This window comes from Neovison vison, chromosome 8, assembly GCF_020171115.1.
Source record: "Neovison vison isolate M4711 chromosome 8, ASM_NN_V1, whole genome shotgun sequence".
Lineage (NCBI taxonomy): Eukaryota > Metazoa > Chordata > Mammalia > Carnivora > Mustelidae > Neogale > Neogale vison.
In genome coordinates this window covers 67,769,175-67,841,263 of record NC_058098.1, presented here as the reverse complement: position 1 = coordinate 67,841,263, position 72,089 = coordinate 67,769,175, and the positions used below count along the sequence as shown (strand labels likewise).

Sequence of the window (72,089 nt, the reverse complement as noted above, 5' to 3'; positions counted from 1 at the left end):
TAGGATCTCAACACACACGTTTTGGAGGCACACAAACATTTGGTCCGTAACACCATGGTTGAAGAAAAATCCTGAGCAGGAACCCCTGCCATATGGAAGGCAAATGGTGGAATTTGGAGAAGAAACTATAGCCCAAACACACATAGAGTATGCTTTTAGAAATCAGAAATAATCTTAGAAAACTAGAAATAGAGAATGTAACTACAAACCATTGGTGAACGAAATAGAACAAAAGTTGGCCAATCAAAAAACAAAAAACAAAACAAAAATACAAGCTGGATTGAGTAACATGGGAAAGGACAAAGCAAGAAAGGTAAGTTAGAAAATATAAAACAAGATCAGGGGATGTATGTCCAAACATCTTATCTATAATAGCTATAATTAATCAAATTTTACCTATTAAATATGTTGCATAGAGTCAAAATGGTAGAACATTTGAAAAATAGGATGCAAGACATGCAGTGTGGTGCATGCGCACGCGTGCGCGCGCGCACACAGACACACACACACACACACACACACTTGGAGTTCCAAAGGAGAGAATAAGAAGAGGCAATATTCATTGATTTAAAAGCTGCACATTTTCCAGAATTAGAGAAAGACATACTCAGCCTATGAAGTGCACAACTCAAAGCAGGTTAAGTAAAATGAAATCAACACCTACACACATCATAGTAAAATTGTCAGAAAGCAAAGACAAGACAAGCAGCAGGTCATAAAAACAGAAAGAAAAGATGGATCGCCTACACAGGAATGATGATTAGATTGACATCTGGCACAGGTGGGATATCTTTAAACTATTATAGGAAAATAATTGCCAACTGTGAATAGTGTAGTTAGTGAAACCATTTTTCAAGAACAAGTGCAAAGTACAAAACAAAAACTAATAGAGTTCTCCACACAACTCCCTCACTAATAAATTCCTTCAGGAGAAAAAGCAATTAGCCCCAAATGAAGATCTAAAATTCAAGAGGGCCATAAGCAAGGAAGTTGCATTTGGGGATAAATCAAAACAATCATTAGCTATATAACTGGAACAGCAATGTCTACATGGTGGAGTGAATCAGAGATGGAAACAAAATCCTGAACAATAAGACTGTAGAAGTGATGGGAGTAGCATCCTATAATCCATCCAGTGGTTGGGAGAGCTTTAAATTTAAGTAAATATGACTGTTACAATTTCTAGATTAACCACAAATAGAAACACAACTTTTAATCTAGTAGCAGGGAAAGGAAAATAAGAGAATCTGAGCAATATGAGCAATAGAAAGAAAGGAGAAACACATTTAAAAGAAACAAAAGAAAGAAAGGTGAGAAGTTTTCCCACACACATAAAAAAGAATTAGTGAAAACAAATTCAAAATGGTCAATAATTATATTCCAAGTAAATGGAGTAAATTCTCTTGTTGAAGACAAAGATTGTTGACATGGATAAAAAAATCCCAATTAGATACTTTTTCAAGCAATATACCACAACCTAAAAGTGTAAATATATGGAAATATTGATACTGAAAGCATGGAAAATATTTACCAAATAAATATGAATTAAATACCAGACAAAATGGGCTATAGTTCAAAATAGGATGGGAGATCAAGAAGAAAATTACATATGGTAAATGGTCATGAGGAAAATTCAGGAATTCTTAACCTGTATACACCTAAAAACACAACTCCAAAAGAATAAAGTAAAAATTGACATAAATACAAGGAGAAATTAACAAATTGACTTGCATCATGTTCAGACCATGTATACACAATCCCAGAAACCAGCACATAAAAATTGGGACAGTGACTGGATATCATTTAGACTGACAAAAATGGCTATTTGATTGGATTCAAGCTTTGTTTACAAAACTGAATTTGGTAAAGCCAGTCTGTGGGCAGATGGAATTTTATTTATTTTATTTTTTATTATTTTTTATTATGTTATGTTAGTCACCATACAGTACATCATTCATTTTTGATGTAATGTTCCAAGATTGTTTATGTACAATACCATGAAATACATGCCCTCCTTAATACCCATCACCAAGCCAACACATCCCCCACCTCCCTCCACTCTAAAACCTTCAGTTTATTTCTCAGAGTCCACAGTCTCTCGTGGTTTGTCTCCCCTTCTGATGACCTCCCCTTCATTTTTCCCTTCCTTCTCCTAATGTCTCACATGCTATTCCTCAAGTTCCACAAGTAAGTGAAACTATATGATAATCGACTTTCTCTGCTTGACTTATTTCACTCAGCATAATCTCCTCCAGTCCCATCCATGTTGATGCAAAAGTTAGGTATTCATCATTTCTTATGGCTGAGTAATATTCCATTCTGTATATGGACCACACCTTCTTTATCCATTTGTCTGTTGAAGAGCATCTAGGCTCTTTCCTCAGCTTGGCTATTGTGGACATGGCTGCTATGAACATTGGGGTGCACATGGCCCTTCTTTTCACTACATCTGTACCTTTGGGGTAAATACCCAGTAATGCAATTGCTGGGTCGTAGGGTAGCTCTATTTTCAACTTTTTGAGGAAACACTACATGGTTTTCCAAAGCGGTGCACCAACTTGCATTCCCACCAACAGTGTAAGAGGGTTCCCCTTTCTCCATATCCTCTCCCACGTTTGTTGTTTCTTGCCTTGTTAATTTTTAATTTTGTTAATTTCTAATTTTAATTGAAATCTAATTCAATTTTTATTCTGGCTGGTGTAAGGATGTACATCAATGTGGTTTTGATTTGAATTTCCCTGATGGCTAATAATGATGAACAATTTTTCATGTGTCTGTTAGCCATTGGTATGTCTTCTTTGGGGAAGTGTCTACTCATGTCTTCTGCCCATTTATTGACTTGATTATTTGGTTTTTTGGGTGTTGAATTTGAGAAGTTCTTTATAAATCTTGGGGATCAGCCCTTTGTCTGTGGTGTCATTTGCAAATATCTTCTCCCATTCTCTGTGTTGCCTCTTCATTTAGTTGACTGTTTCCTTTGCTATGCAGAAGCTCTTGATCTTGACAAAGTCCCAAAAGGTCATTTTAACTTTTCTTTCCTTTGCTTTTACTCTATGTTCAAATAATCTTTGACAAAGCAGGAAAAAATATCCAAAGGAAAAAAGACTGTCTCTTCAATGAATGGTACTGGGAGAATTGGACAGCTATATACAGAAGAATGAAACTCGACCATTCTTTCATAGCATACACAAAGATAAACTCAAAATGGATGAAAGACCTCAATATGAGACAGGAATCCATTGAAATCCTAGAGGAGAACATAGGCAGTAACCTCTCCAACATTGGCCACAGCAACTTCTTTCAAGACATGTCTCCAAAGGCAAAGAAATTTTAGATAAGAGTTCTTTTATTTTTTAAAAAAATTTATTTACTTATTTGACAGAGAGAGGGAGAGCTATCACAAGTAGGCAGAGAGACAGTCAGAGAGGGGTGGGGAAGCAAGGTCCGTGCTGAGCGGAGAGCCCAATGCGGGTTCAATCCCAAAACTCTTGAGTTCATGACCAGAGCTGAAGGCAGAGGCTCAAGCCACTGAGCCACCCAGGTGCGCCTTAGGAGTTATTTTAGATTCCACTATAATTCTGTCATGGTTAGGATGTGGACCCAACCCATCTCACCTGAGACTCTTGAGGGCTTGTGAGCACATGGCTGGACTTGGGAGGACACCTAGGGAAAGAAGAAGAGTGATGGCAGAGGACCACAAGACAGAGGAAAAAGGAGGGAATGCAACAGTGATAAAGTTCTAGAACCAAGGTGAGGTTCGGTGGGCTTGAGGTCCAGAGCCGATGTCCAAGAAAGAATTCTTGAGACATCTTTGGTGCAAAATTGTGGTTTATTAAAGCACGGGGACAGGACCCGTGGGCAGGAAGAGCTGCTGCCCCGGGGTTGTGAGAGATGGCAGGTTGTGTACCTTGCCCTTGGGGGAAGAGGAGAGGAAGGGAGGTTTCAACGGAGATTTCATATGCTAAAGAGGGCCTACAAGGTGCCAGGAAATGGCCACCACTGGGGTCAGGCCATCTTCCAGCCTACCTGCCCCCCCCTCCTTAACACTTGACTCTCCCGCAAAAGAATGTGTGCCCAGGTCATGTCTCCATAGGTAACCCGATACCTATGCAGGAGACAGATAAAAGACCCCCACCAACTCCCTCCCAGCAGACTTCCCCAACTCTGCTTTCCAGAGTTGCAGAACCATGCCCCAGGGTGCCCACTTCATACCCTGCACAACTTTCCTGGCTCCCCTTCTCCTGAGCCCTGAAACTTCGCCGGAGAGTGCCTTTAATAAATCTTGCCTTGCACCCACTTTCCCTGGTGTTGTGTTTATCTCACATATAAAACCTTACACCTGCCATTCTCCACCCCACCCTTGGTTGAAGCTATGTTTTTTATTTTTTTTTATTTATTTTCAGCTTAACAGAATTCATTGTTTATGCACCACACCCAGTGCTCCATGCAATATGTTCCCTCCATAATACCCATCACCTGGCTCCACGAACCTCCCACCCAACCCCCGCCCCTGAAAACCCCTCAGATTCTTTTTCAGAGCCCATTGTCTCGCATGGTTCATCTCCCCGTTCAATTTTCCTCAACTCCCTTCTCCTCTCCATCTCCCCATGTCCTCCATGTTATTTGTTATGCTCCACAATAAGTGAAACCATATGATAATTGACTCTCTCTGCTTGACTGATTTCACTCAGCATAATCTATTCCAGTTCCGTCCATGATGCTACAAAAGTTGGGTATTCTTTCTTTCTAATGGAGGCATAATACTCCATAGTGTATATGGACCTCATCTTCCTTATCCATTTGTCCACTGAAGGGCATCTTGGCTTTTTCCACAGTTTGGCGACCGTGGCCATTGCTGCTATAAACATTGGGGTACAGATGGCCCCTCATTTCACTACATCTGTGTCTTTGGGGTAAATACCCAGTAGTGGAATTGCAGGGTCATAGGGAGGCTCTATTTTTAATTTCTTAAGGAATCTTAAGAAAGTTGGCTGCACCAACTTGCATTCCTACCAACATTGGAAGAGGGTTCCCCTCTCTCCACATCCTCTCCAACACACGTTGTTTCTTGTCTTGCTAATTTTAGCCATTCTAACTGGTGTAAGGTGGTATCTCAATGTGGTTTTAATTTGAATCTCCCTGATGGCTAGTGATGATGAACATTTTTTCATGTGTCTGATAGTCATTTGTATGTCTTCATTGGAGAAGTGTCTGTTCATGTCTTCTGCCCATTTTATGACATGATTATCTGTTTTGTGTGTGTTGAGTTTGAGAAATTCTTTATAGATCCTGGATATCAGCCTTATGTCTGTATTGTCATTTGCAAATATCTTCTCCCATTCCGTGGGTTGCCTCTTTGTTTTCTTGACTGTTTCCTTTGTTCTGCAGAAGATTTTGATCTTGATGAAGTCCCAAAAGTTCATTTTCGCTTTTGTTTCCTTTGCCTTTGGAGATATATCTTGAAAGAAGTTGCTGTGGCTGATATCGAAGAGATTACTGCCTATGTTCTCCACTAGGATTCTGATGGATTCCTGTCTCACATTGAGGTCTTTAATCCATTTTGAGTTTATCTTTGTGTGCAATGTAAGTGAATAGCCAAGTTTCATTCTCCTACATATAGCTGTCCAATTTTCCCAGCACAATTTATTGAAGAGACTTTTTTCCACTGCATATTTCTTCCTCCTTTGTCGACGATTATTTGACTATAGAGTTGAGGGTCCATATCTGGGCTCTCTACTCTGTTCCACTGGCCTATGTGTCTGTTTTTATGCCAGTACCATGCTGTCTTGGTGATCACAGCTTTGTAGTAAAGCTTGAAATCGGGTAACGTGATGCCCCCAGTTTTGTTTTTGTTTTTCAGCATGTCCTTAGCAATTCGGGGTCTCTTCTGATTCCATACAAATTTTAGGATTATTTGCTCCAGCTCTTTGAAAAATACTGGTGGAACTTTGATCAGAATGGCATTAAAGGTATAGATTGCTCTAGGCAGTATAGACATTTTAACAATGTTTATTCTTCCAATCCAAAGCACTGAAGGTCTTCCATCTTTGTGTCTTCTTCGATTTTTTTCATGAGTGTTCTGTAGTTCCTCAAGTACAGATCCTTTACCTCTTTGGTAAGGTTTATTCCCAGATATCTTATGGTTCTTGGTGCTATAGGAAATGGAATCAATTCTCTAATTTCCCTTTCTGTATTTTCATTGTTAGTGTATAAGAAAGCCACTGATTTCTGCACATTGACTTTGTATCTTGCCACATTACTGAATTGCTGTATCAGTTCTAGTATTTTTGGGGGTGGAGTGTTTTGGGTTTTCTACATAAAGAATCATGTCATCTGCAAAGAGAGAGAGTTTGACTTCTTCATTGCCAATTTGGATACATTTTATTTCTCTTTGTTGTCTGATGGCTGTTGCTAGGACTTCTAATACTATGTTGAATAAGAATGGTGAGAGTGGGCATCCTTGTCATGTTCCTGATCTCATCGGGAAGGCTGTGAGCTTTTTCCCATTGAGGATGATAGTTGTTGGGGGTTTTTCATAGATAGAGTTTATGAACTTCAGGAATGTTCCCTCTATCCCTATACTTTGACGCATTTTAATCAAGAATGGATGCTGGATTTTGTCAAACGTTTTTTTCTGCCTCAGTTGAGAGGACCATGTGGTTCTTCTCTCTTCTCTTATTGTTTTGTCCTATTACATTGATTGATTTGCGAGTGCTGAACCATCCTTGTAACCCAGAGATGATTTGCACCTGGTCATGGTGGATAATCTTTTTAATGTGTTGTTGGATCCTGTTTGCTAGGATCTTGTTGAGAATCGTAGCATCCATATTCATCAGTGATATTGGTCTGAAATTCTCCTTTTTGGTGTGGTCTTTGACTGGTTTGGGGATCAGGGTAATGCTGTCTTCATAAAAAGAGTCTGGAAGTTTCCCTTCTGCTTCAATTTTTTGATACAGCATAAGGAGATTAGGTGTTATTTTGTCTTTGAAAGTCTGGCAGAATTCCCCAGGGAACCCGTTAGGTCTTAGGCTCTTGTTTTTTGGAAGGTTTTTGATCACTGCTTCAATCTCATTACTAGATATCGGTCTAGCCCAGATTGTCAATTTTTTCCTGGTTCAATTTGGGAGTTTATAGTTTCCAGGAATGCATCCATTTCACCTGGGTTGCTTAATGTATTGGCATATAACTGTTGATAATAACTTCTGATGACTGTTTCTACTTCCTTGGTGTTAGTTGTGATCTCTCCCTTTTCATTCATAATTTTATTAATTTGGGCTTTCTTTCTTTTCTTTTGGATTAGTGTGACCAATGGTTTATCGATCTTATTGATTCTTTCAAAAAACCAGCTTCTAGTTTCATTGATATGTTCTACTGTATCTCTAGTTTCTATCTCATTGATCTCTGCTCTAATCTTGATTATTTCCCTTCTTATGTGTGGAATTGGCTTAATTTGTTGTTGATTCTCCAGTTCTTGAAGGTGTAGAGACAGCTGGTGTATTCTGGATTTTTCAGTTTTTTTGAGAGAGGCTTGGATGGCTATGTATTTCTTCCTTAGGCCCGCCTTTGCTGTATTCCATAGGTTTTGGGCCAACGTGTCCTCATTCTCATTGGTTTCCATGAATTGTTTAAGTTCTTCTTTGATCTCCTGGTTGATCCAAGCATTCTAAAGCAAGGTGGTCTTTAGCTTCCAGGTGTTTGAGTTCCTTCCAAACTTTTCCTTGTGACTGAGCTCCAGTTTCAAAGCATTGTGACCTGAAAATATGCAGGGAATAATCTCGGCCTTTTGGCATCAGTCGAGTCCTGATTTGTGATCCAGTATGTGGTCTATTCTGGAGAAGGTTCCATGTGAACTTGAGAAGAATGAGTATTCTGTTGTTTTAGGGTGGAATGTTCTGTATATATCTATGAGGTCCATCTCGTCCAATGTGTCATTCAATACTCTTTTTTCTTTATTGATTTTCTGCCTCGATGATCTATTACTGAGAGAGGTGTGTTAAGATCTCCTACTATTATTGTATTCATATCAATATGACTCTTTATCTTGATTAGTAGTTTTCTTATGTAATTGGCTGCTCCCATATTGGGAGCATAAATATTTACAATTGTTAGATCTTCTTGGTGAATAGTTACTTTAAGAATTATGTAGTATCCTTCTTTATCTCTGACTACAGTCTTTAGTTTAAAATCTAATTTATCTGATATCAGAATCACTACCTCGGCCTTCTTTTGAGGCCCATTGGCATGAAAGATTCTTCTCCATAACTTCACTTTCAGTCTGGGTGTATCCTTAGGTTCGAAATGTGTCTCTTATAGACAACAGATGGAAAGGGCCCTGTCATTTTATTCAATCTGCAACCCTGTGTCATTTTATGGACGCATTTAAGCCACTCACTTTGAGAGTGATTATTGATATATACGTTTTTATTGACATCGTGTTACCTTAAAGTCTTTCTTTCTGTAGATTGTCTCCATATATTTCCGTTCAATAATATTCTTGGTATTTTACCTCTATTATATAACACCCCCCCTTAATATTTCCTGCAGTGTCAGCTTGGTGGTCACATACTCTTTTAAGCCTTGCTGGTCTTGGAAACTCTTTACCTCTCCATCCATTTTGAATGTCATCTTTGCTGGATAAGGTATTCTTGGCTGCATGTTCTTCTCATTTAGTGCCCTAATATGTCTTGCCAGCCCTTTCTGGATTGCTAGGTTTCTGTGGACAGGTCTGCGGTTATTTGTCGCAGCCGGTGCGACAACACGACCAGGGTTGAGAGGGTAAGAGGATGGTGAGACGAAGGAAGATGAGATGTAAAGAGATGGGGACAGGAGGGACACAGTGGATGATGTCCAAGCAGTGCCAATTTTATTCAAGGCTGTGAGGCATTATATAGCTAACAGAAACAATCATAAGAAAGTACCTATTTTTAGCTGATTACCAAAGAATTTGCAACATGCACAGAAAACCCTTCAAGTTTCCCTATTATTTCCCAAGGACCAATAGTAGTCCCTCTGATGCCAGTGGTCTCTGTTTTCAGATAACTCCTAAACCAGATGCACTATCTTCAAAGTAATTAAGACATAGTTTATGGCCCATGCAAGGACAGCACAATCCCACAATGGTTTAATGAGCAGGCCTGTTTTGCCCATTCCGGATAAGCACATGCAGGCAAGCACGTCAGCAAATCTTAGGATCCATAGCTCAGGCCCTTTCTCAAGCGCTGCTGAACTTTACGCTCATGGGGTTATTAACCCTTGGGCTTCCAGGAGTCAAGAGTCAGGGCCTGGTTTGGTCTCTTGACTCTAGCCAAGTCCGCGGCTGCCTACAGTTATTCTTGTGGGCTTTCCTCTGTAAGTAAGGAGCTTCTTTATCCTAGCTGCTTTCAAGGGATCCTGTCTACAATTATGATTCCTCATTCTTACTATCAGGTGTCTTGAGGTCTTTCTAGATTCTATAATCTTGGGGGGAGGCTGTTCTACCTCTAGTACATGAACACTTTTCCACTCGCGAAATTGGGAAATTTTTCATGAAGGATTTGTTCCACTGTATCTTCTAGTCTTCTTTCTTTCTCTTCCCCCTCAGGGATTCCAATTATTCTGATGTTGGAACGTTTCATGGCATCATTTATTTCCCTAATTCTGTTTTCGTGGCTTCTAAGCTATTTGTTCCAGGCTTCCTCCTGATCCTTTCTCTCTATCTGTTTGTCCTCTAGATCACTAATTCTATCTTCTATCTCAGTTACCCTAGCTTTTGCAGAATTTAGATTATATTGAAACTCATTGAGAACATTGTGAACATCATCCCTGGTGGCTTCCAGTTCTGCCCTATTCAATTCCATTTTGTTGTCCATGGCTTTCTCCAACCTAGCTACTGCCTGGATAATTGTTAGCCTGATTTCCCTTTCTGACATACTGTCTATGTTGGTAGCCATTAGCTCTGTTGCAGAAGGCCCAGCCTCTGAATTTTTCTTCTGCTGGGCATTCCTCCTCCCAGTCATTTTGGTGAGAGATGGCTGAACAGATGTAGCAGGATGTATCGACCATGGTGCAGTCAAGGTGCACCCTGGAACACTTCTGAGCAATCAAGAGTCCCCACCCAAATGAAAGAAAAAAGAAAGAGAAAAAAGAGAGAAAGAGAGAAGGAGAGAGAGAGAGATACAGGGAAAAAAATAAAGAATAAAAGAGAAGGCCCAGCCCAAATGGGCCCCAAGGTAAGATTTATGAAGTAAACAAACAAAAACAGCCAAACAAAAAGGCTGATAAAAGTAGATGACAAGAGAAAAATAATATGTATATATTAAAAAGAACCTCATCAAAAAGAACCACAAGCGTAAGATTTATACACTACCAGGACAAACACAAATACACAGAAACACTGGTGGAAGAAAAAGATGGGAGAGTGGTTATAAATTCTCAGTATGGGTGAGGAAGTTTATTTTGATTCTTCCTGGATGTATCTTGAAATCTTTGTTAAAGGACTCAAATTTCCTAAGATAAAGGGGGATTAAAAATTGGTTTACCTATAGGGGTAGCACTGATTGGGGAAAGGGGATTACCCTGAAGCTTAACTATATATGAATATTAAAAAATAAAAATAAAAAAGAATAAACAAAATTAAAGTAAAATAAATTTTTTTAAAAAAATTTAAAAATGGAAAACAAAAGTACATGTGTCAACAAGTTCAGGTTAAAAGGTTATTATGGAATTTGATGTACTGGACATCTCACTGTGATGGTAAATAGGTTAAAATATTATCTATTAAAAAGAAATGAACCGGAATAGTGGAACGAGTCAAAAATAAAAGTTGTATCTACAAAGTAGTGGTGGTTGTTCTCTTGTCTTTTTTTTTTTTTTGGTTGGCTTTCTGCAGGAGGGGCCTGTTGCATGGGTTTTCAGGCAGTGTTTACTGAGTTAAGACCTCCCACCCCCACTGAGGTGGTGGACTCTGAGGAAACTGGTTATTCAGGCTTTTGTTCTCTGGAGGTTTTTTGGTTTGTTTGTTCATTTGTTTTCTCTTGCCTTGACAGCTTTTGAGGGGTTTTTTGGAGGTTTAGAGGAAAGCAAACTGCACCCAGACCTCCGTCTCAGAGAGAAGCCTCAGTCTGTTCCCCTCTGGGTACTCCAGAGCACATAAATTCCCCCTTGGCCACTGGAAGAGCACGTTCCCAGTGACGGTCCCTGGGGACACAGGAACTCCTGCTTGTACCCAAAACCATGACAGTGGTAACTGTCTGGGTAGCCCCAGACCACCAGAGAGGTCCCATGCAGTGATAGCAGACTGAGTTTTTCCTGCTGGCCTGGGCTAGGAGTGCTCAGACTTTCCAGGTCCGAAAGCGCCAGGCTCTCTCAGGGGAGGGTGTCGGGCGTGACTCAGATTCTGGTCATGTGGTCTGTACGCATGGAGAGTGCAAAAGACTGTGCTTCTGCCAGCTGGAGACCACAGGCACCTCTCTCAGGGGAAGGTGAGGGACATGACTCAGACTCTAATAGCACGACACAGCACGTGCCTGGAGAGTGCAAAAGGCAGTGGTTCTGCTGGCTGGCGAAGCTCCCAGCCCCTCATGGGAGCTGCCACCCACGCGCTCTCTGGCATGCTTGCAGCTCAGGGACCAAGACCTGGTTTCTTCGCCGCACTCTCTCTGGCTCAGCACCGGGGTGGCTGTCCTAGGTCCCTAACTGCCCCAATTCCCACAATTTCTCCCCATGATCCTTTGTTCTTTTTGAGTGCTTTCAACCAGACTCCAAGTTAATGCTGGTCCCCAGTGGCAGGGCACTTCCATATTGGGGTATATTGGGGTATTATTTTCCAATGGGTTGCTTCTGGTGGCTCCCTCCCCATTTTTTTAATCTTCCAATATCAGTCCAATGTTCCCACTCTGCTTTATCTGCCCACTGGTATCTTCTGCCCCCGTAGAGATCCAGAAGTGTATAATTCTAATCTCGGGCTGATTTCATGGGTGATCAGACTTATTTGGTAGATAATCAGCTCACTTTAGGGTACAGGTTGAAACGGCACCTCCTCCTAGTTCCCCACCATCTTGTCTCCCCAAATGCCTGCCATTCTTAACATTAGTTGTCTAGTCAACCCATCCCCCTACTCCCCTCTCCTCTAAAACCCTCAGTTTGTTTCTCAGACTCCATAGTCTCTGATGGTTTGCTCCCCCCCTCCGATTCTCCTCAATTCACTTTTCCTTTGCTTCTCCTAATGTCCTCCATGTTAATCCTTATGTTCCACAAAAAAGTGAAACCACATGATAATTGACTTTCTCTGCTTGACTTATTTCACTCAGCATGTTTTCCTACAGTAACATCATTTCTGGTATTCATCCTTTCTGATAGCTGAGTAATATACCATTGTCTGTATGGACCACATCTTTTACCCATTCATCTGTTGAAGGGCATCTCAGCACTCTCCACAGTTTGGCTTTTGTGGACATTGCTGCCAAGTTCCTTTTATTTTGTAGTAGGGAAAGTGTAATATAACTAAGTCTATTGCACTGATCTCACCTCAGCAATTCCTTCCCAATAACCCACCTGGGTCTTGTAACATAGACTTGGAAAAACCACTAGTATCACCACCATCACCACATTTATTCTCCACCCTGGGACAGTGTCCATCCCCAGACTCCAAAGTTCAGTAATCTCTATGTGCTCTCCAAAAGACAGGGGATATTGAAGGGTGGTCACCACAAGGTAGTCATGCAAATAACCAGGCAGAAATACTAATTCCTTTAAAGTGCTTACAGAGCAAGATGGGGTCACTCGTGTCAAGCAGTCACTTCTGTCAGGCTGTGATGCCAGCAACTGAGGGCATTGCAGCCAAGACCACATATCGCCAAAACTGGCAACAGCTGGTGGCACCCTGAACTGATAACCAGCAGAACCAGAGGACATCTAAAAATGCCCAAGAATCATTCCATCTCTTTAAAAAAGGAGAATTTTTTTTGCAGCAAACTGACTATCTAGATGCTGACCCTTTCACATCTGACCACATCCCAAAGGCAGCTACTGCCAAACACTCTGCCCTATTGATTGCTGAGCATAACAGAGATCTTACACTGCCTGAATATAATAAGCAGCATGTGCCCGTATTTGACCCAGACCAGGAGAAGGCTTTACCTCAACTGCACACTCACAGACTGACTTCGTGTTTGGTGCATTGATTTCCCACCCCTGTTCTGTCTTCTTTATTGTGTGACTTGTCTTGTCTTTGCTTTGTGTGATATGTAAGACACCAATTTAACATATGTGATGAAATGCCATTGAGTTTGGAATCTTGCGCATGCTTTTTCATTTGTTAACCTTGCTTTATGACTGAAGGAAGCAGACATTGGGGAAAGACACAACTTGTGTGTGTGTACCTTCACAGTGTGCTTGCAACAATGTCACAAAAGGACTGAGGATAGTAGTCACTGCTTGTTGAAGAGGAAGGTTTCCTTAGCTTCAGTTCCTCAGGGGCTAATCATACAGCCTAATCAGACAGAGGTTCTGAGAAGTCCTTCCAAAAGCTACCCTTTCCATAATCAAGGTTGATCTTTACAAAAGAATTTCTGTGCTAGACGGATTAATCGTCATCGTTCTTAACCTCTCTATCCATTCCTTTTGCTCTCTGACTCTGGCTCTTGCCTCAGCCTTGTGAGTTGCTTTGGTCAATAGGATAATAGCAAATATGTTCAGCAGTCTTAAAACCGTTTGTACAGTTGGGTTTGCTCACTTCTGCCCTGTAGTATTGCCCCAAGCAGGACCTGCCCAGGCAAGTCCCCTGGTCCCAGGGGAAGGATGAGAAGCCTATGGACCAGGGCAGAGTTACCACCATTGTCCCAACAAAGGTCACCCAACAGCTGTGAACTCCAAGATAAGTGATCTCAGTGAAGAGCAGCCAACACTGACCCAGATCGGATGAACCCTACAGACTCATGAGTTGAATAAATGTTTATTGGTGTATGCCACTACAGTTATGTGGTTGGTTGCCACGCAACATTTTAGTGGTAGATATAATTGATATGTGCTCTTCCAAACTCTCCTGGAGACTCCATTTATGTTTCTGCCTGCTCACCAGCTGCCGGGAACTAGTTACAGGTCCAGTAGTTTTTAAAGTGCTTCCGCTAATACTGAATGAATCAAAAGTTACTTTCTCAAGTAAATTTCTGTTGACCTGCCTATCTCAGGCTTGCACGGTGCTTTTTCTATGGATGTTTGGTTAATTAATCTGTAAATGTTCCCAAATGTCCTTTATGGAGACAGACTCTGAGCTTTATCTCCTTGTTGCCAGCACCCAAATTCTTGGAGCTTCTTCTTCTGTATCCCTCTACCTCTAGAAGACCAGTCTCCCTCCCTTCTTGTCACCTACATTTCTAATCCTTCGTGAGAAAAGCAATCCCTCTCAGGCCAGTCACCTTCTGGGGGGCAACAATCTCTTTATCGTGCAGACACCAGGCTTGTTTAGAGTCATAGGGAAGAGCCACAAGGAGTCACAAGCTCAAAGAACTTTAGAACCAGAAGGATGTTAGAGATAAGCCAGTGGATGCAGTGTGTGGCTCTGTCCAGCTAAGGAGATAAGTCTTCCAAATTTGGTAGTTCGAGATTCTTGGAGCCACCAGCACATACCTTCACTGTTGTAGCTACTTCCTGGTATGTAACAAATCATCTCCAAACTTGGTGGCTCACTCCAATAACCTTTCTGTTTATCTGTTCACAATCCTGTAATTTGGGTAAGGCTTGGCTGAGACAGTTCAACTCTGCTCTACATGGCTGATAGTTTTTACCTGGACTCAAGGGTGCACTTGCAAGATGGCCCCACTCTCATGGCTGGGAAGGTGGAGGCTTGGCTGAGACAGTTCAACTCTGCTCTACATGGCTGATAGTTTTGACCTGGACTCAAGGGTGCACTTGCAAGATGGCCCCACTCTCATGGTTGGGAAGGTGGTGTTAACTGTTGGCTCGAAGCTCAGCTGAGGCTGTTAGCCAGGGGCCTCAGTTCCTCTCTGTATGGTCTCTCCATATGGCTAGATTCGATATCTCTCAGGGGGGCAGTCTCCAAATAGTCAAACTTCTTCCACGGTGACTGTCCAGTGTGAAAAAAAAAAAAAAAAAAAAACCACCTGCCAGGCTCTTTTAAGGCTTAGCATGGAAACTGGTACCCTGTCACTTTCTCTATGTTCAATGGGTTAAAGAAGATTACAGAATCAGCTTCGATTCAAAGGGAAAGGAAAAATGCAGGGATATATGAACACTGGGAGTATGGTTCATTGAGAACAACCACTGTCAAAGATAAGTCCAGGCTCCTTCAAGTTTTTACTAAAAGTTGAACTCCCACTAACCTTTCTAGCAAGCAAATAATGGGGTGAAGTTGAGCATTGGCCTAGGAGTCAAGACACTGGAACTTCTTACCTAGTTGGACTATTCATTAACTTCAGAGATTTGAAGAAGTGACCAGATTCTAAAGTTTGTCTGGATGAACCTCTGGTTTGAAAGTCAGAGTCTAAAGTCTTGGTAGGTTTCAGTTCCCAGACAAGTCTTTACATTCTCCTTCATGAGTCTATCCCATTCTTTTTGAGCTGGTCTATCTTTATCTCCAGCTGCCAAAAGGCCAACCCAGTTATTTACTTATTTCCTGAGCTCTGCTGATCTCAGTCCCTCTGATTTGTCCTTTTGACAGCTTCTTGCGAGCTAGATAACTTTGGGAAGCCACACAACTTCTCTTAGTCTAGGTGAAATGGGGATAAGAACCCCAGATTTATGGGCTGTGGTGAAGACTGAATGGGAGAAGGCGCACAAAATTGCTTTGCAAAATGGTACTGGGATGACATGGCATTGTCCAGTCACCCTAATGCCGCCAGCACTAGCATGTCATATTCAGGTTGGTCTTTCCATCTCCAGTGCTGGTGACAACCACTTTCTAACCGACTTTGATTCTTATTTTTCCATTTTATACTGAGGGAATGCATCTGTCAGTCACATTTTACTCTCAAGATGTTCTAAGACTCCAGGATTTCCTTGCTGATAACCCTTGGCAATCCAGTGGAATTATTTAGCCCGCACCTACAATAGGCAATCTCACAACCAGGGCTGAGATGGAGTGGGGCAGAATTATACAAACTCAAAGGAAAGGAGGGGCTTTTTAAAATACTTTCTGAAAGTTAAAAATAAAAACAGCTTCAACATTATTTTGTAAGGTGTCATCTTCAGATAGTTTACCAACTAGACAGCAACTCAGGAACAAGGACTTTCTCTTTTTTTTTTTTTTTTAATTTCTACCCATTCAGTGACTAGAATAAGTGCCCAGCAAAAGAAACTCAGTTAATGCTTTTTGAATCAATGAATGAATGAAAAGAACCTTGAATTGTGAAGAGGCTCAGACAAGAAGCTTATTATTTGATTTAAAAATGAACATGTAAGTGCTGGAGAAAAACCTCAATTGGTATCTTTTGGATAGGTTATTTAAACCAAACCTTTTACACTGTGGGGTGTTATTTTGTTGTTTTATGACTGTTATAGCAGAATTATTAATTTGATTTATTATAACCTGATTTATAATCATCTGAATTGTGACTTTAACTTTTGAAAAGGACCCATAAACTCTTCATGGGTTTGGTCTCACAGAAAGCAGAGGAAGCAAAATATGCCCAGAACAAACTGCTGAGTCACATGTTATGTCTTTTCCCTTAGCCAACATTCCTAATCCAGTATCACTGACAATTCAGAAAGGAGAAATATCTAACCTGATGTGATGGCAGCATCCATGAATACGTCCCCTGTTACTGAAGAGTACATGTTACCAATGTGTGAGATAAATGGTTCTTGGATATTGCTTTGACCTATTCTGATGGTGTTCAGATTCAATTAGGTAAAACCATGAGAAACTCAGCTGTGTCAACCCCTCCTAGGTGACACATGGAGAAATTAAGTGTGCACAAACTTAGCAAGAAGAAATTGCTTTGTTTGTATTTTCTGGAAGTGGAGGAGAAGAGAAAAACAAAATAGTGAACAACATTTTTGTACCAAGAATTGTGTTCGATCCTTTCTCTACTCATTTACTCCTTAGAATGAATAGCCTAATGTGAGTTTCTCTCCATTTTATAAATGAAGAAAACTGAGGCTTGGAGAATTGAGTCACCCAATTAAGATTACATAGCTAGTAATGGGGAAGGACTGGGATTCAGACCCTCTGCTTTTGCCCTCATCCTCTCCTGCTTCTATAGTCTCTTCCAGCTTTGGCCTCATCACATTTTACTATCATTTGGCCCTCTGTTTTTATAAGGTTACAAGAACATCATATATTTCTGCAACCCCTACATGACACTGAGTATAACCACAAGCACAAATCTGAGGGGAAACCACACAAAACCAGACTGCTTCTGGTTATCTTCACACAGTCCATTGCGTTTTCTTCCTTACTCTGCCGTGGTGTGTTGAGATCTTTTCCACAGTTCAGATGTCACCTCCTCCAATGAGCCTTCTCTGATCCTCCCCTCATCTCTACTGCCCAGTTCTTCCTGGTATCTCCCATAATGTCCTGCCTGTATCGTTATTGTTAATTATTATTATCTACTTAGGTATCCATCTCCTGCACTAGACTGTGAGCTCTCTGAGCTCAGGCCTATGTCTGACTTCTCAGCTAGACTGTGACTTTTCTGAAGACCAAGACTGTGTGCTCATTCTGTTTGTAACTTCAGTTCTGGGTGTAAACTAGCACAGAGTAGGGACTCTGTGAAGTCTGCTGATTGGATCAAAAACGTTACTCAGAAGGACTTGAAAACGTGTGTCTCATGGAGAGGACATCAATTTAGAGAAAAGAAGGAACATGAAGACATAGAAAGAAGGATAATGTAAAGGGAAGTACTTAGTAATGTTCTCTGTGGTATTTGAATTATTCAATTTTGGTTAAACAGGAAAAAACAATAGGATTCAACTCTTTCCAGTTATTCACTAAGATGATTTTAATAATTGCCTAATTGACACATATCCTATGTTTAAGTGATATCAGGAGTTTCCCAGTTAACATACGGGAAAAAAAAAAAAACTATCAGCTCTAAGTCTTCCTTAAAGATTAACTGAAAGCAGTAAACTATGTCTTCAAATCATCTTAATAAAATACAAGATCTTAATTATAGATCAACCCAATGGGTGGTTCATTTTCATATTCCAGGGCATATGTTAATTTCTGTCACGTGAATCCTAAATGATGATTCACCTTGTCATTTTCTTTGTTATTGTTTACACCTTATTGTTGTTATTTTAGCTACTCAGCATCCAACTTCCCTTTCTCCAATAATCCACTCCACTATTTTAGGGGTGGGGTATTTCTTATCCTGTATAGGTGTCTTGGTGGAGGAGGTCCTACGTACAAAGAGAATTAACACCTCAGATTTTCTGACCCAGAGCAGCCAGGTGGGTGGACACACGAGCTAGGTAGCCATCTAAGACTTAGCCAACTGGATATTATTGAGACTTTGAACTTGAACATGTGTAGGACGGTAGAAGTTCTTTCATTGTCATGGAAGTCTTTGTGTGCTGACCCATGTGTTCTGTTCTATGACTTTTCTAGGCCTCCCAGTGCTACCTTAGATCTAATTTTCTCATTGTTTTCCAGGACTGCATCTCCAACATTCCATTGATTTTGGGAGCCTGGCATTCTCTGCATGAGTCATCTTTACCTAAATAGCCAGTCAATTTCTGTTGCTTAAAACTGAGAATTTTGTCTGAAATACCAGGTAAAAGCAGTCTCCATTTAGGACATACATTTACATGTAGATAAGTAAAAGAATTTGCAATCTTGTGTCATGATTAGTAAGAATTAGTGTTCTCTAAGAATTATTTTTCTAGAAAATTTTCTAGAATTATTTTCTAGAAAATTACAAGATATAGAAGAAAAACTGTGTGATGGACTTCTCCATTTAAATGAATAGTTTTTGTGGACATCATAAATCTACATTTTTTTATAATTTTAAAATTTTTTATTAACATATAATGTATTTTTAGCCCCAGGGGTACAGGTCTGTGAATCACCAGGTGTACACACTTCACAGCACTCATCATATCACATACCTTCGCCAATGTCCATAACCAAACCACCTTCTCCCCACCCCACCCCCCACCGCCGAGCAACCCTCGGTTTGTTTTGTGAGATTAAGGGTCTCTTGGGGCACCTGGGTGGCTCAGTGGGAGATTAAGGGTCTCTTATGGTTTGTCTCCCTCCCGATCCCATCTTTCATTTATTCGTTTCCTACCCCCCAAACTCCCCACATTGCCTCTCAACTTCCTCATATCAGGGAGATCATAATTGTCTTTCTCTGACTGACTTATTTCACTAAGCATAATACCCTCTAGTTCCATCCACGTAGTCACAAAAAGCAAGATTGCATTTTTTGATGGTTGCATAGTATTCTATTGTAAATATATACCACATCTTCCTTATCTAGTCATCTGTTGAAGGACATGTAGGTTCTTTCCATAGTTTGGCTATTGTGGACATTGCTGCTATAAACTTTTGGGTGCACGTGCCCCTTTGGATTACTACGTTTGTATATTTAGGATAAATACCCAATAGTGCCATTGCTGGGGCATAGGGTAGCTCTATTTTCAATTTTTTGAGGAAAATCCATGCTGTTTTCCAGAGTGCTTGCACCAACTTGCATTCCCACCAACAGTGTAGGAGGGTTCCCCTTTCTCTGCATCCTCACCGGCATCTGTCATTTCCCGACTTGTTAATTTTAGCCATTCTGACTGGTGTGAAGTGTTATCTCATTGTGGTTTTGATTTGTATTTCCCTGATGCCGAGTGATGTGGAACACTTTTTCATGTGTCTGTTACCCATCTGGATGTCTTCTTTGCAAAAATGTCTGTTTGTGTCCTCTGCCCATTTCTTGATTCGATTATTTGTTCTTTGGGTCTTGAGTTTGCTGAGCCCTTTATAGATTTTGGATACTAGCCCTTTGTCTGATATCTTCAAATTTGCAGAAGATATCAGCAAATATCTTCTCCCATTCTGTCAGTTGTCTTTTGGTTTTGTCAACTGTTTCCTTTGCTGTGCAAAAGCTTTTGATCTTGATGAAGTCTTAATAGTTCATTTTGCCCTTGCTTCCTTTGCCTTTGGCAATGTTCCTAGGAAGAAGTTGCTGTGACTGAGGTCGAAGAGGTTGCTTCCTGTGTTCTCCTCATAGATTTTGATGAATTCCTTTCTCACATTGAGGTCCTTCATCCATTTTGAGTCTGTTTTCGTGTGTGGTGTAAGGAAATGGTCCAGTTTTATTTTTCTGCATGGGGCTGTCCAATTTTCCCAACAGAAGTTGCTGAAGAGACTGTCTTTTATCCATTGGACATTCTCTCCTGTTTTGTTGAAGAGTAGTTGACCATAAAGTTGAGGGTCTATTTCTGGGCTCTCTATTCTGTTCCATTGATCTATGTGTCTGTTTTTGTGCCAGTATCATACTGTCTTGGTGATGACAGCTTTGTAATAGAGCTTGAAGTCTGGAATTGTGATACCACCAACTTTGGTTTTCTTTTTCAATATTCCTCTGGCTATTCAAGGTCTTTTCTGGTTCCATATAAATTTTAGGATTATTTGTTCCATTTCTTTGAACAAAATGGATGGGATTTTGATAGGGATTGCATTATACATGTAGATCGCTTTAGGTAGCATAGCATTTTCACAATATTTGTTTTTCCAATCCATGAGCACAGGACATTTTTCCATTTCTTTGTCTCAATTTCTATCATGAGTACTTTATAGTTTTCTGAGTATAGATTACTTGCCTCTTTGGTTAGGTTTATTCCTAGGTTTCTGATGGTTTTGGGTGCAACTGTAAATGAGATTGACTCCTTAATTTTTCTTTCTTCTGTCCTGTTGTTGGTGTAAAGACATGCAACTGATTTCTGTGCATTGATTTTATATCCTGACAATTTTTGTACAAGTTCTAGCAGATTTGGAGTGGAGCCTTTTGGGTTTTCCACGTATAGTATCATATCATCTGTGAAGAGTGATAGTCAACTTCTTCTTTGGATTTGGATGCCTTTAATTTCTTTTTGTTGCCTGATTGCTAAGGCTAGGACTTCTAGTACTATATTGAATAGCAGTGATGATGATGGATATCCCTGCCGTGTTCCTGACCTTAGTGGAAAAGCTTTCAGTTTTTCTCTATTGAGAATGATATTCACGATGGATTTTTCATAGACGGCTTTGGTGATATTGAGGTATGTGCCCTCTATCCCTACACTTTGAAGAATTTTGATCTGGAAAGGATGCTGTACTTTGTCAAATGCTTTTTAGCATCTATTGAGAGTAACATATGGTTCTTGTTCTTTCTTTTATTAATGTACTGTATCACATTGATTGATTTGCGGATGTCTAACCAGCCTTGCAGCCCTGGAATAAATCCCACTTGGCATGGTGAATAATCCTTTTAATATACTGTTGGATCCTATTGGCTAGTATTTTGGTGAGAATTTTCGCATCTGTGTTCATCAAGGATATTGGTTTGTAATTCTCTTTTCTGATGAGATCTTTGTCTGGTTTTGGGATCAAGGTAATACTGGCCTCATAAAATGAGTTTGGAAGTTTTCCTTCCATTTCTATTATTTGGAACACTTTCAGGAGAATAGGAATTAATTCTTCTTTAAATGTTTGGTAGAATTCTGCTGGGAAGCCGTCTAGCCCTGGGCTCTTGTTTGTTGGGATTTTTTTGATGACTGCTTCAATCTCCTTACTGGTTATAGGTCTGCTCAGGTTTTCTATTTCTTCCTGGTTCAATTGTGGTAGTTTATAAGTCTCTAGGAATGCATCTATTTCTTCCAGATTGTCAAATTTGCTGGTGTATATTTGCTCATAATATGTTCTTTTAATTGTTTGTATTTCTTTGGTGTTGGTTGCAATCTCTCCTCTTTCATTCATGATTTAATTTATTTGGGCTCTTTCTCTGTTCTTTTTTATAAGTCTGGCCAGGAGTTTATCAATCTTATTCATTCTTTTTTTTTTTAAAGCTTTTATTTATTTATTTGACAGACAGAGATCACAAGTAGCCAGAGAGGGCTTTTATTTATTTATTTATTTGACAGACAGAGATCACAAGTAGCCAGAGAGGCAGGCAGAGAGAGAGGAACGGAAAGCAGGCTCCCTGCTGAGCAGAGAGCCCAATGGGGGGTTCAATCCCAGGACCCTGGAATCATGACCTGAGCTGAAGGCAGAGGCTTTAACCCACTGAGCCACCCAGTGCCCCAATCTTATTAATTCTTACAAGGAACCAAATTTTTATTGTTTTATTGTTTTAAGGGACCTAGTTTTATTGTTTTGTTCTATTTTTGTTTGTTTCTTTGTTTGTTTCTATTTCATTGATTTATGCTCTGATATTTATTATTTCTCTTCTCCTTTTGGGTTTAGGCTTTCTTTGTTGTTCTTTCTCCAGCTTCTTTAGGTGTATGGGTAGGTTGTGTATTTGAGATCTTTCTTGTTTCTTGGGAAAGGCTTGTACTGCTATAAATTTTCCTCTCAAGACTGCCTTTGTTGTGCCCCACAGATTTCGAAGTGTTGTGTTTTCTTATCATTTGTTTCCATGGATTTTTTTCAATTCTTCTTTAATTTTCTGGTTAACTCATTCATTCTTTAAAGGATGCTCTTTCATCTCCATGTATTTGGGTTCTTTCCAAATTTCCTCTTGAGATTGAGTTCTAGCTCAGAGCATTGTGTTCTGAAAATATGCAGGAAATGATCCCAATATCCTGCATCCCAAAATGATCCCTTTTGATACCAGGTGAGACCTGATTTATGACCCAGGATGTGATCTATTCTGGAGAATATTCCATGTGCACTGGAGAAGAATATGTATTCTGTTGCTTTGGGGTGTACTGTTCTGAATACATCTGTGACGCCCCTCTGTTCTAGTATGTCATTTAAGGCCTTTATTTCCTTGTTGATCTTTTGCTTGGATAATCTATCCATTTCTGTAAGGGGAGTGTTAAATTCCCCTTCTATTATTGTATTATTGTTGATGTGTTTCTTTGATTTTGTTATTAATTGGTTTATATAGTTGGCTGCTCTCATGTTAGGGGCATAGATTTTTAAAATTGTTAGATATTCGGGGAACCTGGGTGGCTCAGTGGGTTAAGCCTCTGCCTTTGGCTCAGGTCATGATCTCAGAGTCCTGGGATCCAGCCCCACACCAGGCACTCTCCTCAGCAGGGAGCCTACTTCCCCCTCTCTCTCTGCCTGCCTCTCTGCCTACTTGTGATTTCTCTGTCAAATAAATAAAAAAAATTCTAAAATCGTTAGATCTTCTTGTTGGACAGACCCTTTGAATATGATATAGTGTCCTTCCTCATCTCTTATTATACTCTTTGGCTTAAAATCGAATTGATCTACTCTCTTACACCGTACACAAAGATAAACTCAAATGGATAAAAGACCTCAACGTGAGACAGGAATCCATCAGAATCCTAGAGGAGAACATAGGCAGTAATCTCTTCGATATCAGCCACAGCAACTTCTTTCAAGATATGTCTCCAAAGGCAAAGGAAACAAAAGCGAAAATAAACTTTTGGGACTTCATCAAAATCAAAAGCTTCTGCACAGCAAAGGAAACAGTCAAAAAAACAAAGAGGCAACCCACAAAATGGGAGAAGATATTTGCAAATGACAGTACAGACAAAAGGTTGATATCCAGGATCTATAATGAACTCCTCAAACTCAACACACATGAAACAGGCAAACATATCAAAAAAAATGGGCAGAAGATATGAACAGACACTTCTCCAATCAAGACATACAAATGGCTATCAGACACATGAAAAAAATGTTCATCATCATTAGCCCTCCCTGAGGGCTGAAACCACATTGAGATATTACCTTACACCAGTTAGAATGCCCAAAATTAACAAAACAGGAAACAACATGTGTTGGAAAGGATGTGGAGAAAGGGGAACCCTCTTCCACGTTGGTGGGAATGCAAGTTGGTGCAGCCTCTTTGGAGAACAGTGTGGAGACTCCTCAAGAAATTAAAAATAGAGCTTCCCTATGACCCTGCAATTGCACTCCTGGGTATTTACCCCAAAGATACAGATGTCATGAAAAGAAGGGCCATCTGTTACCCAATGTTTATAGCAGCAATGGCCACGGTCGCCAAACTGTGGAAAGAACCAAGATGCCCTTCAACGGACGAATGGATAAGGAAAATGTGGTCCATATACACTATGGAGTATTATGCCTCCATCAGAAAGGATGAATACCCAACTTTTGTAGCAACATGGATGGGACTGGAAGAGATTACGCTGAGTGAAATAAGTCAAGCAGAGAGAGTCAGTTATCATATGGTTTCACTTATTTGTGGAGCATAACAAATAGCATGGAGGACAAGGGGTGTTAGAGAGGAGAAGGGAGTTGGGGTAAATTGGATGAGGAGGTGAACCACGAGAGACTATGGACTCTGAAAAACAATCTGAGGGGTTTGAAGTGGCGGGGGGGTGGGAGGTTGGGGTACCAGGTGGTGGGTATAATAGAGGGCACGGCTTGCATGGAGCACTGGGTGTGGTGAAAAAATAATGAATACTGTTTTTCTGAAAATAAATAAATAGAAAAAAAAGGGGGGTCTCAAAAAAAAAATCGAAGGGATCTGATATAAGGATTGACATGCCATCTTTCCTTTGATGTCCATTAGCATGGTAAATTGTTTTCCACCCCCTCACCTTAAATTCAGAGGTGACTTTGGGTCTAAAGTGACTTTCTTGTAGACAGCATATTGATGGCTTTTCCACTGCCAATCTAATATTTTTACCATTATAAGTTACGGACTTCTTGTCCTGGGCGGCCTTCAGGATTTTCTCTTTGTCACTAAGACTTCTAAAATTTACTATTAGATGATGGGGTGTGGACCTATTGTTATTGATTTTGAGAAGGGTTCTCTGTGCCTCTTGGCTTTTGATTTTGATGCTTGTTCCCTTTGCCATATTGGGGAAATTCTCTACAATAATTTTCTCTGGTATACCTTCTGCTCCTTTCTCTCTTTCTTCTTCTTCTGGAATCTGAATTTATTCTAATGTTGTTTCATCTTGTGGTATCACTTATCTCTTGAATTCTCCCCTCATGGTCCAGTAGTTGTTTCTCTCTCTTTTGCTCAGCTTCTTTATTCTCTGTCATTTGGTCTTTTATATCACTAATTCTCTCTTTTGCATCATTTTTCCTAGCAGCAAGAGCCTCCATTTTTTATTGTACCTCATTAATAGCTTTTTCGATTTCAGCTTGGTTAGATTTTAGTTCTTTTATCTCTCCAGAAAGGGCTTTGATTTTTCCAGACAGGGTTTCTCTATTATCTAGCACCTTGAGAATCATCATTCTGAACTCTAGATCTGACATATTACCAATGTCTGTATTGATTAGGTCCCTAGCCTTTGATACTGCCTCTTGTTTTTTGTTGTTGTTGTTGTTGTTGTTGTTGTTTTATTTTGTTTTTGAGGTGAGTTTTTCTGTCTGGTCGTTTTATCCAGATAAGAATATATGAAGGAGAGAGTAAAATATTAAAAAGGTGCCAAAGACCCCAGGAAAATGTGTTTTAACCAAATAAGAAGAGGCCCCAAATCTTGGGGGGAAGAGAGAGGATAAAAAGAAGTTCAGGGGGAAAAAAAAGAAAAAATATAAAAAAGGAAAATATATATATATTAGACTGGTGAAGAGAACAGAGTCACAGAGTCACCCACTCAATTTTGGAAGTCTTTTGGTCTCTTAGAAGAAATTACCTTCCAAAATTTTATAGAATGAAAATACACACACACACACACACACACACACACACAAAATACACAAGATAAGGGTAAACACGATGAAGGGATGGAATATGACAATAAAGATGAAATTTTTAACAAAAAATTCTAAAATAGGAGTGGAATAAGATAAGTTGGTTGGAAGTATAAAGAATAAAAAGTGGAGAGAATTTACTCAGGCTGATTTATGGTATATTTTGATCTATTAGAAGAAGTTGTATCCCAGATTATTTTTAGAAGAGAAAACCTTATGTGTTTAAAAAAAATCAAGTTAGATACAATATAGGATAAAATATGACTATATTAAGGAAGGTTCAAAAATATTTTTTATGGAAGGTATTGTTAAACTAGTTAAAAATGGTAAAAGGGAAAGATTAAAAAGTTTAAAAAATTAGCTTAAGAGAAAAATAAAATTAAAAAAATTAAACTAACTTTGCAAGACTAAAGAATCATGGGGAGAAAGGCATGAATTCCATGCTTTGCTTTCTCCTCCTCTGGAATTCCACTGTTCTCCTTGGTAATCGAACTTGGTCTTGGCTGGATTTATTGCTGATCCTCTGGGGGAGGGACCTATTGTAGTGATTCTCAAGTGTCTTTGCCCAAGGCAGAATTTCACCGCCCTTACCAGGGGCTGGGGTAAGTAATCCACTCGGGTTCACTTTCAGGAGCCTTTGGTCCTGGAATGCTTTCCATAGAGTTCTGGAGGACGGGAATGAAAATGGCTGTCTCCCATTCTCTGGCCCAGAGCAGCCGAGAGCTTGGGGCCCCACTCCTCAGTGCACACTTGGAGGAAAGTGCTCAATCACTCCTGTCTCCCTTGCCTCTGGCCATGCTCTGAGCTCACCCACCTGCGGCCAAGCTTCTCTGTCTCTGGCACACAGCCCTGTCTGGAGTCTCCAAACCCAGAAGATCCCTGCGCTCTTCCAGGGGGGTCCCCTGGATCTTGTGTGCTCCCCACTCAAAAAGCAGTGGCCTGACTGTCCCAAGGATCACAGTTTAAGGTAACCTGGAGTTAAGATCTCACTCCTCGGCTCTGTCTCTGTAGCTGGCTTCACCGCTCTAACACCTGCAAGCCCTGTGACACTCAGACACCCCCGATCCTTCTGTGATCCCACAGGACCTGAGAACACGCTGTCCCAGCATGGGCTTCACCCCGACTTAGCCTTGGAGCGATGTCCCTCAGTGGAGCAGACTTTTAAAAGTTCTGATTTTGTGCTCCATTGCTCAGCTGTTTGCAGGGAGCCGGCCCCTCCCGCTGCGGTCTATCTTCCTGTGGCTTTGGATTCACTTCTCCACAGGTCCTGCCTTCCAGAAAGTGGTTGATTTTCTGTTCTAGAATTGCTGACCTTCTTCTCTTTGATCTCCTGTTGGATTTGTAGGTGTTTGGAATGGTTTAATAAACTAGTTCATCTCCTGCTATCTAATATCATCTCAGCCTGCTACTCCTCCGCCATCTTGACTCCTCCTCCTCCACTCATTTTCAGAAAACCTAGCACCTGGTTCTAAATTACGGAGTACATCTTACCTAATATTAAACCTAATAGTACATTTTGTGTAATGGGGGAAGAGGTGAGGTCATGAGCACATTTTCACAGGCTTCTCACCTATGAAACTTCATCTCTCTCCAGCCTTTGTACATCGTCCTTCTATGCAAGTTGCATTTACTACCTAGAGAGTTTCCATGATTCTTTATTTTTCTGATGTTATCATTCAAAGATAATTTTTTGAATTTATAAAAGGTTATAGCCTTACATTTTTGTAATGTTGATGTGTTACCAGGATTCACCACTGAAATGTTAATACTGTTCTGATGTTAAAAAAAAAAAAAAAAAGAAAATATATCCAAAGCAGATGACGTTGTGATTGAAATGCACAGCTCCAAAGATATCTACTGCAGTAAATTTAGAAAAGTGATTAGGTGATATCTCAATGTGGTTTTAATTTGAATCTCCTTGAGGGCCAGTGATGATGAACATATTTCATGTGCCTGATAGCCATTTGTATGTCTTGATTGGAGAAGTGTCTGTTCATATCTTCTGCCCATTTTTTGATATGTTTGCCTGTTTCATGTATGTTGAGTTTGAGGCGTTCATTATAGATCCTGGATATCAACCTTTTGTCTGTACTGTCATTTGCAAATATCTTCTCCCATTTTGTGGGTTGCCTCTTTGTTTTTTTGACTGTTTCCTTTGCTGTGCAGAAGCCTTTGATTTTGATGAAGTCCCAAAAGTTTATTTTCGCTTTTGTTTCCTTTGCCTTTGGAGACATATCTTGAAAGAAGTTGCTGTGGCTGATATCGAAGAGATTACTGACTATGTTCTCCTCTAGGATTCTGATGGATTCCTTTCTCACATTGAGGTCTTTTATCCATTTGAATTTACCTTTGTGTATGGTGTAAGAGAATGGTCGAGTTTCATTCTTCTACATATAGCTGCCCAGTTTTCCCAGCACCATTTATTGAAGAGACTGTCTTTTTTCCACTGTATATTTTCCTGTTTTGTCGAAGATTAATTGACCATAGAGTGGAGGGTCCATATCTGGGCTCTCTACTCTGTTCCACTGGTCTATGTGTCTGTTTTTATGCCAGTACCATGCTGTCTTGGTGATCACAGCTTTGTAATAAAGCTTGAAATCAGGTAACGTGATGCCCCCAGTTTTATTTTTGTTTTTCAACTTTTCCTTAGCGATTCGGGTTCTCTTCTGATTCCATACAAATTTTTGGATTATTTGCTCCAGCTCTTTAACGAATACTGGTGGAATTTTGATCGGAATGGCAATAAAAGTATATATTGCTCTATTTTTTTTCACTTATTTGTGGAGCATAATAAATAGCATGGAGGACAAGGGGCGTTAGAGAGGAGAAGGGAATTTGGGTAAATGGGAAGGGGAGGTGAACCAGAGACTATGGACTCTGAAAAACAATCTGAGGGGTTTGAAGTGGCGGGGGGGTGGGAGGTTGGGGTACCAGGTGGTGGGTATTATAGGGGGCACAGCTTGCATGGAGCACTGGGTGTGGTGAAAAAATAATGAGTAATGTTTTTCTGAAAATAAATAAATTTAAAAAAAGAATAAATGTAGGCAAGTAGTATAAAAAAAAGTATATATTGCTCTAGGCAGTATAGACATTTTAACAATGTTTATTCTTCCGATCCAAGAGCATGGAATGGTCTTCCATCTATTTGTGTCTTCTTCAATTTCTTTCATGAGTGTTCTGTAGTTCCTCAAGTACAGATCCTTTACCTCTTTGGTTAGGTTTATTCACAGGTATCTTATGGTTCTTGGTGCTATAGTTAATGGAATCGATTCTCTAATTTCCCTTTCTGTATTTTCATTGTTAGTGTATAAGAAGGCCACTGATTTCTGCACATTGACTTTGTATCCTGCCACGTTGCTAAATTGCTGTATGAGTTCTAGTAGTTTGGGGGTTGAGATATCACCTTACACCAATTAGAATGGCCAAAATTAACAAAACAGGAAACAACATGTGTTGGAGAGGATGTGGAGAAAGCGGAACCCTCTTACACTGTTGGTGGGAATGCAAGTTGGTGCAGCCTCTTTGGAGAACAGTGTAGAGATTCCTCAAGAAATTAAAAATAGAACTTCCCTATGACCCTGCAATTGCACTCCTCGGTATTTTCCCCAAAGATACAGATGTCATGAAAAGAAGGGCCATCTGTACCCCAATGTTTATAGCAGCAATGGCCACGGTCGCCAAACTGTGGAAAGAACCAAGATGCCCTTCAACGGATGAATGGATAAGGAAGATGTGGTTTATATACACTATGGAGTATTATGCCTCCATCAGAAAGGACGAATACCCAACTTTTGTAGCAACATGGACAGGACTGGAAGAGATTATGCTGAGTGAAATAAGTCAAGCAAAGAGAGTCAATTTATCATATGGTTTCACTTATTTGTGGAGCATAACAAAAAGCATGGAGGACATGGGGAGTTAGAGAGAAGGGGGTTGGGGTAAATTGGAAGGGGAGGTGAATCATGAGAGACTATGGACTCTGAAAAACAATCTGAGGGGTTTGAAGTTGCGGGGGGGGTCGGTATTATAGAGGGCACGGATTGCATGGAGTACTGGGTGTGGTGAAAAAAATAATGAATACTGTTTTTCTGAAAATAAATAAATTAATTTAATTTAAAAAAAAGAAAAGTGATTAGGTTTTTTTCCCCTTAAAGCATTTCTTTTTTATCAAGCGTCCATCAGATATATCAAAATGGCTAGCATATTTTTGAAAACTTTTTCAAGTCTGTCCTGAAGTCAAATTCTCATATGAAATGATTTATAATCAAGTTTAAAGTATTAAATCTCCTCATTTAACATATATTTGGAAAGAAAAAACTATTTGGAAATCTTTCTGGAGGAGAAAAACATGTTTTTGGTGTCTACAGTAATATAGCATCTGGAAAACAAGAACATTGGGTTTCTTGTTTCTTAGGTGTTGAGTGGCATTCCATTTTTTGGGAGGGGCATCCTTCTTTTCTTATGAATTTTAGATAGATGTGGATTCTCAGGGGCCCAGCATACACATTGAATGAATTCAAAATTTTAGGCTAAGAGTTGATATAAAAAATTAATTTATTAGATCATTGCTTTCCTTTTTAAGAAAATAAGAATGCAAAGATCAATAAAAATAGACTATGTCACAGAAGTTCACTGGGGCTGGCTCTCTGTGGCAATATCCAAATGAAGATCCACAGTGCATCTAGCATACAAAAAGATCTTACTTCTGAGGACAGGCACAATGAGCTTATCTGATAAGAAAATTTGCATCAAAAAGTTGAATTTTCACACATATTAAAATTAATAGAATAATCATGACAACTAGGACTGATGTTCAGGCACAGGATAATTTAGTCAACCTGAAGAAACCCCAAATCCTTCCAAACTGAAAAACTCTGATGAGAGACAATTAGAAAGTAAAATACCTTAACCTTTAGATTATCTGGAAACTAAGAACTGGCAGTTCTAAACATATAGAAACATTCCAATATGGATGTTCAAAAGGTAACAAATGATCTCTGATAGCAGAGACTGAATTTGGGGTCAAGAAATGGTTAAAATTAGATGGGGAAGATCTACCAGGCATTTCTCCTTTGTGTCTGGTAGCAACACCCCTGTAAGAGGAGTTGAAGGGAATCACAGTGGATGGGTGGGGCAGATTGTGGTTTCATAAACAGTGAATAAGCTCTTTAAGAAGACAGGGAGGTCTCTTTATATTTTAGAAAGATTTCTGAGGGAAGAAGGGTAGAATTTGGATTCATAACACATTAGTTAAATTGAAAACATTGTACTAAACAACATTCCTTAATAATGCTCATGGAGATATTAATGAAGAAATGAATGATTTTGTTTATTCCAAAAATAGTGATTGACTGCTGACCCTGACCCTGCGCTGGGTATAAGCCCAACAATGAAGAATGGTAGAATTGTTTGATAAGTATTTAACATCAATAACGGCAGGAGTTGCAGTTTTCACATGGCCCTTGAAACAACAATTTTCTGTGAAATAGAAAAGAATGGGAATTAGAAAACTTATGGTCATCACAGTTTAATGGTAGGACTTGTTCAGTAAATATGTGTTGGTTTGAATATATGTAAATTGGATACAAAAACAAAACAAAACAAAAATCTGAAATTCTCCTGCAGACAACATCAACAATTGATAAGTGTTTCTCTCATTCTTTGGGGCCTTTTGGTCTCTCATTTCCTTCACTCAGTCCTGGTTTCTTGGGCTCTGTCTTCCTGAAGACGTGAATTCAATTTTCTGTCATCAGGAAAACATGATCCTTTCTGGTATGTGACGTATGGGGGGAATTATAAAGCTCTAAAGCCCTGCACTCTTCCCTGGTTAGAATCATGAAACACATAGCCAGTTCAGATCAGGTTCCCCATTTGTTACTGAGAAAGGGTCTTAGCCATCTGGGGCTCTCACATTCTCTTCTTTTAAAAAAAAAAAAATGCCCACCCAAGGGGGCCTGGGTGACTTAGTCCATTAAGCACGTGCCTTCAGCTCAAGTCCTGATCCCAGGGTCCTTGGATGATAATCAGCCTAGGGACAAGATGGGGCTCCCTGCTCAGCAGGGAGACTGCTTCTTCTTCTCCCTCTGCCCCTCTCCCTCTCCCCACCCCTTTCCCTTCTCTCACTCTCTTTCAAATAAGTAAGCTAAAAACAAAAACAAAAACAAACAAACAAAAACCCAACTCTGCCCCAAATTGTCAAAATTACACGCTATGTTTTCTACCGGAAACACCCACCTAGGACATCACAAAGCATTCTTTTGAGTATCATTATGGATTCTTGAATGTTTATTTATTCAAGGTCTTATAATCAATATTGGTCATTCTGATCTTGCTAGACAGTCACACTGGGTTGTCTCCAGCATCTGGTGGTATTCATTTTCCAGGGCTGCTACAACAAAGTATCACAAACAAGGTGGATTAAAATAACAGACATTTATTTTCTGATTTCTTAAGTTCAGAAGTCTAAAATCAAGGTGTTGGTGCTCCCTCTGGACAACCCCCTGACAGAATCCTTCCTTGTTTCTTCTAGCTTCTGGTGGCTCCAGGGATCACTTGGCTTATGGCTACATGACTCCAATCTCTGCCTCCATTTTTACATGGCCTTCTCTGTGTCTTCTCCTCTTCTGTCTCTTATAAATAGAAGACAGTCATTAGATTTAGGGACCACCGAGATCATCGAAGATGATTTCCTTTTTCTAAGAAATAGTCACAATCCCATGTTCCTTGGATTCAGATATGGACATTTCTATCATCCAGGCGTGCAAACACATTTCTTCTAGTTCTTAGAGGCTTTCTATTTTTAGAGTTGTCAAAATAGCATAGATAGAAGTAGCTCTTATTCCATTTTCTGTAATAAACTTTTAGCAAGTACTTCTGGAGGTCAAATATTATGCTAATTATGAGAATACAAAGCTATGTCACATCTCTTGGGTTTCTCCCCAAGGTACAGGTTTTCTTGAATGAGAAAAATGGTGCTCCAAGTGGACGGAAAGCCCATGATTTTAAAGAGCCAGCTTAAGTTCTTGCTCAACTGTCCACATTTGGAGTGTCAGAGGATCGAGAGGCCAGTAAATAATCCTACAGATCTCTTGTAAGAAATCTCCAGGCCATTTTCCTTTTCAAAGTTTTGTTCCAGGTTTCAGGCACCTAATCTGCAAAAGCATACCAGCCTGGGAGTCAGGTCCCTCAGGTTCTATTTCTGGTTCTGCTACTGGATTGCTGTGGGACCTTGCACACCACAGGGAAGGTGGGTGCACTTCCTACAAAGCAAGAGAGAAGAGCCTGAGGAGCCCTCTAGGCAAGGCTACCTCATACCCCAGTGAAGTTGGATCCCAGGAACCAAGTGTACCGGCTGGACTCCTCACGCACAGTCTAGGGATGCTCTTCCTACTGCCAAAGCCACCGATGTTCGTGTGAAGCTGGAGCTCTGATTTTAGTTTGGTCAAAGGGACTCGGATTCCCTCCTTTGTGTGAATCCTAGAAGTCAAAAGGAAAAATAGTTTGCATTTTAAAGATTTTATTTATTTATTTGACAGAGAGAAATCACAAGTAGTTGGAGAGGCAGGCGGGGGGGGGGGAGCGGGCTCCCTGCTGAGCAGAAAGCCGGATGCAGGACTCGATCCCAGGACCCTGAAATCATGACCTGAGCAGCGGCTTAACCCACTGAGCCACCCAGGCACCCCAATAGTTTGCATTTTAAAGCCTTGACTTTTTCTTACTGAGATGTTCTTGTGGTTCACGTTGCACTAGAGGAAAATGGGCTGGTGGCCCAGAGTAAGGAGTGAAGAGTTGGGAACTCTGGGCCTCTTCCTGGAGGGGGCAGGTGGGTGCTGTCCAGCAACTTGGGGACTCTGGAAAGGTAAGTTCCCTGCACCTCCTCCCCTAAAGAACTACATTTCCCGAGAGGCCTTGCCACCCACAGCCAGGGGAGGAGGAAGAAGGAGCTCCGAGGCTGCCGCGAACTACCGCCCTCCGTTGGCAGGTCCAAGTGGGCTGTGCTCACGGGGCATCCGAAAGGCTGACTCTCATCTCCCGCAGTGCAGCGGGGATTCCGCCGTGGACCCCGCCTTTTTGCCCCTGGATTTCGCAGTACCCGCCCCGCCCCTCCTCCCTAGAGCCTCCGCTGCGGCTGCTGCAGCGGCTGCCGGGGCTGCGGCGCAGGCAACGGACAGCCGCTGGCGGTTGGCGAGGTGTCCGCGCGACAGGGACCCGGATCCTATGCGGTTATTCGCAAGGCGCAGGCGCCCCTGCCCCGCTGGCTGGCGGTTTCCAGCGGCCGGTTTCCAGCGGCTGCGGGACGTTCCCTAGAAGGAGCCACGGGGTTGCGAAGAAATCCACCCAGAAGGTGCTGGACCCCGAGAAGGACGGGCTGACGCTGACTGCTGGATGAGCCCCGCTCTGGGACCCCGGGTTCGGCGTTCTTGCCCTGACGTGGGCCGGAGGAGGGTGGGGGCTGGGATGCCGATGGCATGGGGGGGGCCGTGGGGGTGGTGTGAGACCCTCCTTTCCAGGGCCTAGCATTGTTCCCGACTGCGGGCAGTCTGGCCTCGGACTCTGCCCTGCCGCCCAGGGCGTAAACTCACCCCGGATTTGAGCCTGGTCACCTCAAGGCCGGCGGAGCCGCCACTTTCCCCTCCCTGGCAAATCCTGCACTCCAGGTGCTACACAGGCACACACGCAAACACACTCACACACAAAATAAACTGACACCTCCCCCTCTCGTTTTTAAATTTTTATTTCTGACTCTGACACCTGAATTAGAGTCCCCAGGTGTTCCCAGCCCAGACTTAACTGAACTGTCCTCTCTTCTGTGGGCTCCCTCCCCTTAAATTTTATTTTTACTTTTGAGTTGGAGTCTTCAGAGAGATGGAGCCTCCCAGTCCCAGGATAAATTTAATTGAGTTGTCGTCTGTCTTCCCGCGCTCCTCTTATTTTTATTTTGGGTCTGACCGCTTGGCCTTCCTTGTGTGGTTGGTGTGAAGGGGGCTCCTCCTGTTTGTGGAGGGAGGAGTGGCTTTCCTGGGTTCAAGGAGGCTGCTGCTGCTTTCTTGCCAGGGTGACAGAGTTCTTTGCCGCCTTTCATTTTTGTTTTTGTGGACTGCTGGGTGGAGGTTCTGTGGAACCCAGGGGGCCTGCAGGGACCTGGGATGAAGCTCATCCTGGTGGCTGTGAAGTGTCCCCAAGGCTTCCTGTCACCTGCTGCATGTGATCTCTGGCTGCTTTGCTAGGCTGTGTTCTGTTTTCCATTTTCTTCCCTACTTAGTCTTAACTTAAAGACCAAACACTTGTGCTACCTGTGCTGTCCCTAGTGTTTCTGGAGGCTGAGAAAAGGACACCTTGTTTCCTCTGGATGTCTTTTTTATTCTTAAAATGAGGGAAAAAACACACTTGAGGAAATATGACATAAAAGAATTCATTTTATATGTGAGAATTTTAAATAAAGATCTTGTTCATGAGATTAAAACTTGCTAATTATTTCTTTTTATACCCTGTGAAGTACCTCAGAGGACACACACACCTGGTTCCCAAACGAGGTTATTTACAATCTCAGATTCCTTGAGGTTTACACCATCTCGTTCAGTTTGGAATGAATGTAAATTAATTACTTACTGTTACGAGAGATTAGTTTTCAAGAGTTGTGAAAGTGAAGTGTGGTGTCCTTGGTAAACTGACCTGTCTCCTCCCTGTAGTAAAATCTCATGCTCACACAGGTTGCATTGTGCAGAGTTCTTCTAGTGACTGATAAATACTACTGCAGGGACACTTGATAAAGGAACAGATTTGATACTCTGGGACAGTTTCTGTAGTAGAGAATTTGAACTTTTGTTCTGTCCAAATCTGCAGGATTATGTTGGCTCCATTTTGTAAAGGTGGAATCAATTAAACCTAGATGAGTTTGGCTTCTTAGAGATGCACAGTACATTGTTACCAGTCTGAGAAAGTAGTTCATTTTTGAGACTGTATAATTGTGGTTTCACTTTAAGGTGCAGTATTTTATTTTGAGGAACTTTCTTTTTTCAGTTCATTGGGCTCATGATGACCTCAGTTTGTAACACAGGCAGGTTCTTTGATATGAGGCTGTTTTTTGTGGATGCATTTGTTTGTGGAATGACCCAGTGTCCTTTCTGGCTGCAGTCTTACCCATAGGGACTACATTTTTGCAAATGTGTCTGAAGACTTCTAGTGATAATGTCTCATGTAAACTCTGGCCAACAACTCTGGTTTAAAGATGTTAAAGAAATACAGTACATTCATGGACTAGTTCCTAGCACATCATATACCCTATTTGTTTGCTACTTAAAGAAAAAGTCTGCTTAGGGAAAAAAATGGCCTCTTGACCTGAAAGACAAGAATTAGCCAAGAGCAAGAAAACTACTGAAGGAAATGAATACACATTATTGTTGTATTTTTATTTGCATATTTCTTGTAATACTCTTGATTTTCACATATTTTGTCTTCAAGCAATAATAAAGATTTTCTTTTTTACAAAGATGATACCACTGACCTGGATTTCCAGTCATTGGCAACATCACTTTGGCTGGTTACTTAGCCTGTCTTTGAACCTCGGTTTCTTTACTCTGTCAGATGGGTATGGTCATGTCTACTTTGTAAAATTTGTTGTGAGTATAAGGTATAAATGACTTCAGCTTGCAGCAGTTTCCTCTCCTATTACTGGCCCTCCATCATGAACAGACTAGGAAAAATATTTTGATAGGTACTTTCCCACACCACCCCTGGTATTTGGATAGTTGCTGTAAATTTGTTCTCTCTTTCTAAAAATTAGTCTGTGTTAAAGACAACACAAACTGCGAGACACCCAATGAACTGTGGAAAGTAGAGTAGTTCTCATTCCAGTTAGAACTTATTTAGTTACTTTAATCTGACTGTGTATTGTAGATTGGCCTGATACCATTAACCTTATTTTACAAGGGTGGAGACAGGACCAGATAGACCTTGCGAGCGGCCAAGCCGTGGATCTATGTGCACATGGCCTATATGCATTGTGTTAATTACAGGTAGACCAAAGAGCCATTAGGTCCCCTGATTCCAGTTCTCCCTGCGTTGTTGAAATCATCAATGGGAGAGTAAATGAGTCAACAAAACAAACAGAAACCAAAAAAAATCCGTGTATTGCTATCTTATTCCAGCAAAGATGCCATGTTTAATTAAAGGTTGAGTCCCTACTACAAATCCCCATCTATAAATGGTATTGATGTAGCAAGAAGAATGATGTACCAGGAAGCATATAGTATGGGATGTAATTAGATAGTGGCTTCTATGTTGGACTCCATTTTAGGATTCCAAAGGGTCAGAAAAGATCAGGAAGAGTGGCACAAACAGAAGGGCCTTTTGAGGAAGGTTTTCCTCATGCTGGTCCCTTGAAGGTTGTCTAGACTACTGAGCCACATGTGTAACTTCAAAATTTTTAGTAGTCACATTTAAGAAAGTAAAAGGAAAGAGGTGACATTAATTTTAATAATGCATTTTATTGAATCCCACAGCTCTAGTCTGTATTATATCAACAGGTAACAATATAAAACATTATTATTTTTTTGCGTTCTGTTTTTCATATCAAGTCTTTGAAATCCAGTGTGTGTTGGACACTTCTAGCACATCTCATTTTACACTAGCTGCATTTTAAGGGCTCAGTAGCTGTATGTGGCTAGTAGCCGCATACGGGACAGAGCAAGGTTAGCATTTGGGAAGCGCAGCAGGAAGGCAGTTCCGAGCAAGGGGAGATGGAAGCTGGTAGTGGAAATACACATGGCAATGATGTAGAAAGGTGAAGTACACCAGCCTGCTCCTTCCTTCTGTCCAGTAAGGGAGTCCCAGGGTAACATTGGTCATGAGAAAGAGTGGTAGAATTCTTGCCCTGAGGGTGTTCACAGTGTCAGATATGTGACTAGAGTGGTATGTAGGCCAGGGGTAGGGACAGGACAGTGAGTTGGACTGGGGGATCTTGGTAGGGGGAGAGGAGTGGCAGCCTGACTGGCAGAAGCTGAGGCAGTTTGGGGGTCAGATCACAAAAGGTGTTGTTCGTCTGAGTTCGTCTGACCCTGCTGGCAGAGAGAGAAGAGACAAATGACAAGGGTCTGCAAGAAGATACTCCATGAATGGAGAAGAGGGGCAGGATTTCAAAGGGCCAAGGCAGTGGGAACTAGTGATTGTCTCAGTTAAGTAATGAAACAAGTGTGTTGAAGCCAGGCGAGGAGTGATCAGTCTGAAGCAGAAGAGATCTGGGAGAAGAGGCCTCAGTCAAGGCAAATCGAGTGGCATTGGGGCTTGGTCCCAATATTTGAAACCAGAGTGGAGAGGAGTCTCTCACAAGTGCTCTCTATATATTGATGGAGTAAAATGGACTGTTTTGGTAAATTTCCTTTTAAGCATTTGTTACTTTAGATAGGGACAAGTTCGCTTACAATTTTTTTTTTAAAGATTTTATTTATTGGGGCGCCTGGGTGGCTCAGTGGGTTGGGCTGCTCAGTGGGTTGGGCCGCTGCCTTCGGCTCAGGTCATGATACCAGGTCCTGGGATCGAGCTCCGCATCGGGCTCTCTGCTCAGCAGGGAGCCTGCTTCCCTTCCTCTCTCTGCCTGCCTCTCTGCCTACTTGTGATCTCTCTCTGTCAAATAAATAAATAAAATCTTTTTAAAAAATTATTTATTTATTTGACAGAGAGAGATCACAAGTAGGCAGAGAGGCAGGCAGAGAGGTTGGGGGGAGGCAGGCTCTCTGCTCAGCCCGCATTGGGCTCTCTGCTCAGCAGAGAGGACCCTGGGGCTCGATCTCAGGACCCTGTGATCATGACCTGAACTGAAGGCAGAGGCTTTGACCCACTGAGCCACCCAGGAGCCCCTCGCTTACAATTTTAAATGTTGCCATTTAAAGTTATTTTATTATTTGCATTTTCCTCTCATTTTTATTAACTACAAACATATGTTGAAACTGTGTGTTGTAAGTTAGCTTACCATTTCCTGGATGGCTGAATTGTTTCCTTCCTTTCGCTCTTTCTTTTTTTCTCTGATCTGAATAATACTGCTCTAAGCATCTTGGGAAGCAGCTTTGTCTCTAATTTGTGTCATTTCCTTAGGACAGATTCCACTGAAGTCAAATTGCTGGATTTGAACATGTTTATGACTCAGTTGACTGCTCTCATTTCCTAAATGTTGCTCCCAGTGAGCCTACTAGCGGCAAGGATTGAGACTACCATGTGCACTGTAGTCCGACTAGCAATAGACACATTGGTGTAATTTGATCATTGGAGGGAGGCATCTTGGAGAATGGGAGTGTTGGGAGGAGGGCCAGAGGAGTTAGGTGGAGATCCTGGCTAATGATAGGGAAAGATGAATTTGGTGTTAGGGGCATTGATTTTGAGAAAAGGGCAAGATCCAAGTGGAGATGTCTGGGAGGTTGTGGGACAGGGGGTCTGGAACATAATAGTAGGGTAGAAAGCTATGGTATGGTTGTTTATTTTCATCCTGGTTCCATCACATCTTCCCACAACCTCTGATGCAGGCAGTGTTCCTACCCTCCACTGAGAGGGTGCAGACACTGAGGCTCAGTGAGCTTAACTGCTTGTCTGTCAGCACCCAGTCAGTTAGCGGCAGAGCTGGGATTCCTGATTCTAAAGGCCGTGTTGTACCTCTGCTAGTTATCTGACCCAAAAGCATATTTATATATCAGAAAATATATTTACCCACCACACTGGATAGTAACATAGAAACAAAAGCCCTAGGGTTTTTGCATGTCTCCCAAAAATATTGCTTGGACTTGTGCTGTTCTCTTCCTAGTCTGTTTTACTAGATTCTTCTAGGGAGACTTATATTCTAGGGAGACTTATATCTCTAGGGAGACTAGAGACTTCTAGGGAGGCTATATTTGATTTCAGGATGGCAGAAGATAAAAAGACTCCCTTTGTGTTTTCCTGTTTATTGGCCTCTCAGGGCCTTGGGTAGGCTGAGTAGGTGGTAAAATATTCGTATGGATGTTAGTGTCAAAGGACATTCTACAACCAGAGCAAAGCCTGAGGTGTAATTTCAGGCTCTTCAGGATGTCTTTGTTTTGTCTCTCTCATATAACCTTGTTTGAAGCAAAGTCACCTTGCCATAATGCTCACGTTCCTAATTTTTCATCAGTTACCAACATTTTATGTTTGTAGCCTCAGGAACGTGAGATGAACTTTGGACACAGATGTGTTTTTATCAGAAATACACTGCTCCCTGCCTCTAGGGCTCAGGAATGTCTGGACTTCTGATGGGTGAGAGAAGTATGAACCGGGGATAAAAGTCCAATGGAGCTCAGATGTTTTGTTTGGGACAACTGAAAAAGGCGGACTTCCTCCTTTTATTCTGAGAAGAGAGTTAATTGATAGGTCCAGAATATTTTGATGTAAACTTTTTTTAACTTGTATTTTGATTTTGTTGGTGTTTTACTTGTAATTGGGCATGGATCATTTTACTAGCTGTTTAGAATACTGACCTTTCTACAGATAAAACTGTAGATAATTGTTCATTTTTTAAAAATTGTCTTTCAAAATGGCAAATTGATTCCATTTAAACTTTAATTTTTTTTATTTATTTTTTATTATCAACATAACAGTATTCATTATTTTTGCACCACACCCAGTGCTCCATGCAATCCGTGCCCTCTATAATACCCACCACCTGGTACCCCGACCTCCCACCCCCCGCCCCTTCAAAACCTTCAGATTGTTTTTCAGAGTCCATAGTCTCTCATGGTTCACCTCCCCTTCCAATTTCCCCCAACTCCCTTCTCCTCTCTAACTCCCCATATCCTCCATGCTATTTGTTATGCTCCACAAATAAGTGAAACCATATGATAACTGACTCTCTCTGCTTGACTTATTTCACTCAGCATAATCTCTTCCAATCCCGTCCATGTTGCTACAAAAGTTGGGTATTCGTCCTTTCTGATGGAGGCATAATACTCCATAGTGTATATGGACCACATTTTCCTTATCCATTCATCTGTTGAAGGGCATCTTGGTTCTTTCCATAGTTTGGCAACCGTGGCCATTGCTGCTATAAACATTGGGGTACAGATGGCCCTTCTTTTCACAACATCTGTATCTTTGGGGTAAATACCCAGGAGTGCAATTGCAGGGTCATAGGGAAGTTCTGTTTTTAATTTCTTGAGGAATCTCCACACTGTTCTCCAAAGAGGCTGCACCAACTTGCATTCCCACCAATAGTGGAAGAGGGTTCCACTTTCTCCACATCTTCTCCAACACATGTTGTTTCCTGTCTTGCTAATTTTGGCCATTCTAACTGATGTAAGGTGATATCTCAATGTAGTTTTAATGTGAATCTCCCTGATGGCTAGTGATGATGAACATTTTTTCATGTGTCTGATAGCCATTTGTATGTCTTTATTGGAGAAGTGTCTGTCCATATCTTCTGCCCATTTTTTGATATGATTGTCTGTTTTGTGTGTGTTGAGTTTGAGGAGTTCATTATAGATCCTGGATATCAACCTTTAAGTTTTTTTAAAGGAGGAATATGTTATTGTACTGTAATATATAAAAGTAGTAGACAACTATGCTGTCTTCAGATTTAAAAGAAATTTCAGTTCCATACACATTTTCTCATGAGTGTATGAGTGAGTGTGTGTGTCTCTGTCTGTCTGTCTATCTGCTCGGGAGGGCTGTGTATTCAGATATTCATAGGGCAGAATCCCAGAACCTATGCCTCTTGGAGAGGTTGCCAATGCTTCCTGAGGGAGATGCGGTCTGAGGTGGATTTGGAGTGATGAATATGGAGTTTTCCCAGGGGACAGATTGGGGATGAGGGGATTGCAGAGAGAGGAACTTGTGTGAAGGCAATGGTGTGGCCACCATGGAGTTAAGTGTCCATTGGCTTTTATCCTGTGGTGTGGTAGTTCTTGGGAGCCAGGAAGACCTAAGTAGAGGGCAGGGGCCAGATCCAGTTTTGCCCCCTTGATGATTGGCCCAAGATTCTCAGACTTTCTGAGATTTGAAACATGAGTGCCAGGGGAGTGTGAGCTCCCATCTTTTGGATTGCAGACCCTGAAGGTGTAGCATATGCTGCCAGCGTTCATCTTTCCCCAGCGTGAAGGGAACCTACATCAAATGGAATCCATAATGAGAGGGAAGTGGGGCAGAGAGATGGAGGGTGAGAGGAGTGCAGTGGACGCTTTGTGAGCTGAGAGGTCCGGCTGAGTCTGTGCCATCTCCAACTCTGAGTTTCTTGGTTGCAGGTGCCAGTAACACCCTGTTTTTGCTTCAGCTAGCTTGAGTCATAGTTCTGGGTCTTGAAATGGAAAGAATACAGATTCATATGCCAGAAAGAGAGGGAAGAAATCCCAGGTCAAGGATGGGCGGGTGGGTGGGTATGTGTGGGTGTGCTTTTTCTAAGAGCTGAGCCAATTGATCTTATATATATGTAGAAGAAGGAACTAGTGAAAGAACAAAATTGAAGAAGCAGTGCAGAGAAGGGGAATACAAATGATGGACAAAGGTGAGGCCTTCAGTGGGATGAAGGGTGTGGAGCAGATCAGGCTTGATAAGAGGGACATCACTTCCTCTAAGGCCACTTGGAGGAACTTAGAATGGGGTCCTAGATGTGGAGCGAGCTCTCTTGCCCTGGCTTCTGTTTTCTCTGTGAAGGTAAGAGATAGACTTGGCTACTGAGCCAGTTTTCTTGCCCGTGTAGTAATAGGGACTAAGGGTGTCTTGTTCCCTCTCCCATGCCTTAAAACAAAGGAACTACTATAATCAGTAAGACCTGTTACTGATTATTGTTGTTCTTTGGGGGAACACTCTCATAAATGCATTTAACTTATGTATTCAGTAATTGGCCTGAAGCCAGGAAATGTATATATATGTAAAACAAGGACAGTTAGGGGTGCACATATTGTTTGGCCTTCCACTCAGTGACTATGTGTCCCCAAGTGCAGTGGGTGGGCCCAGGGAAGTGCTGTGTTCTCAATGGTCTCCTTTCCTTCATGCCTCTCCTCTGTGGGACCATCTGTCCTGCTGAGTGTGGCTCTAGTGGCTAAGGGTAATTTTGATCTTCTCCATTTTTGCCTTGAATGCCACTTCACCTCACATAAGATGTCTTGGGATTATACATATTCGTGTGGCACCTTGCCCTTTTGCAGTGTTTTCTTATATTCTCATTGGATCAATATGCTGCCTGAAGCTACCAGTTCAGAAAGGACTTACCTTTCAGATTCTTAGTCAAACTTTGTTTCTGACGTAGTTCTGAATGGCCATTTCAAGTTTTTAACTGTGATTTTTATAAAAGAGAGATTTCATTACCATTTTTATGTCTTTTGTAATATTTTAGAAACTGAACCCACATCTGAAAGGCATTTTAACAGTAAATATTTCATTTTACTATTGCAACTATGCTTTAGCCTAAAAAGATAAGAAGCCCTATGATATTGTCTTGCGTTTGATTTTAAGTGATGGCACATATTCACTGAACGTCAACCAGGGTTTCAAGGACAAATAGTTACTAGTGACACTGCCTGTGCCCCACTGTGGGACCATGAGAATCTATCACTTAGGCCTCTGCTTTGGGTATCATGACTGACTGATGGCTCCAGATGCTGCCCTCTAGATTCACCACCACTTCTTAGCCAAAGCTTAGCTTCTCTTTGGCTATTTGCAGTTACTGAGCAAGTGGGGATACTACTGTGGTCCACTCATGCAAGATCCAGATGCCTCTGAAGGGTGACTCTGGCTTGAGGACTCCCAATGGGTTGGTCAAGACCCTCTTCAGACTGAGTTGGGAGTCTGAAATCCTTCCTTCCAGCCCTCCTTCCTTCCCTGTCTCCTTCACAGAGGGTCAGACCTGCATTGTGGTTCAACCTCCCCATGCCTTCTCAGGTCTCTCCCTTTTCCCCTTCACAGCCAGTTCCCCTAATAAATCTCCTACAGGTGTAATGCTGTCTTGGTGTCTCCTTCTCAGGGAGCCCAAACTGACACACTATCCCTTTCCCCAGAGGTGTCCATCCTACCATCTAAAACCCTTTCAGGAGACAGCGTGAGGACACTACATTTTCCACATCAACTTTCTTTATCCCTCTGCCCTGAGATGATATTTCCTCAGAATTCCCATGGCATTTTGAACTTTGTGTTTGCATTTATGGCCTTTGGCTTTGTTTCTGCTGGATGTCTCCTCCTAGATGATAAATACACTGGGAACATGACGAGCTTCTTGTTCATCTGATTCGTTTTGGTAACATACTTCTTTATTTGTAATCATAATAATTAGCATTTAGTCAGCACTTTCCATGTGCCCAACACTGCCAGAAATACTTTTACGTGAATTAATTCAGGTAATCCTCCAAATAAGGTAGGTAATATTCTCCTCATTTTACGGATGAGATCCAGAGAGGTTAAGAATCTTGTCCAGGGTGACATAGCTGGTAAGTGACAGAGGCAGGGTTTGAATCGAGGCAGCTGGCTCCATGGTCCTGTTGTTCATTTAGCAGGTATTTTTTATTCAGACAGAGTATGTTCTAGTTGCTATACCCAGTGTTGGGGTTGCCAGAGCTTACAATCCAAGTCTAGAATTAACAACTATTTAAAAAGCAAACCCCAAAACGTGATTTCCAAATAGGTGGGTGTAAGTCTCTGGGAGAGTAACAGCTACTTGATATTTTGAAAAATTTCTAAAAGCCTTCCTGCCCCAATGATTGTTTTCGCAAGCCAGTGTTCCCATCATTAAAGTAGTGATTTGAGACTGAGAATTAAGGTCTCCTGAAAGAGTCCCCTGACCTTCTCCCTTGTGTACATGCACTCATTATCACACCCACCCCTCTAACCCCAAGGAGAAGAGCTGTAAGAGAGGACAAAGTGTGGACAAAAGGGAGAAGAGGTTGGGCAAAGAGGTCAGAGGAGAGGGGCAGCCAGACCAGAGGGCTGTTGGGAAGGATAGGCTTGGGTGAGGCTTCTTTCATGGAAACCAAATTGCAGAGACGCTATTGTAAAATTTTAAATATACAGCAACTGAAACGGAGTCACTGTCCTTCCAAAAGGACTGGTTCTAACTAGGAATAATTCTTTTAATGAGATCTTTGGTAGTATTTTTAAGACAGCATGGAAGAGAGGGGAACAGTGACATATGTTGCTTCTTTACAACTTCTGAAAGGGATTAACGTGTTTTATTTCTATACGGTCGTATTTCTTGAACAAACAGTGTAAACCTCCATTTTCCATGGATTTTATGTCTGATAAGAGAAGGATGTGTTTGGTTTATTTAGGCTTGTTGTAGTAGAGCTTATACTGAACTTTGGGTTAGAGGTAAAATAATATCTTGTGAGTGTGTGTGTGTGCGCGCGCATGTGCGCGTGTGTCATATTGCAGCTGTTTATTTTGGAGAGAATGGTTCTGATACTCTCCTTCTGTGCCTAAAATAAGTATGTGCACAAGCAGACACATCATTTTAACTGAAGTGAAAAGTAAAGAATGAACTGGAAAAATATTTGAAATTTATAGGACAGGATATAGTTATATCCTCAGTACATAGAGAGCACCTATATATCAACAGGAAAAATTAGAACAAATGTTTAAATTATACATTTATATGTCACAAATGAAGAAATGATAAGAGCCAGTGTTTTAAATGTCACTTCAGTTCTCTAGGATATATAAACTTACAAATAAGAATGTATTTACCTATTATTTTAGCAAAGTTGCTGATGTTTGTGTGTGTTAAGACTTTTTTTTTTAAAGAGTTATTTATTTGACAGAAAGAGATCACAAGTACACAGAGAGGAAGGCAGAGAGAGAGAGGAAGGGAAGCAGGCTCCCTGCTGAGCAGAGAGCCAGATGTGGGGCTAGATCCCAGGACTCTGGGATCATGACCTGAGCTGAAGGCAAAGGCTTTAACCCACTGAACCACCCAGGCACCCCTTAAGACTTTTTATTTATTTGACAGAGAGAGAGAAATAGAGATCACAAGTAGGCAGAGAGGCAAGCTGAGAGAGGAGGGAAGCAGTCTCCCTGCTGAGCAGAAAGCCAGATGCAGAGCTTGATTGTGGGCCCTGAGGTTATGACCTAAGCAGAGGCTTAACCCACTGAACCACCAAGGTGCCTGGTGTGTGTTTTTTCCCTTAATGATTCCTCTTGGTTATCTGTCTTTTCTTTCCAGTATACCTTTGATAGAATTCTAATTTGGTATGATCTCTCTGGAAAGTAATTTGTTTGTATGTGCTAATATGCTAAAAATGTATATATCATTTAGCTTAATTTCCTTTTCTAGGAAATGATGACAGGTACACTTAAAGGTGATTAAAAATGCATTGCAGCATTGTTTTCACAATTAAAGTTTTGTTTATTGAGGTAAATTTCACATAATATAAAATTAATCATTTTAACGTGAATAATTCACTGGCTTTAGAACATTTACAGTACTGTGCAATCATCAAACCTCTATCTAGTTCCAGAACACTTTCATCACTCCAACAGAAAACCCTGTACCCATGAAGCAGTCTCTGTTCTTTCCTCCCTCCAGCCCTGGCAATTACTTGTGTGTGTGTTTAACCAGTTGGGGGATTTTTTTTTCTTTTTAAAATCATTCTGTTCCACCTGAGTGATAGTACAGTTGACCCTTGAATAGTGGGTTTCAACTGCATGGGTCCACTTTTCTGTTATTTTTTTTATAATAACACTACAGAAATGTAAATGTATTTTATTTTCCTTATGATTTTCTTAATAACATTTTCTTTTCTCTAGCTTACTTTAGTGTAAGAATACAGCATACCATGTGCATATTACATGTATACAAAATATGTGTTAATTGTTTATGTTATCAGTGAGGCTTCTGGTCAACAGGCTGTTATGAGTTAAGATTTTGGGGAGTCAAAAGTTAAATGGAGGGAGTAGTCACCCCTAGTCCCTGCATTGTTCAAGGGTTAGCTGTATATGTTGAGCATATTTGTATGAGTCAAGATTCTTGGTTGTAAGTGGCAGAAAGTCTGACTTCAAAAGGAGGGGATTTAATGATACACACGACTATTCCAGGGGTACATTTGGCTTTAAGTATGTATGACTGTTGACAGGGATGTAAGTGGAGTCCAGAACACCCACCCATTCTCACATCCACTCTCTTTGTTGACCTCCCTGTTGGTGAAAATTATTCCTTTCCACTCTTGGCTCTGTGTTTGTTTCTTTTCTGTGCTTCCGTCTCATTGTCAGGCTGTCTCTGCCAGGTGCAGGAGAGATGGTCCCTGAAAGCTAGTGACCATTGAGGAGAGTGTGGCCCCTCTGGGCTCCAGGTCTTGAGACCACACTGATTGGCTTTCCATGGGTCATGGACCTGTTCCTGTAGGAGATGGTATACTCTGATTAGCTGGCCTGCATATTATTTGCCCTGTTCCTAGAGACTGAATCTCATTCTGGCTCTGAGAAAGTAGTTCTGGAAAGGCATTCTGATACATTCCCACATAAAACAGTACTGTTCATATCTCTGCTCATGCCCATGTGTATCAAGAGAGCATTGACTTTTGTGTTGATAATCCTAGGTCACTGAGAAAACCTTACATGACATTTTATAAAATTTTACTTAAACCTGTGGGAGTTATAGTGGGGGATTTATCTAATTGGAGGGAAGTAAGGGTTTCCCTTTTAATAAATGGATTTCCCACTCTTTGAGCTCTATGTTAGATAGTATACACTTTTTTGAAGTCGTTCTGCAAGTAGATACTGAGGGCTTGCTGTGGGCCAAATGAAGCTCCAGTTTCATGAGATTTTCAGTCTATTGGGGCAGATGGACAATAAACAAATAACAAGTGTATAGTTTCAGGTAATGATTATAGGAAAATGAAGCTTGATTGGGGAGTGTGTATGCTGGTCTAGATAGCAGGGTCAGGGAAGGCCTCCCTGAAGAGGGGTTTAGTGTCAAGAACTGGATTGAGCAGGGTACAGTTTGGGAGTATTTATGGGAGTAATGTTCCAAACAGAGGGAACTGTAAATGTAAAGACTGAGTCATCAATACGCTTGATAATCTAAGGGAAGTCAATAGAGTTGGAGGAGTTGGGGGTGGACGAGGAAAGGGTAGGACCAGGTGGGGCTTGTAGGTCTCACTGAGGACTTGGGTTTATTTTATTTTATTTTTTTTGAAGGGTGAGATGGGAAGCCCCAGGGGGTGAATGAGCAGGGGAGTGACCTGAGTTGACCTTCAGGATCTTTCTTTGTAAAGAACGCCTTTCTTTTCTTTTGACTTGCTTTATAAAAAGTCTGATCCTTGGCGCCAATACTGAGCAGTGACTGGAGACAGAAAAGGAAAGAGGTAAGGGAAAAAAGTGGTGCTGGAGAAGAGAAGTGAGTAGCCATGGAATCCATAGCAGGAGCAGGTTTTGCAGAAGGTGGGCACACATGGTCTGTGTCTGTCCTTACTGTGGCGTGAGCAGTGATGAGAAGACAGGCTGGCTGCAGCCCATGGGACAGGAAAGCTAGACTGCCGTGGGCCTTGTAACAGGGCCCACACAGCAGCCCAGGCTTGTAATAGTATGGAGGCGGGCTTGCTATGTTACCCCAAATATCAATAAGAGGCAAGAAGCCAATATATTAGATAGTACCCCTGGCATGTCTGGGTGGCTCAGTCACTGAAGCATCTGACTCTTGATTTTGGCTTAGGTCATGATTTTAGGGTTGTGAGATTGAGCCCTGTGTCAGGCTCCATGCTGCGTATGGAACCTGCAAAAGTTTCTGTCTCCCCCTCTCCCTCTGCTTCTGCTCCCGCTCCCCTCCTCTCTTTGGCTCTCTCTCTCTCTCTCTCCCTCAAAAAAATACCCCTGATGTTGACAAAAAATGGAGATAGATCTTCCAGCTGCTATAAAAGAATGAGCGCAGGAAAATATTGATTGGTCAGGGTAATATTAATTTATCTATAGAGATGATTGCCAATAGAAGCCAATGCTTGGCTTCATTTCAGGAACCTGCTAAATTAGGGCCCCATTTGTACTTTATATTGTGTTTCTTAATGCAAAGACCTGAGGGAGTCTTGATCTCTGACTCTTGATCTCTCTTTTCAGTATAGCCTGAAAAGACCTCATTTTTATAAGCCATTATTGCTAGCCGATGGAATACCTGATGGAGATTGTATTCTGGAAGTTGCTTGTTGGTGCCAGGTTTACACAGAACGAAGAAACATGACTGAATGTGTGCTAAGGCCACCAGGTCTTGTATATGAACTTGTCATGATTGGTAATGTCATCATCTTTTCCATTCAGGGGTGTCACACATGTGCTTGACCCTGGGTCAGTGCAAGTTATTGAGTGGCTGGGCAGAGATAATTTCTTTTTGCCTGGCTCTGTTATTTTTCTGCACTTTTTGGTAAATGACAATTAGAGAAACACAGCTTTCCCTAAAGATACCAACAGGCCATTACAAGGTATTATCTACAACATATGTGTTGTAACAGTTCTATTACAGTGTTGGACAGAAGAAATTTAAGTTATTTGCTTTGGTGTTGGTGAAAATACTATTTAATATATTGTGTGGGTCTTGAATGTACTTCAGTTTTAAAGAGTAAGACAGGTTCGGAGAACATTATAGTTTGGTGTTGTGTTTGCTGAGTTGTTCTTTCCTTTGTTATAGGAATTAGGCTTTGAAAAATGTCTGAAAAAAAGTTCTCTCCAAAACACTCTAGCGGCTCTTTTTTTTTTCCCCTTCCATTAGTTCCCGCTCCCACCCTACTTCCCCTCTCTGGTAACAGCAAGTCTGATTTCTCTTCCAATGCATCAGTCAGTTTCTTTCTTTCTTTCTTTCTTTCTACTCCATGTACAGGTGAGATCATTGAGTACATATTTGTCTTTCTCTATCTGACTTGTTTTATTTAGCATAAAGCCTTCAAGATCCATCCATGTTGTTGTGCATAGTTGTTTTGGCTATGAAATTTAATGTACTCATTGTAAACATTGGAATGATACAAATGAGCAAAAAAATAATTGAAATATGAGAAAGCTCTTCAAATTCTGCGATCTCCTAATGTCCATGTTCCAGTTTTGGTAAGCATGTTTTCTATGCTTGCCCTTGCTTTTGTGCATCCTCTTCTCTCTCTGTATCTCCCCGTTTGTCTGTGTCTGTCTTGGGTGCGTAGCACACAGAAACACAGTTTTACCTGAATGGTCATTAGGCAGAGTCTAACCCTAGACTGCTTTTATTTTTTTATTTCTTTTCAGTGTTAACGGTATTCATTGTTTTTGCACCGCACCCAGTGCTCCATGCAATCCGTGCCCTCTCTAATATGCACCACCTTGTTCCCCCAACCTCCCACCCCCTCCTTCCCTCAGATTGTTTTTCAGAGTCCATAGTCTCTCATGGTTCACCTCCCCTTCCAGTTTCCCTCAACTCCCTTCTCCTCTCCATCTCCCCTTGTTCTCCATGCTATTTGTTATGCTCCACAAATAAGTGAAACCATAGGATGATTGACTCTCTCTGCTTGACTTATTTCACTCAGCATAATCTCTTCCAGTCCCATCCATGTTGCTACAAAAGTTGGGTATTCATCCTTTCTGATGGAGGCATAATACTTCATAGTGTATATTTTTTTGCTTAACATTTCTTGGCCATTTTTCCACATCAGTAAGTGAAGACTTATATAATACTTAAATGGCTTTCTTATGTTCCGCTAGACTCCTATAACAAATGATCTGCCACCCATTCCTCAGATTGCGGGTTTCTGCCTTTCCCATGCTGCTAGCAGATTGAAGCTTGGGAATGAGAAGAGGCTGCCTGGTGACCAGAGGCCTTTGGCTTTTTGTAATGAATACAGTGGGCTGTGTTTGTAGCTGCTGGCAGGTTGGGGGACATTGTGATGGATTTCCAGAGGTAAAGAGAAGCCTTTGGGGAAGGTCATTTCAGCCTTTGCTGAGGTACTTTGGGGAAAGAGCACCTTTGTAACCTGTCCAGAAGGAAGGTCATTCCACGTGCAAGCTGACTTTGGTGTCCTAAATAAACCAACGTCTGGGTCGGTCCACTTTTAGATATAGCAACTCTTTAGTTCTGTGACTTCTACCAGATCATTATGATTTTTTTTTAAAATCATGTTTTTGAGGCACCTGGGTGGCTCAGTTGGTTAAGCATCTGACTTCAGCTCAGTTCATGATCTCAGAGTCCTGGGATTCAGCCCAGTGTCTGGCTCCCTGCTCAGCAGGGAGTCTTCTTCCCCCCTCTCTCTCTCCCTCTTCCCCTTCCCCACTCCTATTTTCTGACTCTCTGTCTCTGTCTCTGTCTCTCTCTCTCTCTCATATTTTCTCTCTCTCTCAGATGAATCAATAAAATCTTTAAAAAAAAATCATTTTCGAGTTATACTTCCCTGTACCTCCTCAATCAATTCCTGTTAATGTTGATATGGCAGAGCAGTGTGGGAGCCTGACTGCTTGGGTTCGAGTCTAACCTAACCTCTCTGACCTTCCACTTCACCATAAGGATGGTACCTGCTTCCTATGGCTACTAGAGGTTTAATTAAGTTAATATAATCAAAGCTCTTTTGTAAGCCATTACTATAATTATTACTAATTATTTGACGTAAGTAAGATGGCTCTCTCTGCCCTCATCATCATTTTTCTACTTCCTTAGTTGTTGGAGATGGGTGCGGGTAGAGGTTACCAGCTAGCTCCTGCTTTATCTGTTGTTTTATTTCTATCAGTGACTCCCTGATGAGTGGTTTTGACTGTAATAAAGGCTAGCCCCAATTCAGATCAAGAGAAATAGAGGCAATTTTGCATTGACTTAAAAGTGTGATGAAACTTGATCCTACTGAAGGTATAGATATATTAAAATGTATATGAAGCACATTTGACTTAAACATTGTATATCATTGGTGTATATTTATGTTGTGTGTTATATTGGTACTCCCTATTAGTTAAAAAGAACATGTTAGGATCCTACATTTGAGAAATGTATGTCAAAATATTTAAATAAAGCAGCTCTACTTTTTAAAACTTTAGCACTAGGTAATTGGGTTCCATTTTTATATAGAATGACTTTTACATGTGGATTGCCAGTCCTGGATAACAAAGGATTAATATCTTCCTGACTTGTAAGATTTTATTTTCTACTTCTAGTTTACCTTCTAAATATAAAGATATGAAAATAATCCATTTTTGTAGGATGGCTATCTTTTACAACTTCTTCGGCCATAACTGATAATTGTTTCCTGTTCAACTGTCAGGTTTTATTCGATGTTTACAAGGATGTTTTTGGATGAAGGTAACAGAAAACCAAAATGCAAATGATAAGGATTTTTTTTTTCCTCCTATAAAAGCAGCCCCAAGCTAGGATGAGCCCTGAGACAGCTAATTCATTCAGCAGTTCTGTGACGTTAACAGCTCAGACCTGCTCTGCCTCCCTGCCTGCCATCCTTAGTGTCCTCAGTGTGGCAGTCTTGTCTTCAAGGTGGCAAAATGCCTGCAGCCCTTACAAGCATTGCACCCAGAAAGAACAACATCCAGAGGCAGAAACAGAAGAAATTCTTCTTTGTGTCTCTTTAAAAACAATGAATCTTTTCCAGACATCTCCATCATAATTCTTCCCATTTCTTACTGAAGTGTTATGTCACAGGCTTGAGCCTAAACCTATCACTGGCAAGCGGTATGTTGGCACTATAATTGGCTCAGCAGCATCAGGCCATCCTCCTGAAAGGACATGACTTTGTTGGGGGAGGATGAGCCCTGTGCAGATTGGAGCTCTGTTGGGAAGAGGAAAGGTCTCACTGTGGGAATGGGTGGGGTGAGGGGCTGGAGGGAAACCAACAGTTTCTCTCTAGGCCACTGTTACTTTTTAGTTTAAATGGTGTGGAAAATATCTATGGAAGTAAATTATCAATCATGGTAAGATTTTGGATATGTGTATATTTTTAGGGAAGAATTTAAAATTTTGCACTCTAATTGGTTTATACAACAGGCTGTAATGGATGCAAGAAACAAAGCTACCATCAAAGCTAAAAGAGGAGTTTGGTTCACCTTTTGCAAGGAGGAATATATATATATAGTTTAGGCCCCAGTATGCTTCAAAATCATTATGCCAGGGTTCTAGTGGCCTTTTCCTTCTTTTGGGCCAGCCTGGTTGTGCTTGGGCATACAGGCACATGTGTATCTGCTGTTGGCCCTGGAGAGGACTGTAAATTGGAAGAACAGTGTGGATGGGGGTCACTGGAATGGTGGGACAAAAGCCTGATTGGCTTGGATGCTTGGTTGGGTGGGTGGATTTTTTTTTTAAAGATTTTATTTATTTATTTGACAGACAGAGATTACAAGTAGGCAAGAGAGGCAGGCAAGGAGAGAGAGGAGGAAGCAGGCTCTCTGCGGAGACGAGAGCCCGATGTGGGGCTCAATCCCAGGACCCTGGGATCATAACCTGAGCCGAAGGCAGAGGCTTTAACCCACTGAGCCACCCAGGCGCCCCTGGGTGGGTGGATTTAAAGTGTTCTTGGTTTTGCTTTTTATTATATATCACAAGTTACATATTTATGAAGCTTATTCTTTCACATATGCATTCAATATTTAAAACAATTTTTAAATGCCTTTTTATGTCTAGCACATGGTCTGTGTGCACATAGGTACATTGAATTGATTCAAGACTGAAATTGAGACTGGGGTTCTCTTGAGTGAATATAGAAATAGGAAAAGAAGGGCATTGGGGGTCAATGTGCAAGGGCTGATTTAAAAGGTGGGCTGTGGAAACCAAATAGTAGAAAAAAAGAAGGGAAGACTTGAGCCTATATAGATAGTGACCAGATGGTGGGGTCTTTGGGTTCAAGGACCTGGTAGGGTTGAAGAGTTGCTGGAGTTAGGGGAAATGGCAGGTGGCAGGACCCCCAGATGTGGGGAGGTGAAAAGCAGTGCCTGGGTCTAGGCTGTGGTTTGGGCATGCCTGCATCATGGGACAGGGGGTGGAGGACAGCCTCCTTGAAGTGTGGGAGTCAGGCATGACCTTTGGAAATGCTGAAATCAGTGCTAGTTACAAGAGAAAGAGTGAGCCAGGCCCTGAAATCTTCTGAGAGTATGCTGGGATGAGCGAAAAACTGTGTGCAGCTCAGGTGGATGGGCTAGTTGGCAAGCAGACTGGTTGTATGACTAGCAAAGAAGCACTGGTGTGCGTGAGGGGAAGCACTGCCATGATCTGGATATTGCAGTGTGGAGCAGGGAGGATGCCGACCTCATCTTGGGCCTGGCAGTATGTGGTGTAGGAATAATGAAAGACTTACCTGGCAGTCTACAGGGAAGGAGTCCCCTCAAGGAACTCCATGTTTTAGGTGGAGCCAGAAGAGATGTGGTGCAGGAGAGGGGATTTGGTGAGCTTTATTGGATCTAGGGCATGGACAGGTTGTGGTTAGGAAGCTGGGGTGAGAGTAAGTGATACCCAGAGCCATAAGGAAGTGATAGTCAGAAATGTTGGTCATGTGGGAAGCTTGGATTTCTAGGAACATGGATGGAAACCAGTAGAAGACCAGAGGGGACATCCCTGCTGTGTGCGTAGTCTAATGGTTGTCTATTTATTGATTCTGGCGTCAGGCATCTTGTGGGGAGGTGAGGAATAGGGGCTGGGTTTTGGGCAGGAGAAAGGAGAACATATCCTTATGTTGCCCTGGGGCGCAGTAAGGGTTATATTCAGTCCATTATTGCTTCACTTTTGGATGACTCCAGGAATAATTCCATGTCAAATATGTCCAGGATGTTAATACCTAAAAGTGGATGTGGATGGAAAACATGGCACTTGAGAGAGTTTTTCTGAAATTTGAAGTCTCCATGGCATCAGAAAAAGTGTGCTTGCAGACTTTTCTCTTGGAAAAGTCTGGGCTCTTTTCTGTTCCAGACTCTTCTGGACTTTTCTCTTTGAGTTCTTAATGCTTTCCGGAACTTACTAGAAATAATTTTACATGGTGGCATATTAGGTGGTGTGTCATGCCAGGTGTCCTTCCATGCAAGCTGACTTTAGGGGATGGCTAGTCCCGACTCCTGATTCCCCCTTTTCCACCAGCCTTATCCCACCATGTCCTTGATCACATCTCCTTTCACAGCACTGATGGACTGAGCTGAACCTTTCATCTGCTAGGTAGTTAGTATTTCATCCACACTAGGATTTTGTATTTGCATATAATCTGTACAAGGGACATTTTTAGTTCTGTAAATAGGTGCATTTTTCAAATGTATATTTCTCTTTCATAATAATGATGATGATAAAAGTGTTGATTTACCATTGATGCACAATCAGCATACCTGCTGTCTTATGATATGATTACTTGCTGAGTCTCAAAAGGGCTTCCCTGTGTGGATTTTACCTCCTTACCAGGTATGAAGCTCCAGGTCGTGCATCTGCCCTTGGCACAGTATACTGCACACACAGGAAGTTCTAAAATCTACTGGCCAGTGTCAGGAAAAGGAGTCTTGCCTGCACCCTGATTAGCATGGATTATTGTTGACAGAAAGTTTGTATCAGTGGGCAGCGTCTGTTATTCAGATCCATTTTTTTCTGCTTTTCATTACTATGTTATCCTTGAGGTCATCTCTTTATGGGCTTGCTGACCTTCATGGCTGGTGAAGCTCCTTGGGGTGAGTTTCTTCTTCCCCGTCAACATTTCCACAGTAATGTTGAAAAACAGCTCCTCCCAAACCCCATGACTTACATAGGCCTTATGGCAACAAGTGTCTATTTTTCTTCCTCACCTGTCTCCATTGGTTGGGGTGGTTCTGTCTCTGGCTGCTGGTTGCTTGGGGTGGGCTTCATGATGGGTTTGGTCCAGCTCTGCTCCAGGAGTTTCCTTGTATCCCTTAGAGCAGAGACTGCCTGAGGTTCTTCAGCCGTAACTGGGTCATATTTCTAAGGACTGGCTGCCCCAAATCATTTGTGGGTCTGTGTCATCCAAAGGTGTGGCTTCAACTAAAGAAGAATTTGTGGCATTTTTACAAACTATCCCAAGAGGGAAAGAGGACAGGGACCAAGGCAGTTGTTAGAAGGTAAAATCACCAGAGTCATATTAGCTTTTAAGTAACAGTGCATCACTAATGACATTTATCCTTGTCAGTGTTTTCTGTCTTATGTCTGACCAGTTTATTTTCCTTGTTCTCACTGTACTACTTATAAAATTCTGTTTTATTTAAGTTGTCAAGTTCACCTTGAATGTTTATTTCCCCTTTTTCTGTATAAGTCTGTAATCTTGAGCATCCTGCTTTCATGATTTCATGCCATTGTCTAGGGAATTTGTGTAAGCTAGTAAATGATACCATCTTCATTTATACTTGGATGTGTAGGCAGGGCTGGGAAGGCTCTTAGTTCTCTGGGTGGGGCGGGGGTTGGCAGCAGGAGGGATGGAGGGATAGGAAGGATTGGGGGGTCATTCGCTACTAGGGAAGAATCACACTGAGCTCATTATTCCTTTTGAGGGTTTCCACTGGGGCTCCCGAGTGGGATAAGGATCTTTCCCCCTTCCTTTGGTGTTTCCTGGGGTGTGCTGAAGCAGGTTTTTGTGAGGCTCTGTTATGATCCTCTCAATTAAAAAGGAGTGGAAGTGGTATGAAAAGGATTATATGTGAGGAAATGGATGGATAACCCCATTGCTTTCATAGGTTTGTTGGTAGTGCTTATTGCTGAATTGGGATCAAGTGACATTTAATAAGGCCAGTCTTGAACATTACTGAATTGTACCTGTGAAAAGGAAGTTGGAGTCTGCAGTGGCTGGACCAAGAAACAGGTGAGGCCTGGAGGACCTGAAGCAGTGTTAGATACAGTCCTTCATGGAGAAACCCACTGTGTGTTATTGTAATTGGGGTGTCACGACCTGATAATACAGTTGAGTAGGTGTGAGTCAACAGGCAAGCTCCACACTCTGCAGTGGCCAGATTTAGGAAAACTTTGCTTGAGAAACACCAACATCCACTCCTGAGAACACACTCCTCCCAGCACATGCAGATTTTTCAGGTTAAGTTCCCCAGATTTCGATGGGGATTCTGCATCAGGGAGAGAGGGACTCTCCAGGGAAGTTGTGTAAACATTCTTCCCTCCAACTGTGTCCACCTCCATTCCTCACTCCTCACCTTCACCAGACCTGCCAAGTCCCAAGACTGAAGGCCCTGGCATCCTGGCAAGCAGTCTGGACCCCACTATAAGACAAACAGAGATGGTAGATCATTTGCTTTTAATTGAGAAAGGGCTTCCATATGATTAAATAGAGGGCATGAGTGAATATTCACAAATGTGACTACTTACTGATATCATTACTTATGAGGGAGAGGAAAGCAAGCAGACACATTAATAAATGCCTCTGAGTTCACAAATGATCATCTGTTTCTCAGCAGATAGCACTATTAAAAACTTGGCTCAGTGAAAATATTGTAATGCACTTGAAATCTCAAAGACAGACTTAATTTCTGACTTAGGGCAACTCATTAAACCCAATGGTCATGCTTCCCTCCTGTAAATAGATTAATGGTACTTCTGAATGTGGTATGAATTTCAATTACAAAGATTATTTTCAAAGAATTATTGAATAGTTATTATATACAGAGCCTTAAATTAGGAACTAACAAATTAAAAAGAGGAGTAAAAGCAAAGAGAAAGAGAGGTAGAGACTGAATCCTGTCATTTATGTAAAATATGCCTAATTTGAATAAAGAGAGGTTACAGCAATTGGTTGATAAAGATTATGAAGAATAGTAGCGAACTTTAGGACGCTCAGTTTCTACGTGACTCCTCCTTTGCCGTGAGGGACATCCTCCCTCTTGCCAGCAGTGTTGCTGTTTAGGGCTGACCTGTGCCCTTCTTCAGCTCCCTGGACATCAGCTTCATCGGGGTAGGGGGGAGCCGTAAACTGATGGGGGCACTGAAGCTATCGAGCATCTAGGGCTCCTGCTCTCCCACTGACAGCTCCTTCTCTTCCCTCCCCCAGGCCTGTCAGATCCTGGGAGGAACTACTCCTCCCTGCATGCCATCCTCGCAGCTCTGCAGAGTGTCTCCATTCGCTGCCTGAAGAGGACATGGGACAGAGTTTCCAGGTGAGTAGGCTTCTCTCCAGGGAGGGACCAGGGTGGAGGCGGGACCTCCCAAAAGGCCTGTCCTTTTCCTCCTCAGTCAGCTTGGACCTCCTGGGAGGCAGCAAATCCTCACCAAAGGACCTGGGCCTGGGGCTACTTCTCTCAGCCTTCCTGGGAAACAGGCCCCCATGCCTCCTGCTTGAGAAATCCAATTTCCTCCATGCGCCACCCTGGGCTGAGCTGAATTCCATATTCCCACGTGGTGACTTGGCAGCCACTGAACTCTCTGCCCATGGTTCAACCAGAACCCCGCCCCCCAAACTGAGCTGTTCAATTAAGCTGGGAAGGGACGCCCAGATGGACGCCCAGGAGGATGCCCAGGAGAACTTCCTCCCATGTCCTACAAAGACCTCAGTGCTCAGAGCAACCCAGAGCAAACCCTCAGCCAGTCTGTCAGACATGTGGGGGTTCTCCAAGAAAAGGGACTCGCACTCTACCCTGCCACGTTATGCCTCCCTTGAGCCTAACTTCTTTCCCTCTCTTCAGGAAGAGCTTTCACACATTCGCAAAGCTCTGCCAACAAGACAACCCCCAGGGCAGGGAACTACTCATCAAGGTAGCACGGAAGGTGCAGGGCTAGAAGGACAGGAGGGCTGTGAGGAGGCACGGATGAAGGAGGGAATGGCCCGAAGCATTCCTCAGGGAGCAGAAGCCTTTGGCATGAATGTGGTGACAGCCTGGGCTGAAAATTCCCCCTGGGGCTGGGACAAGCTGGCTGCCCATCCAGCCTCCCTAGGCTAGATTTCAGGTCTCTCTGTGTCCATCGAGATGATCCACATGGGGACCCAGATGAATGCGGACAGCCCAGAGGACAGGCCTCTGCTCACAGATGGAGTGGGGATCGGTTGTGGGCCACAAAAACGATGATCGTAAGAGGATCCTGAGTGCTCAGGAGATCCTAGGAGGTAGGTGGAGTTCTCCCTTCTCCCCATGAGAAAACAGGCTCAGGGAGGCCAGGCTCCAAGCTCCTGAATGGGGGAGCTGAGATTGTTCTAGAAGGACTCGTGGCATGCTTCAGGAAAATGGAGCATCAGTATCAGCAGACATAGGTCGGAGTCTAGGGTCTGAAGTCAAAGACGGTGGGCGCAAGGGGACTGAGGCTATTCTGCTCTCAAGGATCTTGTCCTTGGCCCTCCAGGAGCGGCCCTCAAATAAACTTGCCACCCTGGTGAGGAAGCTGCAGAGAGCACGGCATGGGCTGCCAAAGAAGGTGAGTGTGCCTGAGGGACAGGGCCTCCAAGGTCAGGGGAGAGGTCTGGAAGCCTCCAGATCAGGACAGGTGGGACATAAGACTCCAGCTCCACCTCCTGTCACTGTAATTCCTCAATGTCTGCTTTCCTGGGGACCAGGAGGAAGTAGTCTAGTAGAAAATGGATTTGTAGCTGAGGAGGGGCCCAGTTTTCCATACCCTGTGATTTTCGAATTTCAAAAAGCAGGCCCTGGAGGGGATTAAGAGGAGTCTGATATTCTGAGAGGGTGAGGTGAAAGCGAATCGGGGGGAAGCAACTAAGGTCCTAGGCCCTTCCATGTGGGAAAGTGGGGTGGGTTAGGACACTGAAGCTTTTTCAGGGGAGGTCCCCTGTGGGCACCAGAGAGCAGAGACTCATCCCAAAACTACCCCTCATGACACAGGGTGTCATCCTGTAGCTTGGCACTTTCCTCACTGACCTCTTGATGTTGGATACTGCAATGGAGGACTACCTGGAGGTGGGTGAGCCTGAGGACTGTGGAGGAGGGACCAGAGTCCAGAGAACTGGGAGCAGAGTGTCCTTGTACTGAGCACTGAGCTCTGCATACTTAGGAAACCTCTCCTCCTGACAGCCTCACAGCCGCCCATGTGAACAGGGTTCTCTTGCCCAACTCAGTGCTGAGGGAAGGGAGTCTGCACCTAGATGGCTGCCCAACTGGTGAAGCACCAGAGCTTCCTAAAGGCAAAGCTGCATGCATTATGTGTGATTGTGCCCCAGCCTCCTCCTCAGAGCTTGCCTGTGGTGGAGAGTGAAGTTAGGACCCTGCACATCAACAACAGGTCAGGAACCCATAAACCCCTGCCTGCCTGAGAGTTCTGCAGATCCCTTATGTCATCCCAGAATGTTGTGCTGCAGGGTGCAGACCTGGAGCCCTATTAAGGATCACAAATCTTCCTTTCTCTGGACCCAAGGGCTTGCCCTAGACCCCAGTCTCATTGTTTGTGTCTCAGTGGCCCCCTCCTGTGTCCTGGCCTATATGTAGCCTAAGAAGGGGGGTGTGTAAGGTGCTAGTCCTGACCAGGGGCTATTTCTAAGGAAAAATGGTTGTCTCCTTTATAGGGGAATGAGATCAACTACTCCAAAAAGAATAAGGTGAGCATACGTGGCACTTCTTGTAGGGAGGGGGAGGCAGCCCCTGTCAGAGATGCCCTTGGGAAGAATATTTCATTGCTTCCCCTCCCATCCATCTCACATTTCCTGGGATAAGATGCTAAGAAAGAAGTGGAAGACCCATCTAGTGAGTCAGTAGGGGTCTAGAAAAGGCGTCAAGTAGAACATCCCAGAGGAGGGGCTAATTCTAGTTGCTTCTGAGTACAGTTTGGAACCAGATGTAATTGCATGCAGCAGCATGGCCATGTGTGCCAAGACCCAGGACCGGTTCCCTGTCCCACTGCTCAGCCCTCACCTGGCCCCGTAGCTTCCCCAACCCAGGCTCGGTGTGCATCCTGTGCCTCTCTCCTGGAGAGGAGTCCTCACTGATACCATGCTGCTCCAGGCGGCGGCAGAGAATTACTGCCTAGGGCCCCAGCATCCATTCACGGCCTGGTTCTGGTCTGTGGAGCGGCTCAGCGAGGATGACAGGTGAGGCCCATTCAGGAGCTGGGTGAGGGTCGGGGTAGACACTTTCTCCTGGCCCCACTGGGGATCCTTCTTCTAGGGCTCCCTCGGCAGCCTCAGGCCTCCTTACTGGGAAGCCAGATACCAGCTGTGAAAAAACCCTGGGAGGGACTCCTGAATACAAGCTGCTATTCAACACACAGGTGTCTCTCTGTCCCTAGCTACGTCCTGTCTAGCCAGCAGAATACAAGCACCAGGACAACTGGCCACAGCCAACATCAGGGCTAAACCCATCCCCAGTGGCCGAGCAAGGATTCTCCCTTGGAGGCTGGAGTACTTGTGCTGCATGGGCCACATCTGCACAACGCCCCTTCCTCTCAACTAATGACTTGTTGTGGGGGTGGCAACATTTAATATATTTAAATGGTTTATATTTTTCTCCTCTTCTAGCCCACGAGTATGCTTTGGTGGTTCTACTTCCTACAGTACTGTGCAACATGTAGAGACTCTCTTATTGCTTTCTGAATCCAAAAATCTTAGAGTCATCAGGTTTTCAAAATGGCAGGTAGAGGAAGGGCCAGCCCTTCTCACTACCTACAGGTGGCATCTCCAAATCCTCTTTCCTCAGAGGACAGGTTTATTTCAGTGTCAGGCATCTGAGCCAACAGCAGAGACAGCCCTCAGGACTCCTTTGATGGAGAGGTTGCAGGTCCTTTCCCAGGAAGGCAACACTGAACTGGAGAGTCCATGAGCATGACTTACACTCTCCAGAGAAATGTGTGGTGCCAAGGAGAGGGGCTGTTTTTCTCCCCTCTAAATCAAGGAGGACTACGTCTTTTTTCCTTTGGGATATGGTGTTTGTGCTTGTGTTTGTGTTAGTTTGGACCCAGTATTTGGAACTGACAGTTGTCGAGTTCAGTCTCTGGAATTGCATCAGCACTAAGTGGGGAAAAACATGTAAAGAGATCCAGTCCCAATTGTGGCAGGTAGGACATTCTGGACACATTTTCCCTTTAAGCTCTCCAGTTTCATGCTTTACGAAGAATGGAATCCTCCTGGGATGGTTATCTATGATCTCTGGATTCCATTTCCCTGCTCTTTATGGATCTGCTGGGGAAAATAAGAAACCGGGAGGTGTACATTTGGGGCTGCGCTGGGCCTGGCTCTATTCACATCTATGCTGACCTAGGAGCTAGGATGTCCAGCCTTCCTGCATTTTCTTACACAGTTCCTGATAAGGCAGCAGAGCCCTCCAGGCCCCAGCCTCTTAGTCAGGTCCATGGTAGCCACTGCTCCCTGCTGGGGACTGATGGAGCAGAGATTGGTTCAGTTTTACCAGGATAAATGTTCATATGTTGACCAGAGATTCCCACACTCTACTTGCTGGCCAAGGAGACTGTTAAGTCCAAGTGGTTCTGAAGTCCCTGGTCTCCAACATCGACCATGTGACACCCCCATGTTCCACTCACTTGTCTGAAATAGGGATCTCACCTGACCCAGTAGACCAAAACACAGATGTAAACTAGGCAGAGGGGAAGCATCTGTCATGCAAATGGATGCCAAAGGAAGCAAGGGTAGGAATACCTCTATCCAGAGAAAACAGACTCTTAAGAAAAAAGGGGGTTGGTAGGATAACACAAAGAAGGAAATGGAGGCCCCGCAATGGCACCAATGGAACAGTAATACAGAGGAGGTTCTCCTGACACCTGCTTCAGGATCCCAACTCACTGAGCAAGAGTGAAGAAACCCCATCCCTCCAGACCAATGGACACATCTCTGAAATGGGTCATTTCTCAGGAAAAGGGAAATGCAGTCAAACATACAAAATAACACGGGGCGCCTGGGTGGCTCAGTGGGTTAAGCCACTGCCTTCGGCTCAGGTCATGATCTCAGGGTCCTGGGATCAAGTCCCACATCGGGCTATCTGCTCAGCAGGGAGCCTGCTTCCCTCTCTCTCTCTCTGCCTGCCTCTCCATCTACTTGTGATTTCTCTCTGTCAAATAAATAAATAAAATCTTTAAAAAAAAAAAAACATACAAAATAACATCACTGAAAGAAAGCCCACTGTGATTCCCTGCCTGGGTCTTAAGTTCCACCTATGCATGAAGCCATTTGATAATAACAGGGGAAGGGAGGGAAAAATGAATGGGAAGCCACCAGAGGGAGAAAAAGGATTAGAGGCTCATACCTAAGAAACAAGCAGAGGGTTGCTGGAGGGGAGGTGGGTGCGGGTATGGGACAATTCGGGCAGGAGCATATAGGAGGACATGCGATGGGATGAGCACTAGGGGTGATACCCAACTGATAAACAATTGGGCACTACCTCAGAAGCTAATGAGGTACTGTATGGTGGTTCACTGATTTAACAACAACAAGAAAATACAATCCAAGGTTCTGTGTTTTCTTGATTTTCAATGTGGAAAATACTGGATGATTTCTTGTCTTCCCTCAAGCAAGGAAATTAGATAGCCTATTCATGAGGAGGCAATTCTCAGGACACTCTGCCTTTTTCAGCCCTAAAGAGTTTTTCAAACATGCTTTCACCAGTTGCAGTCCCCATGCCCTTCTAGTCAATTCGGAGCACTCTTGATAGGGGGGCAAACACTTTTTTTCTTCAAGGTGGTTCACCCCAAGCAGGTAACATCTGTACTTGTTACAGAAGTTACTACAGGTGTGCCCTCTCCATCGTTTACAAGGGCCTCACTACAAATTTTCCCGAAAGGTGGCATGAATACTGGTGGCTGGAGGTTTCAACCTGGATGACGTCCAACCCTTTGTTCACTTGTGGGATGACTAGGGGCAGGGTTTCCATCTCACTCATGGAGGTTCAAGAACTCTCCAGCTCACCTTCAGACACAGCCCTCCCCTCTCTCCCATAGAAGAACCTGCAGAACTACGTTACTATGAACTGGGAACACACAACAAGGGTACAATTGTCTTACCTGAATTCAGCTCAGCATGGCAATTACAGACTTGTCCCTCTTGGAGGTGGATCACAGTGTCCTTGATTCATCCAAACCTTCTTGGCGACTGACTCCAGACAGTGGCTCACCATGATAGAGGGATGAGAAGTTCCTTGGAGACAGGTGTCACCACACCACTATTATCACCCTTTGTCATGGAAGAAATCTATGTCCCTCATATTAAAAAAACCCTTCAAACAGGACTGGAACAGAGTGCAATAAAAGTCTCCCTTTCAAGAAGGGCTGAACTTAGGGATGTGTCCAGTCATTTGCTCACTGCTCCCATCACCACACAGGTGGTGCCCAAAATGGGCAGGGTACCACTTCCAGTACATGGCTCCTGCTCACCCAGAGCCTTCCCATTTATGATCTCTCGCTCCTGACTCATCTACGTGGTACCTCTGCCTCAGTCCTTCTCAGTGTCTGTCTCCACAGTCCGCAGCTGGACAGTGAAAGCTCATGTTTAAAAACCCTGTTGGGGTGCTCCTGGGTGGCTCAGTGGGTTAAAGCCTCTGCCTTCGGCTCAGGTCATGATCCCAGGGTCCTGGGATCGAGCCCCACATTGGGCTGTATGCTCGGCAGGGAGCCTGCTTCCCCCTCTCTCTCTCTGCCTGTCTCACTGCCTACTTGGGATCTCTGTCAAATAAAATCTTGAAAAAAAAATTTTTTTAATAAATTAAAACCCTGTTGGGTTTCCATGGTTGGTTAGGGATGCAGCTGAGATCTGGCCCCATATCCTAGGAGTCCACATCAGGGAAAGGGAGGTATAGGGAAGCTGTGAGCAGTAGAAAAGCCGGCCCTGCCCTTCTACCCTGAGGGCCCAGATACTCACTGCATCCATGTAGGTGAGTTGCTCTGCCACCAGCCTGGCAGGGGAGTCCAGGAGGTCAGGCTTCTCTTTCAGCTCATTCTGTGTTGGCTAGAAGCCTCTGGTGTTGCAGTGTGCTCAGTGGCAACGGGAACATCTGGAGTGAATACTTCCACACAAGCTGATGGCCTCGCTCCTGGGGCTGAGGACCCATCACCCATATACGACATGGGAGCCCCTGTCCCAATTCTGGAACACCTGAGGAATGGGAGGCTGGCAATGACCCTAAAGATGAGGGAAGATGCAGATCCAGGATTTCCTCTTGCTCCATGGGATGCCATTTGTCTGGCTCAGCTGCTTGAATGAGCTGCTGGGCTGACATTGGGGCAGGAGAAAGGGAAAGGTTCAGCGACATCACTGACTTTCCATGTGCCTTTCCCTAAACAGGACAGATCCCATGACCTTTCAAGGGATACCCAGTCCATGAACCCCATCCCAGATGGCCTTCTCCACTTGCAATGCCCCTTACCCTCCACCTCAGCGTCCTTGAGCTGCAGAAGTTCCTGCTGCCTCAACAGAATGGGGGCATAGGTGTTCAGGTTCCAGTCATGCCATGTGAGGTGCAAATAGTCCCCTTGACCTGGATATGGGCACTGCGCTAGGACTGCTCAATATCCTGCAGTGTCTTTTCAGGCCAGGTTCCCACAATGGGACACAGAGTGCTAGGGAGAGTCATATGTGGAGCAGAGTCAGAGACCTGGCTTTTTCTTCCTCTCGCTACACCCACAGAACCATTCTTTCTGTATGGGCCCCACAGAATGACCCCAGCCCACTTCCAACCCCTCTGGAGCTGTCCTTGCTGACAGCTGACCAGGATGGATGAATGACCCCCCCCCATAGGCAGGTCTTTTTCCCCCTCAGTCATGCATCCTCCATGCAGACCAGTATCAGAGATCTATTGGAGGCCAATTGGTAAGTGGTCTGATCCCCACACCATTTCTCCTTGGCCCCACTTGTGGTGGTCATCGGAGGTGGACATTCAAAGGGGCAGGCAGAGCAAGAATGAACCACCCAAGGGATGGGTGATTAATTCAACCCACAGTGGGCTCTGCTTCCCAGGGAGCTTGGCAGCCCATCCACAGCTCTCTTGGACTCTGGTTTCTTCACAGGAAGCCGCCCCATTAAACTCTCCCATGGAAATCAAGACTTCTGGGAGATCGATGGTTCTGAACATCCCTCCCCAGCAACAACCCTTGTCATATCCCACCCTGCTCTGTGGCAGCAGCAGGCCCTCCTTTGGCACCCAAAGACCTATTCTGTTCTTCCTTGATCATAGAGTGCATCCTCATGGTTGCAATAGAGGTGGATCAATTTATCCCTCGAGTAGGCCACAGAAATGGCCCATCTGATGAACTCTAGACCTGCGTTCTTTGGATGTGGAGAGTGCCTATCTGACCCTCGGACATAATTTAGACCCAGACATTGTGTCTACTTTATCCATTCAATGCTCTTGGTGACTAGAGATTGCCTGCATTCCTAGGTATTTAAGACCCATGATTAAATGAAATCATCCCAAATAAGACTTTGCAAATCCTGAGTGGCCTTTGGGCCGCTTTGCCTGTTCCCAGGCACTTAAAGGACCACAACCAGGACCAACTAGATGGAATTCCAGAAGTCCTTTGCAAATAGAAAACCTGCCAGCTTTCCATTTCCTTTTCATATACCCAGAAGGGCCACAGACTTGTGAGGGCTGAGCCTGAATGCATCTTCCCTGGAGAGAGAAGTGTTAACCATGAAGATGCCCAGCATGTCCAGCAGCCCTTTCTACAGAGTCGGGCCCCAGAGAAGCACATGTCATGTTTTTCTCCCATGACTTCCTATAGTTGCCTTATGAGGTTCATCTTCTTAGCACCCCAACTTTTAAGAAGAGGAAAGAGAATTTCAGAGAAGTGCTTTAACATTCCTAAGACATACAACAAGTAGACGGAAGGCTCCCCCTTGTGCTGTGTATGGAGTGAGCATTCACCTATTGAACTGCTGATCCAGGACCTGCCTGGCCTATGTGACCATCTGGTAGATAGATCACATTGCTGCAATGTTTGAGAAGCTTCTATCCCAGAAAGATAGGAGCAGGGAATGTACGCAATTTTGCATTGTGCCTTCTCAGCGCCAGCATTGTGCAAGCCTCATCCAGGGACAGGAATTATTCCTTTTCCACCAGGCAGACAAGGAGTAGGTTTCAGGGGCTATGTAGTCAGCTTCAATGCCATGAACCACCAGGAAGAGCAGAGTCTGGAGCTCAGACTACATCCTCCCATCTCTTTGGGAACTTGTGCAAGACGAGGGACTTGAGAGTCCACCCAGAAAAAGATTCTATGCTGAAAACCTAAAACCAAAAGGTCTTAGGCATCCAAAGGACCATCTAGGCTTAAATGTACTGGTGACTTCAACACATTCTGTTAGCTGGACAAGGATAGCATATCTGTCTCTTCATAGCCTATGTGAAGAGCCGTGTGCCTTGGAGTCATGAGGAAAGAGCCCTACTGTAGAGAGGAGAAAAGAGAGCCTGAGAATCTCCAACACTGCTCAAGATCATCAGCCCTGGACCTGAGAACTGTCCAAAGCATGGGCGATATGGCCTTTCACCTATGCTGATGAGGCTTGGCCTGTTGATTTAAGGGGGAGAAAGATTCAGGAGAAAACCACCTTCCTTGGCACACCCGAGCACAGCCAGTTCTGTCTGGCCTGAGTTCTGGCCTTCCCCTTATCATGTCTCTGTCCACACTCCTGGGCCTGGGCCCCATCTTCCCACCCCTGTGGATTCTACTCCCTTCTACAGACCCCAGGGTAGAGGGAAGAGCTCCACAGGAACTCTGCCCAACTGTGGGTCTGGTCTGCTGACTGATGAGACTCCCGACTCCCGCCTTCAACTCAGCCTCTGGGTGAGCCCATATCTGTATTGCCAGATCCCACATGTCTTAGACATAACCCTAACCCTAACCCGCAGCCCACATTGGGTGCTCAGGCTTCTGTCCTCAGAGACCTGGTTCCCGAAATCTTGAGATGGGGGATTCCTGAGCTGCACCCACCATTGCACCTGATCCCAGGAGGATACCATGCCCTTTAGAAATGTTCTGAACCCGCAGAGTGGGAGAAACCTGTGTGCATCCCTTGGGCCACATCTACATTAGGCGCCCACCAGGACCACGAACCAGGAGTCTGACGATCCTGCAGACACACGCCCTCAACTCAGCCAGAGGGAGAGGCCACCTCAATGCGGGCAGATCGGGCATGCCATGCCCCGTTGGCCTAACCCTAACCCTACACTGGGTATTCAGACTTCCACCCCCAGTGGCCTGGCCCAGTAGCCCTCCAGTTTGGGGACTCTCTATTCTCAATGCTGGACTCTGGGTGCCACCCACGAGGAAACTGTACCATTTCACCCTGTGCAGAACCCTCATGGCGGGAGAAACCTGCATGCCCCGTAAGCCACCCACATCTTTGGAGGATCTCCTGATCACAATTCGGAGCCTAACAGGCCTCCAGAACAATCCTCTATCTCAGCCCTCCGGGGAGCCTGCCTTCACACTGGTCCTTCGGGCCGGCCATTCTCACAGGACAGAACCCTAACCCTAGCGTGGGTGTTCATGTTCTGGACCCCAGAAGTCTGACACCCAATTCTTCCCATGGATGGGGGCATCAGACTGACAGCAGGACTCAGCCTCTCAACCAGGCGGAAACTGTTTCATTGGGTGCTATCTATAGCCTCAGAGCTGTAGAAAGCTGCATGTTACCCTGGGGATATCACCACCACCTTTGCCCATCTAGGCCAAAAGCCCAGGGCCTGATGAGCCTCCTGACCGCCCCCCATCAACTCAGCCCTTGGGTGAGCCCTTATCTGCAGATCCGACATGTCTTGTCCCTAAGACATAACTCTAACCCTAACCCTAATCCAATGCCTAGGGGGTGTTCAGGCTCCGTCATCAGAGGCATGGTCCAGAAACTCTCCAGATGGGGGACCCCTGTGGTGCACCACATAATTTTGCCTGATGCCAGGAGGAAAGCATGCCATTTAAAAATGTGCTCAACCCGCAGCGTGGGACAAACCTGCATGCATCCCTCGGGCCAGCTCACCTTAGGGGCCCCGCAGGACCTCAGACCAGGATTCTGACAATTTTGCAGACACAGGCCCTCAACTCAGCCATAGGGAGAGGCCACCAGAGTGCCGGCAGACTGGGACTGCCATGCCCCTACAACCTAACCCTAACCCTAGGGTGGATATTGAGGCTTCCATCCCCATAGGCCTGGCCCCGTAGCCCTCCAGATTGGGAACCCCTTATTCACAACCCAGGACTCAGTCTTCCACCGACGAGGAAACTGTACCATTTGGCCCTGTGTAGTACCCTCATGGTGGGAGAAACCTGCATGCCCCCTGTTGTGACCCCCAACTTTGGCAGACCCCTTGACCACAATCCCAGAACCAGATGCACTGGCCCTTCCTCAAACTCTCACACACAGTATGGGTCATGAATCTGTATTCAGGACAAATGACCACTTTGAGGAACTGGCCCTCACGGCATTTCGCACTTTGGATTCTTAGGGCATTACCTCAATTTTCCCTATTGTTCCTGCACTCTTTGCAGTCCATTTCCGTCCTCTGGCCAAACCATGATTGTGGATGGATGGTTGCTCTACAGTGCAGTTTGAGTTGAAAGGTGCTTTCTCAGAGACGTGTTTTTCGCTCACAGTGAAGTGCATAACACCTTCCTCAAGCTCTCACACACAGTATGGGATATGACCCTGTCTTCCAGACGAACGCCCTCTTTAGGGAAATGGCGTTCACGACACTGTTGCCTCTTGGCCTTAAGCACAAGGCACACTCTCTAGCTTCCATGCTTTGTTTGGAAATGAGGTCTGTCTTCCTGACCGAAGACGTGCCTGGAGAGACCTATTTTAGACGAAGCCGTTCCACAGAGTTCAGCATATATTACTTACTGTGTATTGCACCCCAGAGGTTGCTCACACTCCCGTCTGCCTGAGATGTGTCAGTGGAAGGATGCCTCTTCTCAGGATTCCTCCTCATAAGTATGGAGAGGGATCTTTGTCAGTGCTGTCACTCAGACACTGCAAAGTGCTTCCATCTTCTGGAACAATACTCCCTCCCTGAAACTGCTTCCTGAAAGTAAGTACTCTGAGACTTAATATAGGGCACTTTCCTTTGCCTTCCTCAAGTACATTTGAAACCACTTCTGTCTTCATGAAAGAAGGCTCCAGTGGAAAGTCTCATGCTGCCCACACTTATATCTCCCACTTAAGGTCATGGTACTCCCTGTAGCTCTTCACTCCAACGATTGATCACGCTTCCACCTGCCAGAGAGATAGTGTTCACTGAGAGGCCATTCTCTTCTGTGTTGTTTCTTAGAGTTACATTCCTAGCCATTTGCTGACCCTCTTCCTGAAACTAGGGCTTCGTTGCACTTACCATCTGCAAACACTTCGGGTTCCCAGAGGAAACCCGAAGTTTCAGTTTTCCCTATTGAAAGCATACACTTTGGAGTCCTCTTCTGTCCTCTGGCCAGACTATGTTTGTGGATGTATGGTTGTTCTACATTGCTGCTTGAGTTGAAACGTGCTTTCTCAACAGACTTGTTTCTCGCTCACAGTGAAGTGCAAAACACCTTCCTCAAGCTCTCACACAAAGTATGGGACATGATTCTGTCTTCCAGATGAATCCCACTTTAGGGAAATGGTCCTCACGACACCGTTGCCTCTTGGCCTTAAGCACAAGGCACGCTCTCTAGCTTCCCTGCTTAGTTTGGTAACGAGGTCTTGCTTCCTGATGGAAGATGTGCCCGTAGAGACCCATTGTCCATGAAGCAGTTCCACAGAGTTTAGCATATATTACTTACTGTGTATTGCACCCCAGAGGTTGGCTGTCACTCCCGGATGCCTGGGATGTGTCAGTGGAAGTATGGCTCTTCTCAGGAATCCTCCTTATAAGTATGGAGGGAACTCTGTCAGTGCTGTCACTCAGACATGGCAAAGTGCATCTGTCTTTGGGAACAACACTCCCACCCTGAAACTGCTTCCTGAAGGTAACTACTCTGAGACTTAATATAGAGCACTTTCCTTTGCCTTCCTCAAGTACATTGAAATCACTTATGTCTTCATAAAGGAAGGCTTAAGGGGAAAGTCTCATGTTGCCCACACTTGTATCTCCTATCTAAGGATCTAAGGTCATAGTACTCCCTGTGTTTTTGCCACCCTTTTAACATTTTATTTGCTCCTTTATATATTCTTATCTGGACAGAACGACAAGGTGGAAAATCTCACCACAAAAAAAGAACAAAAGGCAGTACCGAAGGCTAGGGAATTAATCAATTTGGACATTGGTAATATGACAGATCTAGAGTCCAGAATGACGATTATCAGGGTTCTAGCCTGGCTCAACAAAGGCATGGAAGGTATTAAAGAAACCCTTTCTGGAGATATAAAAGCTCTTTCTGGAGAAATAACTATATCTAACCAAGTAGAAATCAAGAAAGCTATTAATGAGGTACAATAAAAAATGGAAGCTCTTCTTCCCTATGACCCTGCAATTGCACTCCTGGGTATTTACCCCAAAGACACAGATGTCGTGAAAAGAAGGGCCATCTGTACCCCAATGTTTATAGCAGCAATGGCCACGGTTGCCAAACTATGGAAAGAACCAAGATGCCCTTCAACGGATGAATGGATAAGGAAGATGTGGTCCATATACACTATGGAGTATTATGCATCCATCAGAAAGGACGAATACCCAACTTTTGTAGCAACATGGACAGGACTGGAAGAGATTATGCTGAGTGAAATAAGTCAAGCAGAGAGAGTCAATTATCATATGGTTTCACTTATTTGTGGAGCATAACAAATAGCATGGAGGACAAGGGGCGTTAGAGAGGAGAAGGGAATTTGGGTAAATTGGAAGGGGAGGTGAACCATGAGAGACTATGCACTCTGAAAAACAATCTGAGGGGTTTGAAGTGGCGGGGGGGTGGGAGGTTGGGGTACCAGGTGGTGGGTATTATAGAGGGCACGGCTTGCATGGAGCACTGGGTGTGGTGAAAAAATAATGAATAATGTTTTTCTGAAAATAAATAAATTGGAAAAGAAATACCAAAATAATGGAAGCTCTTACTGCTAGGATAAATGAGGAAGAAGAAAGAATTAGTGACATAGAAGACCAAATGACAGAGAATAAAGAAGCTGAGCAAAAGGGAGACAAACAAATACTGGACAAGAATAGAATTCAAGACATAAGTGACAACCATAAGATGAAACAACATTAGAATAATTGGGATTCCAGAAGAAGAAGAAAGAGGAGAGCATAAGGTATATTGGAGAAAATTATTGTAGAGAATTTCCCTAATATGGCAAAGGGAACAAACATAAAAATCCAGGAGATGCAAAGAGCACCCCTCAAAATCAATAAAAATAGGTCCACACCCCGTCACCTGAGAGTAAAGTTTACAAGGCTTAGCGACAAAGAGAAAATCCTGAAAGCAGCCTGGGAAAAGAAGTCTGTAACATATAAGGGTAAAAACATTAGATTGGCAGCAAACCTATCCACAGAGACCTGGCAGGCCAGAAAGAACTGGCATGATATATTCAGAGTACTAAATGAGAAAAACATGCAGCCAAGAATATTATATCCAGCTAGGCTATCATTGAAA

General features: G+C 43.2%; 1 protein-coding gene across 1 annotated transcript; it reads left to right on the top strand.

The window, feature by feature from the left end:
• Nucleotides 1-30,742: 30,742 nt before the first annotated feature.
• Nucleotides 30,743-62,507, top strand: LOC122915419. Its single transcript, XM_044262220.1, has 7 exons — nucleotides 30,743-30,757; nucleotides 33,889-34,118; nucleotides 57,655-57,760; nucleotides 58,938-59,009; nucleotides 60,109-60,141; nucleotides 60,467-60,630; nucleotides 61,057-62,507. The coding sequence occupies exons 1-7, from the start codon at nucleotides 30,743-30,745 to the stop codon at nucleotides 61,355-61,357; spliced, it is 921 nt and encodes a 306-aa protein (XP_044118155.1). The 3' UTR covers nucleotides 61,358-62,507.
• Nucleotides 62,508-72,089: the final 9,582 nt, after the last annotated feature.

What these genes read in the sequence shown, in the direction of transcription:
- LOC122915419 (XM_044262220.1), top strand. An exon ending in ACATGGGACAGAGTTTCCAG is followed by an intron (nt 57,761 to 58,937) that starts GTGAGTAGGCTT and finishes TTGGCCCTCCAG; the next exon opens with GAGCGGCCCTCAAATAAACT. An exon ending in CGGCTCAGCGAGGATGACAG is followed by an intron (nt 60,631 to 61,056) that starts GTGAGGCCCATT and finishes CTCCTCTTCTAG; the next exon opens with CCCACGAGTATGCTTTGGTG.